Raw genomic sequence first — 72,089 nt, forward strand, 5'->3', positions numbered from 1 at the left:
CTCCACTTGTGAATTTTGCAAGCAGTTGGAGATTGTGTAAAAATCCAAAGGATGACGTTTTCCAGAGAATGTTTTGCATTGCAGTGAGTGATACTGCAGTATATGGGAAATTGTTCTTTCTTGATCAAATAGTCATGCTAATCTTTTCAATGTGTAAATGAAAGATGCGCCTGCTGCATTCTGGATCTTGACACTTCCTTTAATTTCACCTTAGACACTCTTGCTTTAGGGCTGCGGAGTGCATAAAGGGGAATTAGCTACACATGTATAGGATAAAGCAAGCTAGTAAACTACACTGATATTGCTTATTTAAAGCAAAAATACAAGCATGTACTTTTTTCCTGAGTTGAAGTGACTGAGAATCCTGTATAATTTCCTGTATAGAGTCATGCAAATATAATCTGTAATGACTTAAAATGTAAGGATACTAATGGCTGACTTTGGTATCCTGTCATGTAGCAAATGAGAAACTGCTGCCTGCATTAAACATATGTCACTGTTAGTAACATTCCGTTGGAAACCTGTTTTCTAACCAGAATAATTATCCTTATTTGAATAGAATAAATTACAAGCAGTCCAGGCAGATTTCATTGCATGTAGAACAGGTACAGTCACTGGTAGAAAACTCATGAATACCATTACCAGAACAGTCCCTCCACAGTGAGTAAATGACATAAACGAGACCAAGGAAATACAATGTATTGAATTGCTCCAACAATAAAATTTCATTTCCAAAAATAGAATATGCCTTAAACAATCTTCATTATGTACATTCCATATAAAACAAGCATGTGGGTTTCACATTTAATCATAATATTTAAAGATCTGTTTGATTATACTCAATTTCTGTGCAATATTAATACAGTGGAAAAATGTATAGGAGACAGTATTTTATATTACCTTCTAAGGGCCTGATTCTTTATTCTTTGTTCAGGTGATTAGTCGCATCAAAATTGGTGGGACTATTTGCTTCAGTAAGGGTTGCAGGATTGGGTTTTAAGACCCACAATTCCAGGAAAGCACTTAAGTGTGTGCTTAATTTTAAGCATGTGCGTAAGAGCTTTCCTGAACAGACGTGCTTTCCTGAACCAGGTTCTATTTAAGGATCTTTTTACCTCACATTTCTGTCACTAAGTTTTGTACAATGTAAAAGCAATGCATAAATATCTGAACAACAGTGCATTTTACATTTTTAGGCAAAAGAAAATATTGTGGCTCTACAGCAAAGGAGGAATTTAGGATGAACTCATCTTCAAAGAGCATACGTAAAGATTTTCACCTTACTTTAACTCTTTATTTTACAGAATTTCAAACCCATCCATTAACCAATCATTAATATGTAAAAGTAAAGCATAGGATAGATGAACTTTTACTAATCCTGCAATCTGCGCTTTCATTAAAACACTTTATCCATGAAACTGTTATGTCAATGTCCTCTATTTTCAACAGCAAGAGAAAAAAATCAACTAGTAAGAAGATCTTTCCCCCGGAAAAATGGTTTATTTGATTTACTCAAACCATGAGTTACATTATTCTCTGCTCATAAACTAAACTTATTCCTGAATATGTACAGGTTCACCACTTTCTGTTTTGTGCTAGGTTATGTCACCAGTACTTTTTACATTATGCAAAATAGACAACAAGAAAGGGATATAAATGTACAAAGAGGACATTTTTAAGGAGTATCTTGTATTTAGGAAGTTCATAATCTTCGTACAAATATATAAAATATTTCAATAATCTGCACTCATTATATTTCATTCTGTTTCTCTTTTCAGATCTGCAAGATAAAAAAACAGACAAGAAATGTATCATTTAACATTGAATTCATGGATATTTTTTGAGAAAACATGAAAGTTCATGTAAGTTCTTAATGAAAATATATTCTTAGCATCTGCAATTTGCCTTGCACACTGTGTAGACATTTACACCTGTGCAGAGTGGAATACAAAGTGGGTGTAAAATACCATCATCTTGATGTGGTACCTTCCTCTACCCACAGTTCACATCTGTTTAATGAAACTGTGGATGTCCTCATGATTCTTCTAATTGTCTTATTCTTTAATGAATCTGTCTAAGGTCTTGGCCACTATGGCATCCTGTGGCAATGAGGTCCACAGGATAAATAATAAATATGCATTGCATAAATATAAAAAACACCACAGTATTTCCTTTCATCCATTGAAAATGTATTGCCTTTCAATTTCACTGAATGTCCCCTGGCTGTTTAACTATGAGAGAGTAAATGGGAGCACCTAATTTTCCTTCTCTATACAACTCATTAGTTTGTACACAATTATCATATCCCTCTTATTCATTGCCTCTCTAGACAGTCCCAGCCTTTTCAAGTCTCTCTTCATATGGAAGTTTCTCTTCGCCTCTATTTTTGCCACTTCTCTCTACACTCCTTCTATTTCTGCTGTATCTCTTTTGAATGACAGCGCTGAATACATTATTGTAGGTGAGAGCATATGATACAATATTTTCTGCCCTATTTTTGTACATCCTAACAGTTCGATTTTGTGGCTGCTGCTGGCACCCAGGTTTTTTTGCCTAAATAGTTAGTTAATGTCTAACCTTGCATAGGGTCTAATCCTGTTCTCTTTGAAGTTAAGGGAAGTGTTACCATTGATTTCAATCATACAGATCAGGTCAATAATGAGGAAATACCAGATTTGAAATGCAGGAAATTTGCTCTCTTGGGATATTTGTTTAATCGGTAAAATTTTAAGTATTTTCAGGATACCTGTATTTGGTGTAAACTCTATTGCACTCAATAAACTTTTACTAAACTTCTCAGAAAATTAAACAGTCATAGCACCAAGAAAAATTACCACGGTTTATAGCTCACAATATTTTACATAAATACTGATTTTGTTGCTCTTCCTAAGATGTGGGGGCCTTATCAATCGGAACAAAAATGGAAGAGAGACTGGGACTGATCAGTTTACAGCAGAGACAAATAAGAGAGGACCTAGAAGTGCTATACCAAATAATCCCGCATGACTAATCCTGATGGGTTGGACATGTTACATACTTTTTGGAAAAGAAGTCAAATTAATTAAGAAAATGAATTCTTTGTCTAAAAGAATGAGGTAAAAAAATGTTCACAGAATGTTTCAAACACTGTTTATCCCTTATAGTAATCAAAGCAGCCTGATCACATCTCAGTTTGGCTTTGTACGTTTATCAGCTGCCTGTCACTTAATTTCAGCCTGAATTTCCTTCAAGTCATCTCACAGACAAATGGCTTTCATTGGACATCTTTTCAAATTCTGGTCTCACTTTCACCAGTGTTAATGTGAAGGAACTCAACTGAAGTTGGTAGAATTACACCAGATTTACACCGGACTGTGCCCAGAATTTGGCCGCTCAAGTATTACATAGCCCCAGAAAGACACTGTTGGTTTGAGAGCTCTGACTACTCAAATCCCTTGCACCTGCAAGTTGCTATATTCGTAAAATGACAAAAATAACTTCAAAGTTTTAAAAGTCTGCTTGATGGATTCCCAGCACACAAACACACATGCCTTCCAACCTGGGTAATTACATTCTGCCCACATATAGTCTCCCTGCACTTTCAGTTCCCTGCTGTGTGACTGTTGCTGAATGCGAAGAGGTGTGGTTGCTTTTCAGCCATAGGTGAATGGAAATACTGTACTTCTGGTGACATTCGCTCAAACCCTACCCTCAGATATGCATGCAGGGCTCTTACTGACATCGGTGCAAGACAGGCTGTGTACACTTAATAGCATAATTTGGCCCTTAATTTGTAAATTATTTTGTGATCCTTCAAGCTGAAAGATGCCAGTGTAAGATATTGTTTTATATAAATAATGAGCAGCTGCTTTAACTAGAGTTCCTCTGTTTAATGGGCTTGAGTCAGATTTTTAACATCACTATAGCACAATAAACATCTTAGTCAGTAATATTGTATTTCCAGAAAGGAGTATCTCCATTGACAGCACAACTACAAAGGAGCCATTATGATGTCAATGCAAGTCAGAAAGCTCCCCTGTTTTCCATCTCCCAATTCTAATCTTCCCTTAACTCCCACTTACACCAGTTTGAGCCTCACTTATTTCCTCAGTTCTACTCTCTTACATAAGAATGGCCATCTTGGATCAGACAATTGGTCTGTTTTCCGACAGTGGCCAGGCAGTGCCAGATGCTTCAGAGGGAATGAACAGAATAGGGCAATTTATTGAGTGATCCTTGCTCTGTTGTCCAGTCCCAGCTTCTGGCAATCAGAGGTTTAGGGACATCCAGAGCATGGGGTTGTGTCCCTGACCATCTTGGCTAATAGCCATTGATGGATCTATCCTCCATGATCTTCTCATTCTTCTTTGATCTCATTTATGCTTTTTGGCCTTCACAACATCCCCTGGCAATGAGTTCCACAGGTTGACTGCACATTGTGTGAGGAAGTACTCCCTTTTGTTTTAAACCTGCTGCCTATTAATTTCACTGGGTGACCCCTGCTGCTTATGGAATGTGAAGGGGTAAATAATACTTCCCTATTCACTTTCTCCATACCATTTATGATTTTATAGATCTTCATCATCTTCCCCCCCCCCCCTCCAGTCATCTTTTCTAAGATGAACAGTTCCAGTTTTTTTAATCTCTCCTCATGTGGAAGCTGTTCCATACCCCTAATCATTTCTGTTGCCCTTCTCTGTACTTTTTCCAATTCTAATAATCTTTTTTGAGATGGGGTGACCAGAACTGCACGTAGTTCTCAAAGTGTGGGCATACCATGGATTTATATAGTGGCATGAAGATATTTTCTGCCTTCTTGTCTATCTATTTCCTATTGGTTCCTAACATTCTGTTAGCCTTTTTGATTGCCGCTGCACATTGTGGATAGTTCTCTGAAAACATCTGCTCAATGACTCCAAGGTCTTTTTCTTGAGTAGTAGCAGCTAATTTAGACACAATCATCAGGTATGTATATCATTTTATATTCCTCCAAATATCTACTATTCTGTGTGTGTGTAAGCTGAGCTCTGTTGATATTGATGGGAGTTTGTAAAGTAAAACTACATGCTGCTATATACAGTATTAATATGCTACTGATATCCAAGTGGTTTAACTGCTTGGGTCACCTCAGTCACTTGCTCAGTTCCTCCATCCACTCCTAGGACCTTCCCCTTACTATAACTGTCCCTTGCTTATAAATCCAGCCCTTTGACTCTGGACTCCCATTGAAATCTATAGCATATACCAGCCAAAGTTAAAAACTTTAAATTTATTCATATTATTTTTTGTACTGCTTTATGGCCCCAGTTGAGACTGGGGCCTTATTGTGTTTAGATACTTTATAAGCAGACAGTGAGAGAGAGTCTCTGCCCTGAAGTGCTTATTAGTCTAAATAGACAAGACAAATAAAAATTTGGGAGGGGAAACAGAGGCACAAATAGGTGAAGTGACTGGTCCAATACTACAAAACCAGTCAGTGGCAGAGTCAGGACTCCTGACTCCCAATCCAGTGCTCCATTCACTAGACCACACTGGTTCCCCTACTGCATCATGCCAGCAATCTATATGTATTGTGGGAGTTTTTCTTCTTCTTTTTTTTTTTAACTGAACATTTTAAATTCTTTGAGCTGTATTCCCCAGTCCACCAAGTTCACTTTGCACCACTTATGAAATACAAAGTGAGCCTAACTCAGCCAGAGCCTCCCAGTCGAGGATTGCCCCTGTGTAGGTGGAGTACGGAATCAAGCTCTTCATCTTTTAATTTGTTTTAATTCAGCGAATTGCTGTAATGGTTATGAGCAATGCTTCATAAATTAACAAACACTAATAATATTACTGTCATAGTTCAGGGCAACTGCACCTGTATTCCCCCTCTGTGGTCCAGCAAGGGCTCCCACTCTAGGCTCACAGCTCCTCAGCCATCATCTCTCCTGGGTAGTGACATGCATCTCTCCCTCCTGACCAGGGTTTTTGCAAGTTGCACAGTACCCTGCCTACACTGTGAGTTCCTAGCAAGCCAGACTGCCTGAGCTTTGCTTTCTCTCTGGAACAGGTTAATTGCCCATAGTTATAAGTTACCACACAGCTCTTTCTAAGCAAGTACGTTTATTCTTAAGGTGAGAGCATTACAGAGAACCTACACAAATGCTAATAAGCTTATCAGAGCTCACCCCAGCTCCCACAAAGCCTCTGGCCTGTGTCAGCCCTTCCAACCTACCGCTGCCTTGGACAATAGGTCCTTCAGTTTGCTGGATCAGAAAGAAGGCCCGGAGTCAATTTAAACTCAGGCTGTTTATCCAAAAGTCCTGTCTTTCTCTGTTGGTCTCTGGAGAATCCAGTTTGAACCAGTGTATATAAGTCTCTCCAGTTGGTGGTAGCTCTCTGGAGACATTACAACCTGAGTGAATTTGTCTAATCACCCAGCACTGTTCTTAGTTCCTAGAGGGCTGTGGTCACCTTCCCCCCTGGAATTACAAACAATCCCTGGCCCACATAAATTTAATATAGTAAGATCTCCCAAAGATATTGCATGAAATTGCCATATTTGTTACAATTACCTTACTCTCCAATGCTCTCCCAGCTCTCTAGAATTGCTACTAATTGCCAAATGAGTTTCCTTGCTTACCGACCCCTCTTTTAGCTCCCTGCAGGTTCCAATCTGCTCTGAACTCTCTCTGTGCTGCTCCAATTTGCTGTCTCTCAGGTTGCAAATGCAGTCTATTTTTAGAATACAAACTCCTACGGAAATCAATGGGAGTGTTTGAACTCAAAACTAGGATACTAGATGATACATTAATAATTTTCATACTTACGCTCCTCTGGTTATTTTTCAGCTGCTGTAGCCTTTCTACCGGTATCTCTTGTGCCACTCAAATCATCTCCCACCTTTCATCACGCTACTCTGATCATTTTAAATAAATCAATGGGATTTAAACACATGCGTAAAGTTAAGTGCATGCTTAAGCATTGTCCTGATTAGGGATGGTCTTAAGCATGTGCTTAAATGCTTTCCTGAATCATGGACTTCATGTCCCTTCCTACCCCCAAGACCCTCTACTTTTTCATTCTAAAATTCACAAGATTCTTGGTAGCCCAGTCCTGCTCCCCGTGATGTCAATAAGGCTTTTGCCATTGATTTCAATGGGAACAAGAGTGAGAACTGTCGTTTGCTAATCTTGTAACAAATTCAATGACGGGCGTTTGAAAATAGGAAGTGATCTAATCTGGGTAAGACCGAACATTGATGCAAACTTACAAAATACACTGGAATAACATTACTGACCTGCAAATACTCAGATTTTTTTTCCCCAAACACAAATCTCTCCTCTATCTCTCCCCCCCCACCCAAAAAAAATACCAGACTATTGACTAACTGGCAGTGGATTAAAAATTACATTCTTAAATGCTGCAGCAATGATTCCAAACTGTCAATATATTCTGCTATTTTACTAAACTATAAGTGACTAAAATATGTGAGAGAAGGAATTTTTTAAAAAGGAAATAAATCTGTGTTTGGGCTGAAATCTTCTGTGTTGCATTTCAGGATGTTGTGGGATGAAATAGCCAAGTTTAATGCTAAAAACATGTAGTGGTCCTTTCTAATGGTTAGATGGGAGGGACACTATAATATAGAGGTATGTATGTGTGACCCACTGATATAGTTAAAGACTGTATCCTAATGCATATGTGTTAGGGGGTTGAATTAAAGTTGCATGATCAATCTCTATCCATGCCCCTCCTAGCCTTTGAGTGCTTGACTCTGACACTTTAATGATGCAACTTTTACATATGACATTATCTTTGCAAAAAAACAGGTGCATATTATTAGCACCAAATATGTACCTAATAGAAAACAAGCAATTGTTCTGCGAGCCCAAAGATGCAGTAAATGCCTCCCACTCAACAAGCTTCCAAACTGGAGACCACATGATGTTTACTTCTCACCAGGACCCATTTATAGACCTGTTACTCACCACTGCCACAGTTACACATGCAGAGATAAAGGAGAAGAAAAAGTACTGCATCTCTTTATACCATTTGGAATAAAGATTAACCCTTCCCTTTAGCATTATAGTTTGACCAGGTGCCCATATCACAAACCCCTTATACACTATAATCAACAGAAAACATCCAGCATATTTCCCATGTGCTATATGCTGACAACATGCAAATTCAGCAAACTATTAAAGAGAAATAAATGAAGTAATAGAGATATCTTATCTCCTAGAACTGGAAGAGACCTTGAAAGGTCATTGAGTCCAGCCCCCTGCCTTCACTAGCAGGACCAAGTACTGATTTTGCCCTAGATAGCCCCCTCAAGAATTGAACTCACAACCCTGGGTTTAGCAGGCCAATGCTCAAACCACTGAGCTATCCCTCCATTGCAGTTATTGGAAAACATCAGTAAATGGGCAGGGACAAGGGTGAGAATTTTAAAAGAGGGAGAAAGGAGCAAATTACAATGGGAAAGGTTTCCTTTAGAGATGTCAGAAGCCATGGAAAAGACTTTTATCCTCAGAGCTTTTAAATGATAGCTGGGCATTCAAAACAAATAAGCATCCTGGGAATGAAAGATATTAAATTCAGTAAAGTAAGAAGGGGACAGAGTTCATGAACTTTCATAAGTCTGAAGCAGAATTGGTATGATATTCCAAACACACAGAACTAAAGAAGGAAAACATGCAAAAAATAAATTCAGGGCCATATCCTTAGTTGGCAGCTTACTTTAGGGAATTGGTGCAGTGAAAGGAAAATTTGGATAATCCATTACCGTACCCTAGTTTTGCCATTTAGCAGGCAAGAGACTTGAAGTTTTAATGGCTCTGTCTTAATTAGTTGGTTTAATTAGTTGCCTTATCATGCTGCCCTTACTTCCTTTCAGCTGGCACCATCTGTTGAGATCACCTTCTCCTTTGCATCCGATTTAATATTTATATTATATGTGGGATATCTGGACTAGTAGTCAGCAAAGGTGGAAGAGACAGTAGGAAGTCAAATGTGTTCCAGTCATATATATTAGCACTGAGAACAGGATTAGAGGGAGAAGTTCTCTAATATCCATGCTTATGTTGGGTGAGGGTTGAGTTAGCAAAGGGAGACTGGCCCTCTTACTTTCCATTAACTAAAGTTAATTGACAAAAAATGTAAAATTTGAAAAGATTTTTTTAAAACTATTTTTTCACTTCACCCAGTGGGGAAAAAAAGGTAGGTGGTGGGGATGACTGCTAAAAGTAAATAAGAGCAGTGACATTTTTCTCCACAAGGTTTAAAAAAAAAAAGTCAAAAAAATTAATTTTGAAATTTCATCGAAAAACAAACTGTAGACAAAAATGACATTTTTCCACACAAAAAAATATTTCTTGAAACCATGTTTGTTGACAATAACATTTTGACCATCTTTATTATTAAACAGCTTTAACATCTCTATCCTTGCTTTCCTTCCTGTTATTGTTCAAGTTAAATTGCATCTCCGTGTAGTGATGATAACAGTGGGAATGAAGGTAAATTTTGACTTTTTTGCAGTATTGTAGCTTAGTGGGAAGTGCACAAGGAAGCGCCGATAGAGTTTGTGGAGCAGAATATCTAGTGAACAGAAACAGACCTTCAGACTGCTGGGCAAAGTGTGACATAAAACCATTCCACCTGATGCACTGCTCCTGTTATTTCTTGCTGGGATACCACTGTCGTCATTTCTGCTGCCACATTTCTTGCTGGGCTGCTGTTTGCCCCAATGCTGAATTAACAATTGCTCCTACAGACGAGTGACAATTTAGCATGGTGGCCGCTGAGGGCTGTTTCAGACCAATATGTGAAGGGTAAATTTCAAGGCAATTGTCAACTGTGGCATTGTGTTGACCTATGGTCAGCATGAGAGTTTAAGAGGTAATGAAAAAAGAACAGATAAGGGTATGTGTTTGCATCTGTTTGGAGGACTTTTGGTCAAAATGCAGTATTATTAGTCTCTGAGTGGTTGCTAGGCTACCCTCCTTTATATTTGGAGACTGCAGGGGCACACCAATTGATTTGTGCAAGCAATTTATGTGGACATTAATCAGCATGAACAAGGAAATAAATGAACACATTAGAGGTGAGAATTTTATTCTGGGTGGGTGGGTGTATTTATCTTAATTCGGTTTTTAAATCAGTTGAAATAACACAACAGCAATTCTTTTTTCAGATTAAAAATCTTTTTACTTTCAGAATTGAAATGGCCAGGTTTTATGTAAGCCCTGATAATAATTAAGTAGAAGTCAATTACTTCTCCAAGGATCTTAAACAATTAAATGTACTTCTTACTCAGATAAATCAGCACACGTGATTGGCTGTCATCAAATCAGTCATGTGACAATGGTAAAGAATTATAGTTTTGAAGAAACCGTCCCTATGCCCTCAGAGTCTCTCTTTCACAGCAAATGCTTTGCTGTAAAAACAATCTTTATCAAGAATCAATATTCAACAACAGATTGTCCAGATGAGCCATCAGCTTCACTCTTCTTCCAGCTGTGTTCACTTTCTGCTCTTCAGGAGAATTTCATCAGTTTGTTTATCGCATCCCAAGGGCACTGAAGGCTTAGAACTCTTCTCAACTGGGTTTGGAACGAGCAGAACATGTCATCTGGTTCTTCTGTGTTCAATACCTCGATCACTCTTAATTATGGAGGCTATTGGGGTATAGCTATAGTCAATGACAACAGCTGCTGTTGCTACCCATATTTTACCTCATTCATTTTTATCAGTATTAGATCTCCTAGTTTAAGTTCGGATAAACTGGATTCTGATGATTAAAGAAGAAAAACTGAGTCCTCTTAGATTTGGCATATCTCCACTCTGTATCTTTTGAGCAAGAATTTTAAGGACCAGGGGACTTTTTTTAACCTTTAAGGTTGACAACATTGCAACATTTTTTGAGGCCTTGCTGTTTTCCTCATTTATACTTTTCAGTACATTGTCCTGAAAGGACTGTCCAACTATAATATGAATGCCACAGATAATCAGACAAGCTATGGAGAATTCTTCTCATTACATGTAAGTCATAGGCCGAACATAGGATTCCTGAGGTAAACATGTTCTATAAATTTGGATACGATTTATAGTTGTACTCTTGCTAGTGGCCATTTGAATCCGTTCTGGTTTTTGTGGTGACACTGGCAACCCATTCCAAACTACACACACATGTGCTTCAGTAACAGCAGAGCCAGTTGAAAAGTTTCAAATTTCAAAATTTTCCAATAAAAAAAGACTATTTTCACAAAAATAGTAATGAAAAAGGGCTCCATTTTTTGATCATCTCCCATCCTGAGTTTCTGGGGTTTGTAGTACGTCCCAAGCCTAAAGCTATCAAGACCATGCAAATGTCTTGTTAACTTCTTGCAAGCCCATACGTCCACCAAACATTCTTTCTCTGTTTGGGCATAGCTGGGCTTGAGTCTGAAAACTGTCTGGAATTATAGGCTACAAACTTCCAGGTATCTCCTTGTAAATGAAGTAGCACTCTCCAGGACCTCAGCTTTTGGCATCTGTTGAAATAGCTGCAGACTTAGAAACATCAAAATATGCCAGTACTGGGGGTGGGAGCAACAGATTATTTATAGCCTCAAAAGTACATTCTGTGCTTTATTTCACATCCACAGAGAGTCTGTTTAAGCAGTTCATAAAGAACTTGGACTTTTGAGGACAGACTAGGTATAATTTTCTCCAGACTAGTAATCATATAGAGGAAATACATCAGTTCTGGGATATTTTTAGATAGCAGCACTTTAACTATAGCTCTGACTTTTCCTGGAGCTGCCCTCAACTCCCTCTTCACCAATTACATGCCCTAAGACCTGTAGTTCAGTTTGCTGTAGAATGCTTCTCTCTATTTAATTCTTGTACAGCACCCTCAATTGCTTTCACAACTTATTTCAGTTTTTCATTATGTTTTCCCTCTGAATTCCCATCAACAAAATGTCATCTGTGTAAACAGGCCTTGTAGAATCCCATTTAATTTCCTTTGGAGGGTTTCTAGGGAAATTTGTGATGTCGAACAAGAAGAAAGGAAAGCAATATCTTCCAAATACACAATGAAAGTTGTCATCATCACACCGTCAAAATGGAGTGGAGCCTGCCAAGATCCACTAGTTGCATCTACTGAGGAGAATACTGTTGCACAAGTTAACCCAGAGAGTATAGCTATACTGCTAGGAAGCATATATCTTTCTCTCCTTATTGCTTCACTCTTCAGGCTGATACAGATATGCATGTATAACAAGCACCACAAGGGGGGGAAAAACCCTCTCTCAGTTCAGTGAGGCACTTTTACATTATTCTCAGCCATCCTATCTTGCCTTTGCTTTGGGAGGCAGTAGGATGGGCACTCCATAAGAATGGCCCTACTGGGTCAGACCAAAGGTCCATCTAGCCCAATATCCTGTCTTCCGACAGTGGCCAGTGCCAGGTGCCCCAGAGGGAATGAATAGAACAGGTGATTCATCCCCTGTCAAGTGATCCATCCCCTGTTGCTCATTCCCAGCTTCTGGCAAAGAGAGGCTGGGGCACAATTCCTGCCCATCCTGGCGAATAGCCATTGATGGACCTGTCCTCCATGAATTTATCTAGTTCTTTTTTGAACCCTGTTATGGTCTTGTTCTTCACAACATCCTCTGGCAAGGAGTTCCACAGGTTGACTGTGTGTTGTGTGAAGAAATACTTCCTTTTATTTGTTTTAAATCTGCTGCCTATTAATTTCATTTGGTGATCCCTGGTTCTTGTGTTTATGAGAAGTAGTAAACAACACTTCCTTATCTACTTTCTCTACACCAGTCATGATTTTATAGACCTGAATCATATCTCCCCTTAGTCATCTCTTTTCCAAACTGAAAAGTCCCAGTCTTATTAATCTCTTCAGCCTGTTCTGAATGCTTAGAACAGAGCCCCTCTAACAGGATCTAACAGGTGATCTTTCCAATCATACTAGTGGACACAAATAGTCTATTAATAAAGTTACATGAAAATTTAAGTGCTTCAAAGTAGTAAAGAATTCACAAGACATTGTAGTTGATTAAGAAATTTCCAAGGACAGAATAGCTGTAGCTCTTCATTACCCATAATTAGTGTCATAGACAACTTGTACAAGGTAGGTTGCAATGCTGCTACTAGCAGGTCAGGCTTCTGCATCAGATATGGACTGACCACAAAGCTGCCTCCTAAGAGGAATATACCCCAGATGTCTGTGTTCACTATAAGATCCTTTAACACTCTGCCAGGTGTGGCTAAGGTTCGCTTAAATAAGGTATGTTGCATGCAGTGCCACCTCGTGGCTGAACCGTATAATACAATTTAGCATTTCATTACAGTTAGCCTCTCAGACGATCCGAGATAAATCCTATCTAGGCAATAGAAACTCAGGAATCATTTTGCAGCAGCAGTAAGGAAGTAAAGGCATAGGTAGGGTGAAGCACTAACTGCCTCCTGAGATGTGCGGAGCATTATCAACTCCCATTAACTTCAGTAAGAATCAGAAGTGATTATTAAATTTTAGGATCAGACCTTTAGTGAAAATCATCCATTGGAAAGGAGCTAGCAGCTGGGCTTTGGGGCACCATTGGAACAGAGTGATATTGTCAGCACCCAGAATTAAAATAAAAGAAATTCAATGCCATGTTTTTTATTTTTAAAAAGCAAAGACACACACACAGTGTCCCAGGTTGGACACAATTAAAACTATAACTGATCATTAGTACAGTACAAAACAGACAACTGTAAAAATCAAATGCTAAAAAGCCAAAGAAAGCGGCATCATTTTTTAAAAGGGTGAAGGAGAATCTTCTACGGGGGCTGACGGTGATTAAGACACTGTCTCTGTGACTCATTGCTTCCATGTGGGCTCCACCCACCCACAGCCAGTAGCAAGACTGGGGTCTAAACTAGGAAATACCTCTGAAAAAGAAGTATTTTCAATATATTTTTATACGTCGGGAGTGATGGGTTGAAGGTGAATGTCCAAGTTCCATGCCACAGGGATCATCCCAGCAAAAGCTTGGTTGCCCACCAGCTGAAGGCATGATGGAAAACATCTAAAGGGAAGGTGCTGTCAGAGCATAGGCACCTACCAGGATGAGGATCAAGAAGAGGCATGGTCACTGAAGGTACAATATGTGAACTGTGTTACACTCAGCGTCATTATCGTAGGGTCAAACCTAAAGTCCTTGAGTAGGATTTTTCAAAAGCGACTAGTTCCCCAATGTTTGTGTGTCCCTTCTGAGACATTCAATTTTCAGAAAGTGCTGAGCATCTGTTCTCTGAAAATCAGGCCCCTTTAAAAGTGTCTCAAGTTGGGCACCCAGTAACTGAGGCACCCAAAATCACTAGATACTTTTGGAAACCTTATTCCCTACTCTCACACAAGTCCCATTGACTGAGTAAGGACTTCAGGCTTTGGGCTTGTTTTGCATACAGGACCAAGATTTGCATAGAAGAACAAGCTATGGCTTGGTCAGGTATAATGTGCTAAAAACAGCCAGTGATCCTGTACTCAGGAACAAATAAACACCAGTGTGTTGATTGTATATAAAAAAAATTATAACCCTGTAAATGTCATCGCCTTTAGCTGTTATGATTACAGAACAACAGGGTGAGGAAAAAAGAGAAACATTTTAACAATCTTGAGGGACTAAGAGCTCTATGCCAACCTCATTCAGTCATGGTCTTGATGCCGCCTAATGATTAATGGCATTTCCAGCACAACAGGAAACACAAATTATCACATTTATTTTTTTTAAAGAATCAGGGGTGAAGGTCTAGTCAGAAAATAAAAGGATTAGTTAAGAGTTAATGCAAATAATACTTTGCACCTCTATAGGGTCTTCCATCAGAAGATATCAAAGTACTTTAAATATACTAGTGAAATACTCTTTTAACATTACTTTGAGGTAGGTAATATATTTACCCCTATGTTACAGATAAGGAAAGTGAGACATGGAGAAGATAAATGTCACGCCCAGGATTCAGGCAAAGCCAGGAATAGTACTAGGTTTGATCAAAAAATTTTCATCTCAACATAAAATTGGAATTTTGACAAAACTAAACATTTTCCTGGCAAGAGTCTGCTGCCCTTAAAAAAAATGATATTTTTGTCAGAAAAATGAAAACTCCAAAATGTCTGGGGTTTCAGCCAAAAACTGACCATTTTAGACTGTGTGGTCTTCTTTCATTGGCCAAAAGTAAACATTTTCTGCTGAAATTTTGACAAAAATGTGGTGTTTTTTTTCCATTTTTTTTGAAATTTTCACCATTTTCCAAATCAAACCCAAATTCCCTTTGAGTCTTGCTGGAAGGACTGATTCTGCAAAGACTTGGCACATGAGTAACTTTATGCATGCAAATAGTTTCACTGAAATCAATGGAATTACTCACATATATCAAATTATTCGGGTGAGTAAGTCTTTGCAGGACAGAGCTCTCAACCACAAGATCAGACTGTCTCTGCCATAAAACTAATAATTGGATTTAGTAAACTATGAATAAAACTTTTATTTTTAAAGTAAGCCATGTTAATAAGCCAAGGAAAATCTGAAACATGAGGCTTATTTTAGATTTCAACCATGGTCACATTTCATTTGGTTCTGGCATGTGGCTCTCCAATGAAACAGGAATCAGCAACGTAACAACATTAACCGGGATGACTTTAAGTGAGGCGTTACTGTACCTGTAAGGCTGCTGGCCTGTCTGCCCCAGCCCAGGAATGACTAGTGCCATGTCCACAATCTTTTCAGATCCTTCCTTCAGGGCACAGTTGCTTATGCTCAGAATAAAACAGTGATATTTGGCACTGACCTGCGTCAGCAGCCAAAGAAAGAATGGCGTAGCACCGTAGCGATCAATCATATGAATGCGAAGAAATTTGAACCCTGTTTCTAGACACATTTGGACAAAACTGGTGAGATGGCATAAAGAATGCTAATCTCCATTCCACCCAGCCCTCTGCTTTGTCTCTCCCCAGCTCCCGCTCACCTCCTTCCCTCCTCATGCATGTCTTCTCCTCTCTTGTTACTGTTACCCCACTTAACATATTATGTCAATGTAGTATTGTCTGGTTTTGTTATTGTCTGATACTGCAGCTTTGACAAGTTGTAAAATTGCTTAATTGCATAATTCTATTGGAGGTCCCATGAAGCATGTGATCTTTGGAAAGATATATGCGCTGTAAGTCATTCACCCTCTTGGTACTTTTCATTGTCTGTTTCTTTATGAAAATCAGTTAAAAAAATGAATCACAACCCACCTATCCCCCTAAAACTTAGGCACAACAGCCCTTCACAAGACCTAAGGTCACCTGATGAAATTAATAGTCAGCAGGTTGAAAACAAACATGGTCTGTTCCAAGCCCATGCTTGAGCATCCACACTGCACTGTAAACCCAGCAATGCTGTTGTGCACTTGACGGCACAACAGGAATACCAAATGCTGTTCTGTTTATTCTCTCTGAAGTATCTGGCACTGGCCACTGTCAGATCCTGGGCTAGATGGACCATTGGGCTGACCCAGTATGGCTCTTCTTATGTTACATTAACATCAAAACAAAACAGCTCCCAGAGCCTTTTCCTGTTGCCTCTCTCAGGTTGTCTATGCTGCAATCAGTAGTGTGATTGCAGGTTCGGTAGGCATATGCCTGCTCACGTTAGTCTAGCTAGCACGACTGAAAATAACAGTGAAGATGCAGTGGTAGAGCTTTCAGCGTGGGCTAGCAATGCGAGTATATACCCAGGGTCTCGGCCGGGCTTGTACATCCTGCGCTGAAGCCCTTGCCACCGCATCTTCACTGCTATTTTTATCTGTGCTAGTTAGAGTAAAACTAGGTAGGGTATGCCAACATGAGCTGCAATCACACATTTGACTGCAGTGTAGACATGCCTTTCCCTTCAATCCCCCTGCTTGATGACCTACTGCTGGAGCCCATCTCCCTCCTACAGCTCCTTCCAACTGAGCTCTCTCAAACCTTCATAGGGATCACCTGACCCTTTTCCTCCTGGGTTTAATAACTGACTAGGGCTGGCTGGCCCCCAGCCCTTGAAGGGGCAGACCATCCTACTACAGTTCCCCTCCACACTGTGAGCAGTGGGTTCCTATCCCACAAGCCCATAGATCTCAGGGAGTCATCTGGAGACCACGCCCATTTCTATAAAAGTGCTGTTTCCAAATTGGTGCTGCCTCACCACCAGCACCCTGACAATGTGACTTCGTGAGAGCTGTGAGGCCAGATACTCATCTAGCTGATGCTGCCCTTTGCTATTTATATCAGTATGTCCAACCCCACACATTTAAAAATTATTACTCTGCTCCCACCCCCGAAACTGTACATTTTTAAATAAATTTGGAATTCTTTTTATTTGCCTCTTGGTGTTTTAGTCCTTGGGCTTCACGTTTTTCCAGGTTTTTTTCCTGCCACCGTGTGAGCTTGTGGTAGTGCCCAAAGGAACCCAACTCAAATCAAGCCCCATTGTGATAGGCTTTGCTTATACATGTAACAAAAAGACAGTCCAGCCCCCAGCGGGTTTACAATACTGGTATATCACAAGAGACAGCAGATGAACAAAACAGACAAACCAGGGGCCATGGTAAGAGTGAAGCAAATATGTCGGGAATAATAAGTAGCAGTGTCAGAATGCCAGCCGCTCAGTCATTGATGCCTAGCAATTAATGCTGGTTTTTTTAATGCAAAAGTGCCAGATTTTTAAAGGGATTTAAGCATGTGAAGACTGGGAATGTCTATACTATACACTAAGCCTGAGTTTTGATTTAGGATTGAGCCCACGTCCCTCTTCACTCTACACACAAATCAGTCTGACTGGAGTCTGCAAGCACTCAAGACCTGGGTCCTAGGACCCTGCTAGAGGGGTGAGTAAGAGCTCAAGTCCTACTGAGAATCGGGTCCAAGCCCTGTCATTTTGCAGTGTGGATGCAGCTCAAGCCAGAATCCAAGTCAGAAGATCTGCGGAGTACAGTATGAGCGTGTTAGGCTCAGTATTTTGCCTAAGAATTGAAATTAGAGGGGGGTGTTCAAATGTATAGGGGGGGATTGAAAAATGACTAAAACTGCAACATTGGAACTAGTTGACCATTGGGGTGAGGAACGTTAGGGAAGTTCAGGGTGTGTGTGTAAGGAAATCCCTGAATGGCTGAGAGACCTGGGTGCAGCAATTGTAAGCCTGGGTTTACAGTGCAGTGTGGATGCTCAAGCGTGGGCTGGGACCACTGATTCCACAAGCCCGGGTCCCACAGATCTGGATTTCCAGTGCACTGTTGATGTACCCATAGGTGCCTATTGGGATTTTCAAAATGCTTAGGTGCCTAGCTTCCACTGAAACCAATAGGAATTAGGTGCCTATGTGCTTTTGAAAATACCACTAGGTGCCTATCTATAGCATCAGGTGCCTAAATATCTTTAAAAATCTATTCTCCATCAGCTCCAAGGTTACCATAAAGAGTTATTAGTCATAGTGCAGTATGTATGCAGCTGTTCAAGCTACAGTTATACTTTTCTGTAGCAATTATTGCCCATCTTATCAGAAAAGCAACAATGTATATCAACTAGATTCAACATTAATCTTTGGAATTAATTTTTCCAAACAGAATAATTATACAAAGTGTATTGTCTGGAATAGAAATTCACTTACAAGTTAGTACTAAGAAAAAATAATCTTTTGCTACTTAAAGATATACCAAAAGCACTCTAGGCATAAACACTAGAAAAGAAACAGCAAGTGATTATTGAAAGAAGTGACATTTGCACTGTATCACTTCACTCTGTTGGAGAAGTGGTGGAACATATTCTGTGTTTACATTACTAATGCAAAGGGGAGAGGATGGAACAGAAACATTTCTCGGGTAGTCAGGGAAACCCACAAGGGCAAACTGAGAACAGCATGGAGTAAGTACTTTCTTCTGCTTTAATGCTTAAATGCAGAAACTAGCAGTTTAATTTGTACAAATCCTGTTCCTAGAAGGAGACTGAGATGATAAGAAATGCCCAGAGGCCTTTGTTGGTAAATACAACAAAAAAGTTCCTTGACATTTAAAGAAATAAACTCAAACCAGACTGGCATCTAAATGAGGTTCCCCTGTTTTGCTCTCTCAAGCTTTGGTGATCATAAATGTTTTGGATAGGAAGCCTATGAACTTTCTAGTGAATGGCGCTTTAGTGCCTCCTCCAGGTGCAAATGACTCCTACAGTTTAAATCTATTTCAGTGCCTGAATTCAGCTTCACAATTCAGACAGTGGAATTAACATTTTCCTGGATGTTTTAAGAGCAAAAGCAAAACAGCCATATAGCTTTACCTCAACCATCACTCTATGTTGAAATTCAGTTTACAATGGGAATTGTGTTTGGTGTTTAGATAATTTCATTTTAGAAGTTGCACAGTCATATATCTTAGCGATATAGCTTGGCAGGTGTATATTTATTTTTAAGCTACAGCAAAGGACTCTAGCCCTGCTTGAGTTTCAGATCTTTCAGAGGTGTAAATAAATTTGACATTTTAAGATTGCAGTAGTCAAAACTTGGTGGTCTGTTCTGACTTGTTAATGAAAACAGGCAAATTCATGCCCAGAAATCCCATTAATGCATCCAAGAACTCTCAGCAAAAAGCATCTATGCCATGTGTCGTGCTGTCTGGAGTGACTCACGACTGTGAGTGCCTACCTCAGGACAGACTGTCAGAAACAGGGCAGACACTGCAAACTGGTGGTGAGTTCTATAATAAGATTTCACCAAGCCAGTGACAAATGTGAACTCCTGGATCACTTTACCAGTCTTACCATGGAGTCACATACAGTTCCCTCAGACTCTCCAGCCTATCTTGTTACCCAGACAAACTGAACTTTGTGATAAAAGGTCACTTAAACCAAAAATCACACTACATCAGGGTGCTCCCAGTCCCAAGAGACCAGTCACTTACCCCAGATCAATTGGTACTCCAGATCTCACACCAGAGACAATGCTGGCAGCCAGTTCTATAGTAAACTAACTAAAGGTTTATTAGCTAAGAAAAAGGAAATGAGAGTTATTGAGAGGTTAAAGCAGGTAAAATATATGCACAAGTGAGTCACAGTTTGTAATTCTAAACAGCGGCAGTGATGTAATAAACTGCCAGGTTCCCAAAAGTCTTTTCAGGGTACCCAGATTGTCTCTGGGGATCTCTGCTTTGTGTCTGCTTCCCTGTAAGAGTCCAAACAATCCAGAGATTCAGGATCTTTCCTTGAATCCATACTTATAGCTTCTTCTCACAAAAAACAAGTTGACAGTGTCACTATAATTTGATGATGGAGCATGAAGAATGCATTTTGAATTCTTTAACCTAGGATCATCACACACAATTCTCTCCTTTTTTCCCTCCCTCCAGCAGCTGCAAATTTTTCAAGCCTCCCTCCTCCGTCCCGAAGGCTATCTCAGATAAGGCATCGGAAAAAGAGGACGCGAGACGAGATGTTAGCGGAAATCATGGAATCCACCCGCAATGAAAGAGCTCATCTGAATGAGTGGAAGGACACAGTTTCAAAGTATAGGAAAGATGCCAGTGAACGTGAGGACAGGAGGGACCAATGTGAGGACATGAGGGACCAACGTGAGGACAGAAGGGACCAACGTGAGGAGAGGAGAGATGCTCAAGATGAGAGGTGGCGGCAGGAAGATCAGAGGAGGCAGGATGCAACGCTGGGGCTGCTGCGTGAGCAAACAGACATGCTCCGGCGTCTGGTGGAGCTTCAGGAATGGCAGCAGGATCACAGACTGCCGCTGCAGCCCCTGTATAACCACCCTCCCCCCTCACCATGTTCCATAGCCTCCTCACCCAGACATGTAAGAACGCGGGGGGGAGGCTCCGTGCACCCTCCCATTCCACCCCAGTGGACAGCCCAAGCAAAAGGCTATCATTATTTTAACCTTTTTTTAGTGGCCTTTTCCTTCCCTCCGATCCTCCTCCCAAACCCCACCCGGGCTACCTTCTCAGTTCTCTCCCTCTTTTTATAATCAATTAATAAAGAATACATTATTTTTAAATTATAGTGACTTTATTTCCTTTGAAAGCAAGCTGTGATCGAAGGGTGAGGGTGGGTTGCCTACAGAGAATGAGTCAATAAAGGGGGCGGGTTTTCATCAAGGAGAAACAAACAGAACTTTCACACGGTAGCCTGGCCAGTCATGAAACTGGTTTCCAAAGCTTCTCTGATGCGCCGCGCTTCCTGGTGTGCTCTTCTAATCGCCTGGTGTCTGGCTGCGCGTAATCAGCAGCCAGGCGATTTGCCTCAGCCTCCCACCCCACCATAAAGGTCTCCCCCTTACTCTCACAGAGATTGTGGAGCACACAGCAAGCAGCAATAACAATGGGGATATTGGTTTGGCTGAGGTCTGAGCAAGTCAGTAAAGTGCGCCAGCGACCTTTTAAACGGCCAAATGCACATTCCACCACCATTCTGCACTTGCTCAGCCTGTAGCTGAACAGCTCCTGACTCCTGTCCAGGCTGCCTGTGTATGGCTTCATGAGCCATGGCATTAAGGGGTAGGCTGGGTCCCCAAGGATAACTATAGGCATTTCAACATCCCCAACGGTTATTTTCTGGTCCGGGAAGTAAGTCCCTTGCTGCAGCCGTTTAAACAGAGTAGTGTTCCTGAAGACGCGAGCATCATGAACCCTTCCTGGCCAGCCCACGTTGATGTTGGTGAAACGTCCCCTGTGATCCGCCAGTGCTTGCAGCACCATTGAAAAGTAACCCTTGTGGTTTACATACTGGGTACCCTGGTGCTCCGGTGCCAAGATAGGTATATGGGTTCCATCTATCGCCCCACCACAGTTAGAGAATCCCATTGCAGCAAAGCCATCCACAATGGCCTGCACATTTCCCAGAGTCACTACCTTTTGTAGCAGCAGCTCAATGATTGCTTTGGCTACTTGCATGACAGCAGCCCCCACAGTAGATTTGCCCACTCCAAATTGATTCCCGACTGACCGGTAGCTGTCTGGTGTTGCAAGCTTCCACAGGGCTATCACCACTCGCTTCTCAAGTGTGAGGGCTGCTCTCATCCTGGTATTCTGGTGCTTCAGGGCAGGGGAAAGCAAGTCACAAAGTTCCATGAAAGTGCCCTTACGCATGCGAAAGTTTCGCAGCCACTGGGAATCGTCCCACACCTGCAACACTATGCGGTCCCACCAGTCTGTGCTTGTTTCCCGGGCCCAGAATCGGTGTTCCACGGATAGAACCTGCCCCATCAACAACATGATCTCCAAAGCGCCGGGACCCGCGGTTTGAGAGAAGTCTGTGTCCATGTCCATGTCCATGTCCTCATCACACTTGTCGCTGTGCTGCCGTCGCCGCCTCCTCCTTGCCTCATTTTTCTGGTCCTGGTTCAGCATAAACTGCACGATAATGCGCGAGGTGTTTACAATGTTCATGACTGCTGTCTTGAGCTGAGCGGGCTCCATGCTTGCCGTGGTATGGCGTCTGCTGTGTTCACCCAGGAAAAAAGGCGCGAAATGGTTGTCTGCTGTTGCTTTCATGGTGGGAGGGGTGAGGCTGTACCCAGAACAACCTGCGACAATGTTTTTTGCCCCATCAGGCACTGGGATCTCAACCCAGAATTCCAATGGGCGGGGGAGACTGCGGGAACTATGGGATAGCTATGGGATAACTACCCACAGTGCAATGCTCCGGAAATCAACGCTAGCCCCGGTACATAGACGCACACCGCCGAATTAATGTGCTTAGTGTGGCCGCATACATTCGACTTTATACAATCTGTTTCCAAAATTCGAATTCTGTAAATTCGGATTAATCCCGTAGTGTAGACATACCCTTAGAAAGTGACCAAGTCTCTGCCCTGAAGAGTTTATGATCTAACTTGAAGCAAGATGAATGTACCAAGCAATAGAAGGGAAGGAGGAAGGTGCATGTGGAAAGAGAGCGAGTACGAGCTCTCAAAATCTGTCAGATCCACACGTCCTGCATCGTCTTTTGAAAGTTTAACACTCTTGCCTTGGACTTCACACCATCCTCTCTGCCTCATGCCTGTACAAGAGAGAGGTCTTTATAGGCTCAGGAACCTGGAGAACCAGCCTGTGCGTAATGGACAACATCGTCTCAGAGCTGGATAAGCAACCAAGCAAGGCATCGCCCTCATGCTGCTAGTTTGAACGGACACTGAACTGTCCATGGTAGAGCCATCTAGTCCATATAGGCTGTGCTTAATTTCCTTCATTATCTTTGTTTCTTTGAAACTATTACAAGTACCATGTTAATTATCACCACTTTTGAGAGCTTATTGTTCAGTTAAATATTTAAACTGTGCAGCCTCTAGCCCACAATGAGCCTTTCCTAAGCGCTGCTTGTGTGTTACAGCAGGTGTGAGGGAGAAGGCCAGGAGGGAGAGAACAGAGGCAACAAGTAACTGTTGATAGTGGGTGACGGGCATAATTCTGAACCCACTCCCTGAGAAAAAAGAAATAAAAATATAAAATCTGGCAGAAATCTAGGGAGGCACTTAACTCTGCATGCCCGTCCCCACCACGAGTCGCCTCTGGGACGGAAATACAGGGTTGTTATTTAAAATACCTTAAAATGTTGTTGGTATACAGTATATTTTATTTGTTCATACATTCTTCTTGTTTTTAATGGGAGTTCACAGCCTAAGATCAGTGACCATTTAGAAAAGAAGCACAGAGGAAGGGTCAGAATAGCATTAAAAACAGGCAGGCATTGGAGGACTAGTTGAAATTTTTTTATCATAATTGATTTTTGATGTAAAATTGGGATTTTGACTCAATGAAATTTTTTGAAAAGTGTCTGCTTTCCATAGAATATTACAATCTTTGTCAAAAAATCAAATATCTGAAAATCCTAAATGTAAATAACTGTAATGCAGATTTGTTTTTAAAAAGGCACCACAGGAGGCCCTGGCAATTACGGGCCAGTAATCCTAATTTCAGTACCAGGCAAATTGATTGAAACTAGAATAAAGTACAGAATTATCAGGCACATAGATGAATATGCTAAGTTGGGGAAGAGTCAACACAGCTTTTGTAAAGGGAAATCATCCCTCACCAATCTATTTGAATTCTTTGAGGGGGGTCAACAAACCTTTGGACAAAGGTGATCCAAGGGATACAGTATTCTTGGATTTTCATAAAACCTTTGACAAGGTCCCTCTCCAAAAGGCTTTTAAGCAAAGTAGGCAGTCATGGGATAAGAGGGAAGGTTCTCTCATTGATCAGTAACTGGTTAAAAGATAGGAAACAAAGGGTAGGCATAAATGCTCAGTCTTCACAGTGGAGAGAGGTAAATAGCTGGGTCCCCAAAGATCTGTACTGGGACCTATGGTGTTTCACATATTCCTAAATGATCTGGAAGGAGGGGTAAACAGCAAGGTGGTGAAGTTTGCAGGCTGTCAAAATACTGTGAAGAGTTACAAAGGGCTCTTATAAAACTGGGTGATTGAGCAAGATAATGGCAAATGAAAATCAGTGGTGATATGTGCAAAGTAATGCACATTGGAAAACATAATCACAACCAGACATACAAAATGATGGTGTGACGTGGTGTATCAACCTCACACTGGCCCAGTTAGGGTTAACCACACTCTGTGGACTGAAGAGGCCAAACCCCCTCACCCTTCCTGGGCATGCTCAGACTGGAGACAAGGTATAAAAAGGAGCAGCTCAGCGCAATCTGGTCTGACTGAGGAGGAGAGCGGACATGTGTTGCAGGTTCCTGCCAGGAAGCTCCAAGAGCTCCAGCCTACAGAGGCCAACCACGCTGAGGTCCCTGCAGAAACTCTATCGACCACCATGGATGACAGAGAAGAATTTGTTCGCACCGGGAAACTACCGATGCTGGAAGTGAGGGTAGGAAACAACATAGGGAATAGAATTGTGGCAGGGAGCGACCGAGCCTGAACGCAGCAGAATCAATTCCTCAGGGCCCTGGGTCAAGACCTGGTGAAGTAGGGTGGGCCTGGGTCTCCCTACCCCACACCATACCCACATTGGGTGTGGTCACCACCCCGAGGAGCATGCCTTGAATGACTAGACCCTGGACACTGGGCCATGCCGCCTTGAACACAAGAGCAGCCGTATAGACTCTAGCCACTGGGCCACACTGCCACACTGGCAGTTGTCTTGCCCTAGGGGCAAGAGACAGTCCAGGGAACTCTTGCCACTTGAGCCGTAACCCCTGTTTTTCATCTTTCTCAGCCTGACTCCCCATGGCGGGGTGTATCAACCCCATGACAGATGGAGTCTAAATTAGCTGTTACCACTCAACAAAGAGATTTTTTGAGTCCTTGTGGCTAGTTCTCTGAAAATATCTACTCAATATGCAGTGGCGGTCAGAAAAGCAAACAGAATGTTAGGAACCATCAGGAAAGAGATTCCACCTCATGTCCAGGCACTGTCACAACCCCTGCAAAGACCTCCTTACCTTATGCAAGTGGACATAACACAGACCTAACTGGACCCTTCTGAATGGGAACATTGATGGCGAGAGAACTTTGTGTTTCCACTGTGGTGGCACTAGCCACATGGTGTATGTCTGGTCCTCCTATGTCCTTGAACCCCGGGGTTATGCGAAACAACCATGCCCAGCCTCAGTAAGGGGGCTGAGTCTCAGCAACATTGGGAAAACTCCACCAAGCCCCCTCTAGCAACCTATTCTGGGCACCTGGCCTGATACACTGAAAATGTCCTCACAACTACAACTCCAGTTACAACTCCGGCTCTGGGATTCTGGACAGGTACTTCTCTCCCCATCCTCCCCCTGCTCCCCAAGGGCTACCCTGGCTCCAGTACTTGGCTTACCCGTACAGCTGAACTCTGCCCCTGATTTAATTGAGACAATCGATGGATCGCTTCCTCTGGGGCTGTTAGTGAGAAAACTACAATTTTGGAGGTGAAGGTTGGGGAGCACCATAAGCTCCTCTGATTCAGCCTTTTCCAATCCCTGCACCTCTCTTTGTTACTCAGAATCCCCTGGTTGGTGAAATATGATCCACATATCTCCTGGCATCAGCACACCATGACATTTAATTCTGAGTTTTGCCAGGACAACTGCCTCCTGTCTTCCAAGCTCAACCCTCAAGAACCTCAGGTCAGATGCTTTGTCCAGGCTTCAGAAACAGGGAGAGATGCTTGGGCAACAGGGAAGGCTTCCATGCTACTAGGGTCAGCTGTCACAGTTCCTGCAAAATACCAAGAGTTTTAAGATGTATTCAAAAAACAAATGCAGACATACTACCCCCTCACTGGGAATATGACAGCCTGATCAATTTACAGCTTGGAGCCAAGATTCTGTTTAGCTAAATACATTCCATCTCAGAACCTGATTTAGCCACCCTTAAGCACTGCATCCACAAGAATCTGGAGAAAGGCTTTATCCAGACTTCCACATCCCTGACAGGGGCCCCTGTCCTCTTTGTGAAAAAGAAAGACAGCTTCCTTAGACTCTGGGTTGACTAATGTGCCTAAATAAAATCACAGTGTGGAATTGATACCTGCTACCCCTGATCCCAGAGCTCTGGATTGGGTAAGAACAGCCTGAGTATTCACCAAGTTAGACCTTAGCGGGGCATACACCCTAGTCAGAGTCCGGTCAGGGATTAATGGAAAACCACTTTTCACACTTTGTATGGCCAATTCAAAAATCTGGTGATGCTTTTGGACTTATTAATGCACCTTCTACCTTTCAGCATCTAATTAATGATGTTTTACGAGATATGCTTGACCAGTATGTGGTCGCCTATTTATGTGACATTCTAATTTACTCTGAAGACCAAGTTATGCACAACCAGCATGTGTGCAAAGTCCTATAAAGATGCCATCAATAGGGGCTCTATGCTAAGCTGCAGAAATGCATCTTCGGTCAACCCACCATGGAATTCTTAGGCTACATTTTGTCCGCCAAGAAAGTCTGCAAGGATCCCTGGAAGGTGGAAGTGGTTCACGACTGGGCAACCCAGTGAAGCATTCAAGAAATTCAGCACTTTATTGGGTTTGTGAATTTCTATGGCACTACTTTATATGGAACCACTCCTGAATCCTGGCCCCTATGACCTCTCTGATGCAAAAACCCACCAAGTTTTCTTGGATGCCAGAAGCCCCAGAAGTCTCTGATCATCCGAAGGTGGCATTCACCTCTGCGCCCATCCTCATACATCCTGACCTAAATCAGCTGTTCATCCTGGAAACCAAAGCTTCCAATGTCACCATTGGGGTGGTGCTGTCCCAGAAACAGGGCCTTGACCCAGAAGTCCATCCTGGTGCATACTATTCTTGCAGTTCACTCCTGCAAGCATAATTGTGAAATTTCGGGGAAGGAGCTGATTGCCATCAAAGTGGTTTTTGAAAACTGGAGGCATGATCTAGAAGGAGCCAGACACCCAGTTCAGGTGTTCACTGATCACAAAAATCTAGAACACCTGCATTCTGCTAAAGTCCTAACCCAACAACAGCTATGCAGAGCTCTTTTTTTTTTTTCTAGGTTTGATTTTACTATCGCCTACCACCCTGGCTCCTGCAACAGTAAGCCGGATGCTGTGTCCCACAAAGGGGAGTATGCCGATGATCCTAAGGGATCTGAAGAAGAGCCTCCTGCATCCTGAAACCACATCATTTCCTCGGAGGATCATCACTATCTGATTTGTTCATGACCATACGTTCTGCCCTACCAAGTGACCCCTTCATCCAGACACTCCAAACTTCCAACACTGAACCCCAGGGTAAGCTCACACAAAAGGATGGACTCCTGCTCATTCATGGGCACATCTAAATCCCTCAGGGACACCTCTGTTTGGAGGCCCTATGCATTTGCCATGACATCCCCTGTGCCGGGCAAGGCAAAGACCACTCCCATGACACACTGGTCATTCTGGTGGCCAAAACTGTGGTCTGGCTTTCAGGCCTATGTCAGATCTTGCAACACCTGTGGTCACACCAAAGTTCCCCAAACAAAAACCTTTGAGATGTGAATACCCACTGAGACCCCCTCGAGGCCTTGGGCTAAATTACAATGGACTTCATTATTGAACTAACAGAATCTGAGGGATACCATACCATACTGATAGTAGTGCATCAACTGACAAAGATGGCACACTTCATTCTCTGTGCACATCTTCCCACCACCAACGATACTGCTCATCTCCTCATCACATGTGTGTTCTGCCTCCACCATCTCCTGGACCATATTACCTCAAACTGGGGTTCCCAGTTTATTTCTCAGTTTTGACAGGAGGTGTTCTTCTTCTTAGAGCTGTTGTCTCCGTGCATCAACTGCCTACCACCCACAAACCAATGGCCAATCAGAAAGAGTGAATCAAGTGTTGGAACAATACCTGTGATGCTTCAAAAGCCAACACCAAAATGACTGGGCTTCACTGATTCCATACATGGAATTCACATACAACAATGAAGACCATGCCTCAACCAAACTGAGCCTGGTTTTTTTTTTGGTTTTGTTTTTTTTGCAAATTATGGTTGCCACTCCTGTTTTCACCATGCACTGCTCACAGTACCCACATTTTCTGGTTCTTCAAATCCATCAAACACAGGAAGAGTTGAAACAAAACCTAGATGTAGCCAACACTGCATACAAACATCAGGCTGATCATCACCAGCAGAAGGGCCCTACATCTGCAGTAGAACAAAAGGTATGGCTACCCACCAAAGACCTGAAGACAGGCAAACCCTTATGTAAACTTCGACCACCAGTACCTAGGACCCTACCAGATCTGTAGGCAAATCAATCCTGTAACCTTTGAACTCAACTTCCCTGCTATCTTAAAGTGCACCCTGTATTCTGTGTCTCCCTCCTAAACCCTTCTCTGACAATTCCTTTCCCAAACAAAAACAACCTCTCCTTCCACCAGGCCAATGCCAAGGTGAATACCTTGTCCACAAGATCCTAGACTCCCAGATACAAAGAGGGAAGATATGGTAACTCATTGACTGGGAAGAGAACAGGCCAGAAGAGTGGTCCTGTGAACCAGATCATTATACACACGTTCCCAAGAGCCTTCCATAAAACCCATCCAGACAAACCTGGTCCTCAGTCACCCCAATGGAGCAGTGATGTCAAATCCTAGTGAGGTAAATAGAAAGGAGCATAAACAATGCCAAATTAAGTGTAAAAATGTAATAAGAAAAGCAAAAAAGGAGTTTGAAGAACAGCTAGCCAAAAACTCAAATGGTAATAACAAAATGTTTTTAAAGTACATCAGAAGCAGGAAGCCTGCTAAACAACCAGTGAGCCCCCTGGACGATCGAGATAAAAAAGGACACTTACGATAAAGTCATTGCGGAGAAACTAAATGAATTCTTTGCTTCAGTCTTCACGGCTGAGGATGTTAGGGAGATTCCCAAACCTGAGCCGTCCTTTGTAGGTGACAAATCTGAGGAATTGTCACAGATTGAAATGTCATTAGAGGAGGTTTTGGAATTAATTGATAAACTGAACAATAACAAGTCACAGGGACCAGATGGCATTCACCCATGAGTTCTGAAAGAACTCAAATGTGAAATTGTGGAACTATTAACTACAGTTTGTAACCTGTCCTTTAAATCGGCTTCTGTACCCAATGACTGGAAGATAGCTAATGTAACGTCAATATTTAAAAAGGGCTCTAGAGGTGATCCCGGCAATTACAGACCAGTAAGTCTAACGTCAGTACCGGGCAAATTAGTGGAAACAATAGTAAAGAATAAAATTGTCAGACACATAGAAGAACATAAATTGTTGGGCAAAAGTCAACATGGTTTCTGTAAAGGGAAATCATGTCTTACTAATCTATTAGTGTTCTTTGAAGGGGTCAACAAACATGTGGACAAGGGGGAGCCAGTGAACATAGTGTACTTAGATTTCCAGAAAGCCTTTGACAAGGTCCCTCACCAAAGGCTCTTACGTAAATTAAGTTGTCGTGGGATAAGAGGGAAGATCCTTTCATGGACTGAGAACTGGTTAAAAGGGTATGAATAAATGGTAAATTTTCAGAATGGAGAGGAGTAACTAGTGGTGTTCCCCAAGGGTCAGACCTAGGACCAATCCTATTCAACTTATTCATAAATGATCTGGAGAAAGGGGTAAACAGTGAGGTGGCAAAGTTTGCAGACGATACTAAACTGCTCAAGATAGTTAAGACCAAAGCAGACTGTGAAGAACTTCAAAAAGATCTCACAAAACTAAGTGATTGGGCAACAAAATGGCAAATGAAATTTAATGTGAATAAATGTAAAGTAATGCACATTGGAAAAAATACTCCAACTATACATACAATACGATGGGGGCTAATTTAGCTACAACTGATCAGGGAAGAGATCTTGGAGTCATCGTGGATAGTTCTCTGAAGATGCCAAGCAGTATGCAGCGGCAGTCAAAAAAGCAAACAGGATGTTAGGAATCATTAAAAAAGGGGTAGAGAATAAGACGGAGAATATCTTATTGCCCTTATATAAATCCCTGGTAAGCCCACATCTTGAATACTGCGTACAGATGTAGTCTCCTCATCTCAAAAAAGATATACTGGCATTAGAAAAGGTTCAGAGAAGGGCAACTAAAATGATTAGGGGTTTGGAATGGGTCCCATATGAGGAGAGTTTAAAGAGGCTAGGACTTTTCAGCTTGGAAAAGAGGAGACTAAGGGGGGATATGATAGAGGTATATAAAATCATGAGTGGTGTGGAGAAGGTGAATAAAGAAACGTTATTTACTTGTTCCCATAATATCAGAACTAGGGGCCACAAAATGAAATTAATGGGCAGCAGGTTTAAAACAAATGAAAGGAAGTTCTTTACACAGTGCATAGTCAACCTGTGGAACTCCTTGCCTGAGGAGGTTGTGAAGGCTTAGGACTATAACAGGGTTTAAAAGAGAACTAGATAAATTCATGGAGGTTTAGTCCATTAATGGCTATTATCCAGGATGAGTAAGGAATGGTGTCCCTAGCCTCTGTTTGTCACAGGGTGGAGATGGATGGCAGGAGAGAGATCACTTGATCATTACCTGTTAGGTTCACTCCCTCTGGGGCACCTGGCATTGGCCACTGTTGGCCAGACAGGATACTGGGCTGGATGGACCTTTGATCTGACCCAGTATCACCATTCTTGACCCCAATATTGAATGAATTCTACCGGCTCCCTAGGTGCCATCCTTACCTACTGCACCATGCCGGTGCACTGAACTGCTGCCACTGACCAACAATCTTAGTAATAAATGCTACAAACCCACAGCAACCAGGCTCCAAGCCCCTGATTGGATGGACAGGCAGCATTCTCACTGGTTACCTGGCCTATACAAAGACCCCAATAGGAAGAGGAAGCTGTCTGAGCAATAGACCATTGCCTATTGGTTGTTGCCTTTCCCAACCCTGCCTCCCCACCTCACCTGACCTCACCTTCCTAACCCGCTGACCCAGCACCATGTATTTGATCTTCTGACTACTGACCCAGGTGAGAATTCTGATCACTGCCCTGGACTGCCTCTGATACAATTGACCTTCTGGCTACCCAACCACCTGCATACACTTGATTACTGCTCTGGACTACCCCCTAGCCCTCCTTGGCCAACAGGCATTACACGTGGAAAGGGCAAAGGAGTGCACCTTCACACAGCTGGTAAATTTGGTGTTTTTCTTTGTATACAGGGTTTAAAAAGGGACATATGTAAAGTACTCAGAGTGTATGACCCTCTGAACTGTCCTGACATATGAGACACTTCTTTGAGGAAGCCTTAGATGAAGGAATATCCCAGTCCTGACAGCTTGAAAAATGTCTCCTCTCTTTCCTGAGAGAACATTTCTGCTCTTAAACATTTAATTGTACCTTCCTTCTGATAGTCCTTCCCTGTTCCCTCCCCCATACAAAAAAGCACTCAAACCCATAGATACATTGATCAATTGAATGGGCTACAGACCAACTCACAAAAGCAAAGGAATTCAGAAATTGATATCTAAAGGACAATGTGCCCTTAATTCATCTCTGCCTACCCAATGGAGGGTATAGAGTCTGTTACTGGAAAACTCTGGGACTGACACAGGGCCCGGGAACAACAGAGCGGTGACAGTGGTAAGTCTGCTTCCCTGGCTTCTGCCTATTTAAGCCTGAACATACATTTTTAAGGCTTTGTATATTTACATTTTATTCCATTTCTATATACATTTGTGCTTGTTTAGTTTTCAGTATAAGGGCTGCATCCCCAAAGGTTTAAAATAATACCATCTATTTACTGTCATGGGTTCCCCTCCCCTGAGTTGGAGCAGTCTTGCTATGGGAGTGCTTTTTTGGTTCTTTCATGTTTCTTCAGTAAAAGCTCTTATATTCTTTGTCTGCCCCTTGTTTGCTTGCTTGTTTGTGAGGTTGTTTGGAACAGGAAGAGTGCAGATTGCACTCTTTTTTGATTGCTGTTGTTTGCTCCAGGAGTGCCTTTGTGCATCATGAGTGGCTCTGTATGGTTGTGCTGGGCATAGTAGCAATTTAGAACAAGGTTTGCTCCAAGGCAACAAACATGAACAAAGACCCAAGAGAATTAAAAGCAGAAGGATTAATAACAGTGTTATCAAATCAAAGTAAATGTTACCAAAGGGGAGAGGAACTTCTGACTACGGGCCTCAATGCTGAGGCTTTTACTCTGTCCTTGTCAGTGGTTGGGATTTATTGCATTGGTGGTCAATTACAAATGTAGTTGCACCAATGCAATCCCTAAATGTAGACAAGGAAAGCCATTGTTCGTACTGGTTTGTTTGTACTGATTTCAAGCAGAGGTTTGCTTAACTGGCTTTTGTTATCTACACTTGAGGTTTTCCCCAGAGCAGCTACAACATGCCAATGCCCAAATGTGGAATATAACGTGACACAGGCTCAGAATGAGAGAGACCAAAACATTATTCAAGTACGAAACTTTAAAATGTTGTGGGATTCATTCACTTAATGTAATCAATTTGGACTTCAGCCTCAATTTCATGATTCTTTATTTACCATGTTAATAATTTTCAACAAGAAAAGTGACAGGACATCCAATTTGTGTGGCACAGAGGTAACCTTGGCACTAAAATGAGTGACATCCATCAAAATGAAGTACAGGTGAGATCATGCAGCTGCACCAGTTGTTGGACATCAATGGCTGACTCAGGACTAATCCCAAATACAGATAAGGCCTCAAGACTGGCAAACTGTCACTGAACCCAATGGGAGTTTGCCTAACTACAGACTGAGGGAGAAAGGAGCAAGGATCTCTAGATTTGGCTCCATATATTTAAAACTGTCCTATTTAAAGGCAATAGAATACATTCCTTACAAGTAGCCTGTATAACTTCAGTACAAAGTTTCAAATTAGATGACAAAAAATCCAAAGTACATTTAAAAAGTAATTTAGATGATTTCTGAGCGCAGGGCTGTGAAAACGTAATTAGGTCGTCTCCTATCAAATGATAGGAGGAAAAAATTATGAAATGAAATGATGAGGGGACTAAGTCTATGAGAAATAAATTAGCTTGATTGCCATGTCCAACCCATGATATTTCAAATCACTCTGTCAGTTTAATTGACTACAATTTATGTAAATTTGATAAAAATGAGTTGTGCCATTAATAAGGGATTGAGTTGCATGTTGTGTGTTTGAGAGCACTTAGCCCTTTACTCTGATTAAGGTACTTACAATCTATGGTGCTGAAGACATTTTGAACTTTTATTATTTATTACAGGCTCGTCACCATAATGTATGGGTGCACTGCACCTGGCTTAAGCTGATGATATAATTCCCCTGTATAGGGAGGTAAAACCACTATATAATCTCATTCATAGCTCTGTAACTATGTTCTGTTTGATGCTCTCAAGAAAAATCATATATTATGTACTTTTCTCCTGCAGACCATATAATTTCTAATGACCAAAGGCAACTGGATCCATGTGAATGGGCCTTTAAGTCCATGCAAAGCTCCATTTATGTCAGCAAGACTTTCTGTGGGAATCAGGGTCTGTCTACGCAGATCGGATTGTAGAAATGGAGCCTTAGATTTTAGGGATAGATGATCACATGTTCAGAAAGTTCTATAGAGACTGCATTCCAACTGTTTTTTTTTAACTGATATAATTCATATTGCATATGTAGAGAGGTAGGCAAGAGGCAGAACAATGCCTGTGCTCCATCTTCCCACATACTCTATCCAGCACAACTGGCCAGCATCTCAGGGAAGTAAGCTATTCCACCAAAAGGGAGACCTGCACCCCTGGTAGCTTCCAGAGGCAGCCTATGTTTCTGGGCTTCCTTTGTAGGATACAACTTTGCACTGCTTCCAACTCAGCAGTGATTAAACAGCAAACTAATCCTTAGGAAGTTATGCAAGAACAGCACTGTTGGAAACTTAGTTTTCAGTGTATACATATGTCTCACAACAAAGGCTCAGGGCACAGTATTATGTAGTACACCATGATCGAAGGAAACCAATTATTTAATAGCCCTAATTCACACACAAAAAATGATATGGAAGTAGGGCATTGTCTGCTTCTGAACCAATTAGCTGGAACCTTCTCCCTGTTGTTCTGAAAAATTCTGTGTCTCATTGTAGACTGAAATGAAAAGGTCTATTTGCTGACCCCACAGCACTCGTGAAAAACTTTTTGTTGCTTAGAGTGTATTAGAACTTCTGAGTGGGGTAAACATAAAAGGCTGTAATGGAGTTACTTTATTCGGATTGGGGAGAGGTGCATGCGCATATGTTCGCAACTTCAAACTCTCTGGAAAGTAGCTACTGAACATAAGAGGTGCTATAATGGGATATAATTTCTTTAAATTTTAACTACCAGTACATGCTTCTTGTCACATTTTCTATAAAATATGACAATTCTTTGAATTATTCATCTGTGGATGTCTCATCCAATTATAAAAATTATCTGTTTAGAATAAAGACATTGTTGGTGAATGTAAAGAATTGTTTTGCACATTTCTATTAAAGGAAAAACTACTGCAACTCTTTTCCAGTGTTGAGCAAAATGCTCTGTAATCTTTGAATGTTTACTTTGAAGGTGTCAGTGCAGTTAGTTTTCATGTCCAAAATGGCAACACTCAATTATTGCCTGTTTGATTGGCTCATATAGGTGCTCCTGCCCATCAGTAGGAAGGAGTGTGTTCTGTCCCTCACTCTATCCTGTGTAACTCTCATAAAATTTCCTAGGGTCCTTCACCTGTGCTGTGGTATATAAACAGCCAAAGTCTCCTCACTCTATTCTCTACCTCCATTCCCCGCATCAAGCCATCGGATGTCATTGGCGCTGTAGGAAAACTCTCCTTGATTTGCAAAGGGGCAGAAGTTAATGGTAGCTGCTCTCAGTAACATTTGATGGGTAGTGGAGGAGAGGGAATGGAGGTTCTCAGCAATGGCTCCTGGTAACAGTCATAATCTGCTTCAGCGGCACCATTCTTGCCATTTACTCAGCTTCCAGGAGCTCACTGCCGTCTGGTCAAGAGAAATAACATATGAAGAAATTGGTCTCTAAAAGAAAAAGATAGCGGGGGAATAATTGACTTACAACTGGAGCAGCTGGGAATGAGATTGACTGTGTCGCCGACTGATGATTTTATTGTGAATCTCATGCTATTTGGTGTTCTTCCTAACGTCTCAACGCCTGGAGACAAGTGATTACATGGGAATCTCCGTTTTCATTTTTAAAAGAAACTTTCCTAGCCCTCGTGGTTGCAGAGAGAAGCCTGAAAATATGACCTGACCGTACTCCAAAGGCTCAAAAATCAAATGGCAAACAAAAAGACCCAAAATAATTTGCTATTAATTATTATATTATTATGTTATTTTTTATTATGTATTAAATTATTTATTAATTTTAAAGCCAATGTCATAATTTTGGGAGGTCTGATATGCTTGTTGAACACTTGGGGTTGACCATACTGTAAATAGCCCCTTTAGCAGAGGAACAGGGATTGATCCTCTCTGAAGTTAACAAAAGAGAAACTAGAGGTAAAGAATGCAAAAACTATCTCAGACAAACACTGGGCTAAACAGTGAATGAGTTGGGTGAGAGGCAGAGTGACCAGATAGCAAGTGTGAAAAATTGGGACACCTTTTAAAAAAAAAAAAAAAAAGGCAAAGGGGTATAGTTGCCTGTATAAGACAAAGCCTCTAATATTGGGATGTCTGGTCAACCTAGTGGGCGATCATGTTAAATTGACTGCCAGAAACTCATCTAGCCCATTCTTTTCCTGTATCACTCTGGACTGTGCTATCTGCCTCCTACTTAAAGTTCTTAAACAGGAGCACAGCTGCATTATCTTGATTTCCTTTAGATCTGTTAGTCATTACACCAAACTGTTACAAGCGGCTCAGAGAGTGGGTGAGATCTGACACAAGTATCCTTTGATCTGCCTTTAGTTATATATATATTTTATATTCTTGCCTAGATCAACGGAAACTGAGAGACTGAGGATATTAAATTATTGGCAAGACTTATGCTATGAATGTGCTCTTCCATCTTTAGCCAGGTTGAGGACCTCTCTTTGGAGGTGTGGGGCAGAGAGAAGGCTTCCATTATGGTATTCAGGACTTTGCCATAGTCCTAAGGAGTCTCTCCCATCAGAGCACCACAGGATAATCCTATAAATGCGAAAGAAATATCCTGGGAGTTTTTTCTGCATTATGTAAGGAGACGGGCTATTAAGACATATGTGATAGTGGATCCTTATATATGTAAGCTTGAGGTGCTCCTTGTCATAAAACATATTGCTATGTTATTTTATTTAAAGCTCAAAAAAAGTAAAAATATAAATCTTTCTAAGAAAACCTTATACAGTGCAATTTATTTTTCATATTTGCCTAGAAACTAACTCTTTCTCCCCTACTGTGCTCCTTGTGACACTACCACCTCGCCCCTGCGCAAGGGGGATACACACAGGATGTGGTAGCATATTGCACTAGCCTCTGAAGAGACAATCCTGCCCCCTCACCCTTGGCTGCAGAGGGCCCTGCCTGCATCGCAATTACTGCAGTGCAGAAGAAAACTAGGATTTCAGAACTCCATGCCAGGGAGCCCAGGGGGCTTGGGGGAGGAGTGTGTATGGAGCTGGTGAAGCTGCAGACAATCAGATCCATCAGTCATATATCCTGGTGGGGGGAGAGAGGGCAGGGGGCAGGAAGCTGGATGTACAGAGTGTGGGGGGAATGCAGACTTGTAGACTCTACCACAGCCTGGAGGTAGAAGCAACAAACATGCAGTGACTTTTTTATTATTATTGTTTATTGCCTCTGTTACTACTCAGGGTCCCGGAGGGAGGTTTCTGTAATCTCATCCTAGCTCTGAATGGCCCCAGCAGCTCAGGCATAGTGAAGTGGATAGGTTTTCCCCTTAATCTGAAACTCCAGGGCTGTGCTGACTTATCAATATGAGCTGATGCCATGGCAGAGTACAAGCAAGGTGTAGAGTACAAATGTTAGCAGGACAAAGCGTGTTCATTAGAGGAGATGCCTAGGGTTTGTATTCTTGTATTTCAGTGTTAGCTGTTTCCTCTTGTTCTGCTTAAACAGGGGGATAAAGGATAACTGTGTCTGAAAGAATGACCAGGGAAAGAAAGAAGGAAACCCTCTCAAGCACAATGTAGTTTAAAGGCAATCTATGTTGGGTAATAGAAATTATACTTTTGTACTTACAAACAAGAGTGTGATTGGAAGGAAAGTTAATGTGACCATTTAACACCACAATAGGGAAATAAACATCTTTTATAAATAATTGATATCTACACATCAAAGAGAGCCACTCTTATAACTAAGGGGTAGACGAGTCCTACTACTCGAAGGCTTATTTCTCTCAAGTGAAGCCACTGTTAGAGATGTTGCTCTGTTGACAGCTTTTTAGAGTCCAGACAGATTTCTATGGGTTACTGAGGCGGTAACCCTATAATCACCGCAATACGAAGTCTAGGGCTGCTGAGGAGAACTTTCCATAGCTCTCCCTCCTCCTGTGCTTGTTATTTGACTAAGGGTACGTCTACACTGCAAAAATACCCAGAAGCAGTGAGTCTCAAGGGACTTGGGCTCATGGGGCTTGTACTACTGGGCTAAAAATAGCAGTGTAGACATACCCACTTGGGCTGGAGCCCAGGCTCTGGGATACACCCAGACTCCAGCCCGAGCGGGAACATTTACACTGCTACTTTTAGCCCTGTAGCACAAGCCCCGCAAGCCTGAGTCATTTGACCCTGGCTCCAAGACCTGCTGCCATGGGGCTTTTTTGCACTATAGATGTACCCTAACTCATTTCTGTAAATTAACAGTAGACTCAGTCCCAAACGTCAGGGTTTAAGACAATCTCTAGCTATTAGAGATCAGAATGAGACCTAATGTGGGGACAGATTATCCCGTCTCCCTACGGTGGAGTTCTTACACCTTCCTCTGAAGCACTGGACATTGTCAGCGACAGGATACCCGAGCAGGTGGACCTCAGATCTGATCCAGTGTGGCCTTTCCTTGTTTCCTAAGAGTTGTATTGTTTAATATAAACTGATTTGGGTTTTGACTGTTATATCTGAGAAAAGTTATTTGCTGCAGTTCTCAAAGGAATCTGAACTTTGTCTTCACAGGAAGGTGAACAAGATGGTTTGTGCATATGGGTGACGATATAGAGAGGAAGGCTGCAGAGCAGGGCCACACCAAAGGCTGGAAAATAACAATATTGATACATGACGGCCAAACAACCTAAGGGTGCAAGGGTCTGGCAAGTTAGCCTATTAGTGAGTCAAACAATACTTCAGTGATAGGCAAGTCATATGGTCGAACACTCTCCTTAGGCCAAATTCTAGCTAAAAGCATGACTGGTACCCAAGTGAGTGCATTTATAAACATGGCCAGAAGAAGGGGCTGGTCCTGCCACCCCACGGCCCCGTCAAGGAGTTACTGCACCATGTGGTCTCCTCTTTTGCTTCTACCCAGACCTGCAACTAGACTACCAATGCTGCTGCCACCGCTGGAGCTGCTCCTCCAGTCACTGCCAACCCAAAGCGTAGGCTCCAATGGGAAGGAACTGGGCCTACTGCCCTATCCCTTGCTGCTCCCAGCTGGTGATACAGCACCATATAGCATCCTCACCTCCTAATGGAAGCTCCCTGGGCTGGTATATAAAAGCTCCTTCATCCCTTTATAAGGCATTCCTTAATCCCTTCACTCTCTTTGAGCTACCTGACTCAGCAGCACCCCCATTCATGTCACTCTCCGAACCTGAGAAGCAATAAAAACATGAGAAGACGGGTCGGGGAAGAAGGGAATACAATTGGAATGGCAAGTTATTTTGCTATATGTTGATCTAACAGCTTTAAAGATTTAATTTAGTTGGGTATCCATCCATGTAGTAATGTATTTTCTTATATTGCACTTCAGGGCATGTGATAAACATCATTGCCAGATCCCCAGTAGACTAATTATAAGACAACAATTTTCAAACACTAAGAATAACAGTCATCTGAAACTAAATCTGGGGTTAAATTTAGGTCTGAATATCTCTCATAGAAGGAGGAAACTTTAAAGCTCTGCATTAAAAATTCATATTTCTCTGGGCACTGCTTTAATATTATGACTACAATATTACATTTTACAAAAAGGTTAATTTCCCTTTTCCCAGGTTTCCTAAGGAGAAAGCCTCTGTTGTTGTTACTTGAAAATCACAGGAGCATTTTGCCACAGCAGGCGAAACACAATAAACTATTAAAGGGGTTTTTTGTTTGTTTGGGTTTTTTTTGTAAATTGACACATTTATGTTGTACACAAAAACAAATAAATGTTACAATGTGTTTTGGGCCAAATCACTTTGGTTGCACATCATATCCTTCCAGGCCCTGGATACTCTTCAGTTCTGCAGTTACAGAATCCTCCTGCATTACGTTTTATATTACTTTGTTCTTCTTTTATGTGACTAGGCAGAAGATTCCAGATGCCACTCTTTTATTTCACTTATAGCTCCTCTGCCCTTTCTCCAGGACACAAAGGACTTGTTTCAATAGAAGTAATTGGCAAATGTACTGTTCTGTTAGATACTATGTGACCCAAATCACTTTTGCTATTTTTAGCCAGGTTCAGTTGCCCCCCTCCCTGTAGAACTGAACCCTCATTGTTACTGCCTGATGCACCTTACAGATTCAGGCTTTTGAAGGAAGTCAGCCAATGCTGTTTTTAATAGAGATGAAGGTTCCTTGCTTTAGGACTCAAGTCTAAAAATAGCCGGAACGTAAGACAACAGAGGCCGAGATTTACAAGACTTGTTCAAAATCAGGTGAAAATAATTTTAAAATCAATGTTTTTGCTATGTTGATGAATTTTTCTTTTTAAAAGCTTTGCTACTGATCATAGACAAACTCCTAATTGTGAGAGAGTGTGTGTGTATGTGTTTGCACACGTGTGTACATATATCTCTTGGAACTACAAAAATAAAATAAGTATAAATGTTTACCTAAAGGAGGTAGTACTTCCTGACCTAGCTGTTCTGCATTACAATTAACTTCTTTATAGTTTATGTACATAAAAATAAGTTCTATATTCTGCCACTTGTTCTGCACAAACAGGGGTGTGCATGATTGTAAGACAAGAACTTGGCATTATTAAGCTGACTGTAATATTCATAATAGCAGAGTTTTTTTGTTAGTGAGGCTGGTACATGCCAAAAATGATCAGATGCAAACTCTCAGGTGCTCTGCTACAAGATTTGAGTTTTAAATGCTGTAGAATTCCAGGGACCATGAACGTCTATTCATGAAGTAGACTCTCTCTTTCAAATTTAGGGCCTGTTCCACAGTCTACTGAAGTCAATGGAAAGACTCCCATTGACATAAATGGGCTTTGGATCTGCCTGTCGTTCCTAATTAGCCACAGCAAAGGAAGATCTCTTTTACTCACCTGTTCTTTTCTACTACTGGTCAGCTCTGGGGACAAATTTCAGCTCACTCTTTATATTCTGGATCTCTGATAAGTTGACAGCAGGGCCTGGAAGTTTCTTGGCTCCTGGGAGCTGCTTCTTCTCCTTCTCCTCCTCTGTAGAAGCAGGAACGCTCTGTGCAAAGGGAAAATAGTCACCTTACGATAACTGTACAAATCTCTTGAGCATAAACAAAGGTCAGTTAATTGGGAAATGTGAAAAGGTTTTTTTGATGCTAAATGTAATCACAATGGAAACTGGACAGCTGTAAGAGGGAATTAACTTGATTAGTAGATGCCTTGAGATGCCTACATGTGTTTTGAAAAATATGTTATTAAAGTGTACTGAATGCACAAGGATTTACATCTCTCTACATGTGAGTAGCAATTTACTATGTTAAAGGAATAATGGAAAGTGAATCTGGTGGAGTGCCATAGGCAGCCAAAAGGAAGAAAAGTAAATGTCCATTTTAATGACCTAATATCTTGTAGAGTTACATAGCCATGAGCTCTAGCTACTGAGAAAACTAATATTCTACACCTGTGATTTTTAACCCTCGGCAACTCCCGAGTCTCTGAAGAGCAGAGCTGTGATGGTAGCTCATGGGCACTAAGGGCCTGATCCAAAGCCTATTAAAGTCAATGGGAGTTTTTCCACTGACTTCAGTGAGCTTTGGATCAGGCCCTGTGGAAGAGATGGATTTTGAAATATTTGCGACACAGCCTAGTGGGGAATCTTTAAAATTAAGACCAAGACCTGGGTCTGGAATCAAACAGGGAGCTAATGTAGTGTGTTGGAACATTGGGGGGTGAGGATGGGGTATGTTCTTGTCATCTGTGTTAGTTATAAGATGGCCTACCACATGCTGTATTATCAGCAGCTTCTTCATGGTCTTCCATTGACAACCCTTATTTGTCGTACAATGCCATGACTGAAGCTGGAGGTGATAAATCAATGTGGCTGGTCCAGCTATGACTGGAAGGGATGCATTTCTGGCTTCTAACACTATGTGGAGTAGTGCTGCGTGAACTTTTCTACATACAACTTTTTTTTCCCTCAACAAAAAGTGCACATTCAATGATACCAAATACCTTCTTGAGTACATGTTGATTTTGATGGATTTTCCATTTTGAAAAAAAAAAAAAAAAAGTTCAGAAAAAATCAAAACAGTTTTGAAATTTTCTAAATGAAATGTTTTGATATTTCAGTCTGAAACAACTTTTCCTTTCAAAATGTCCTTTAATTTTGTTTTTAAAAATTCAAAGTTATTTAAAAATGCTCAAAATCACAAGGAAAAATTTCATTTTTTTTTTAAATGAAATGCTTTGTTTGATCCAAACCCATTTTTTTCTTTTCTAAATTGCCAACGAACAAAAAAAACCTGTTTTTCACCCAACTCTAATTCAGATGTCCAGAAGTAGTGAAACATTCAGAACAAGCCCAGAACTGTGTATTACCTTGTTGTATCAATTGGTGGGTAGATGCCCTCAAAAGATGGTGAAGTCATGGTTTTGGCCAAGTCTTCAGAATGTTTCTTTCTGCCCAATTACATCATCCTGTCTTTCTTGGATTTAGGTTTCAGTCAAGCTAGTCTTAATACAAGTACAAGACAGCTGGTGACAGCTTCTCTCTGTGAGAAGGAGATGTCAAGCCAGGTGCCATCTGTGCAATGCTGTTACTGAAGACAGCCTAATTCTTCCCCTCTCGTCCTCCCCATCCCTAATTTCTACTGTTTCCTTGATATTAAGACTGGAAAGGACCATTTATTATTATTATTAATAGTAGTAATTTAACGTTTATACTGTGGCAGTGCCTACAGTCTACAACCGGGACATTTCATCTCCATTGAGCTGATGCGTGGGAAGGTAGTTTTCCAGCAAGGAGGTTAAGATTTTTCCAGCCTAGGTTCTATATCAGGATTTCTCAAACTTGTTTTGCTGGAACCCCCTTTGAAAATATTTCAGGCTCTTGTGACCCCCCTCCCCACAAAAGTAACGACACCCTCCTATACCATACCACTATTACTTCTGTGCTGCTGCTGGCAGCGGCACTGCCTTCAGACCTGGACACCCAGCTCTGAAGGCAGTGCTGCCACCAGCAACAGCACAGAAGTAAGGGTGGCATGATATGGTATTGCCACTTACTTCTGCACTGCTGCTGGCGGCTGCACTGTCTTCAGAACTGGGTGCCTGGTTAACAGCCGCCTTCTCTGGTTGCCCAGCTCTGAAGGCAGCGCAGAAGTAAGGGTGACAATACCGTGACTCTCCTGCAATAGGCTTGTTGACCCCCTTTTGGGTCGAGTTTGAGACACACTGTTCTATATGATTACAATATCAATCAATAGTGGTTGGAGCTGAATGAATAGTTTTGCAGCAAATAGCTTGATTAATTTATCCTCTCTTTTTTTAGTCAAGGAATATCCACTAGGGGATCATGATTTCATTAAATTAATGTATTAGGTGGATTTAGTTGACATTCTTTTTTGTTTGTTTGTTCAGTGAGATTTTCTCTCTGTGGATTGACTTTGCTCTTGATATTCAAAATTCAAAACTAGTTGGTTGTGATTGGTTCTGTAAGTCATATAGTATTATTTCGAGTCATTGATTGACCAAATATAGCTCCAGGAGGAAGAGGTTTCAGAGGGGTAGCTGTGTTAGTCTGGAAGTGAAGAAACAGATTGACAGAGCCAGAAGGGTACCCAGAACTCACCTACTATAGGACAGGCCCAACAAAAAAAGTAACAGAACATCACTAGCCATCACCTACAGCCCCCAACTAAACCTCTCTAGAGCATCATCAAGGATCTACAACCTATCCTCAAGGACAATCCCTCACTCTCACAGACCCTGGGAGACAGGCCAGTCCTCGCTTACAGACAGCCCCCCAACCTGAAGCAAATACTCACCAGCAACTACACACCACACAACAGAAACACTAACCCAGGAACCAACCCCTGCAACAAACCCTGTTGCCAACTCTGTCCGCATATCTATTCAAGGGATACCATCATAGGACCCAGCCACATCAGCCACACCATCAAGGGCTCATTCACCTGCACATCTACCAATGTGATATATGCCATCATGTGCCAGCCAGGGGCGGCTCTAGGCACCAGCAAAGCAAGCAGGTGCTTGGGGCAGCCCATTTGCAGGGGCGGCAGGGATCCAGCATGGGAGCTAAGAACCAACAGGGGGCCCTGGGAGCTGTAGTTCCTTGGTTAGCTCCCTGCCTATAGAGCCAGCCCTGGAGCAGGGAAAGAACTACATTTCCCAGCATTCCCTTGGCCACTACCAACAGGAAAGAGGGGGAGGGAGTGAGGAAGCTGAGACCTCATGCTGCAGCCTGCTGTGAATGGAGAGCTGGACTGGGAAGTGTAGGGATACCATATTTTAACATTCAAAAAATAGGACACTTCACGGGGAGGGAGGGTAGCCCCACCCTGTCACCATCCACTCCCTCCGACTGCCCCCCCCAGAAACCCCAACCCATCCAACCCCCCCCTCCTCCCTGCCCCTGACTGCCCCCCCGAACCTCCGCCCCATCCAACCCCCCTGCTCCCTGTCCCTTGACTGCCCCCCTGGATCCCCCTACCCCTTCTCCAACCCACCAGCCCCCTTACTGTGCTACTCAGACCAGCGTATCTGGCTTCGCGCAGCGCCAGACACGCTGCTGCATACATGCTGCCATGCTCCCCCGCGGAGCCCTCCCCCCCCCCCAGCACCTGTCTTCCAGATTTGAACACCTCAAAATTCAGTAGTGCTCAAGCTCAGTTTGGGCAGCTGTTACTTCATTTCTCCCAAATCAGGGCTGGGGCGGCAGGGGGGTGCAGGTCGGGGGGGAGGAGAGCCCAGGGCTGAGGCAGCATGGGGGTGCGGGTGGTGGGGGAGAGCCCAGGGCTGGGGCGGCAGGGGGGTGCGGTGAGGAGCCCAGGGCTGGGATGGGGGGCAGCCAAAAAATTTTTTGCTTGGGGCAGCAAAAAACCTAGAGCCGGCCCTGGTGCCAGCAATGCTCCTCTCTGCCATATACATTGGCCAAACCAGACAGTTTCTACGCAAAAGAATAAATGGACACAAATCAGACATCAAGAATTGTAACATTCAAAAACCAGTAGGAGAGCACTTCAATTTCCCTGGACACTCAATAACAGACTTAAAAGTCGCCATTCTTCAACAACAAAAAACTTCAAAAACAGACTTAAACGAGAAACTGCAGAACTGGAATTAATTTGCAAACTTGACACCATCAAATTAGGCCTGAATAAAGACTGGAAGTGGCTGGGTCACTACAAAAAATAATTTTCTCTCTGTTAATACTCAGACCTTCTTGTCAACTGCTGGGAATGGGCCACATCCACTTTGATTGAATTGGCCTCGTTAGCACTGACCCCCTCCATTTGGTAAGGCAACTTCCATCTTTTCATATGCTGTATATTTATACCTGCTTACTGTATTTTCCACTCCATGCATCTGATGAAGTGGGTTATATCCCCTAGAAAAATTTTAACTCCTGCCTTTCTGGGCCACAAGGGCTTTTCATGAGGCATCATCTATAGGAAATTTAGGCTACTATAAGTTTGATTGGCTTGAAAAATTTGTATTTAATTTTGTATCATCTAATTCATGCAAAATAACTTACATGTGCATGCATGTTACTAATGATGAGATCAGATGTTTATCTGTCTTGTTTTATTGCCTAAGAGCCAGAGTATTGGTGAAAGGTTTATTCCAGTATTCCATTCCGGTTAAAATATATCATTTCTCGTAGAAATACTTGTGCATACTTACTGCAAATGTGGGAGCTAGTACAAGTAAATCTACTACTCTTTGGGAAACAGAATGCTCATGGGGCACAAACATAACAAACTAGAGTGAATATCACAAAAAATTGATCACAGTATAAATCCAACTCTAATTCTGACTTCATTTAAGCACCATACAAAGTATACTGTACTACAGTAAGAATATGTGTTGGCTTTCTTCATATTTATTACTACTATTATATATTTTTTCTGTTGTGGTAATGTGTAAGGACCACAATCAGGAATCAGGACCACATTGTACTAGACACTGAACAGTGTCCAGGTGACCTCACAATCTGGGATTAAGGCAAGTAGAATAAGCAAATTAATGGAGAAAGAGAGGAAGGGAGGTGGCAGAAGGTCTCAGCAGTCACAGATGGTTACCAGACAGTATTGTTTTCTTGCATAGTTTCATTGCCTGATAACTTGAATAAGCAGAAAAGAATAAAGGCCTGGGATGCACTACAATTCCAGATCTGTAGAGGACCTGTTTAAAAATGATTGCTGCCTAAATCAGTTACAACACAGTTCTATTTTGTAGTGCTGTGTTGTAACTGACTTAGGCAGCAATCATTTTGGCCTTTGGGACCGTGCAAGGTTTGGAGATGTTCCATTCTATAAATTATTTTTAGGGTTACTTTTTAATCTTAGATGTGTGGCATTCATAACTACTTACCTCAAATTATCCCCCACTATGTGTGCAATGTGCACTTTGCAGCTGAGATTAGAACTTGGTCTCTAACTTTATCAAAGGAAGTCTAAAGAGTCAATAAGATGCCTGATGGTGCTAAGACTATGGAAGCAAATATCTAGGTGAAGAGACAGTGTTCTTTTTTGAAATTCCCATGTCCTCCCACTCAATTTGCTTGCAACATGCCCTTTCACTCAATTTTTTTCACATACAAAACCTACAAGGTTTTCAACCCATTGAATGTGACACATATCTTCCTTGCCAGGTTCTCAAAATATAGCCCATAATGTTCAGAACTGTTAAGAAAAAGATAGATTTGTCTCGAATGGCCTTAAAGATAGAACCATGGATTGTACTGCAAAAGCTAAATAAACAGGAAAAACTGAAAAGACAAATCCACTGGGAACATTTATGTTCCACTGCTACTACAAGGTCTAATTCAGCAGCCTTTACTCATGTGAATAGTCCCATTGGTTTGGGGAAGTAAAGGCTACAGGATCAGAACAGAAACCTTAATTCTATAGTTCCTGTTTCATATATAATATACACATAATTGAAGAGCAAAGCTATAATTCAATCATCCAACTAAATCAAACAGTGCTTGCCATTTATCTTATTTCTCAAATACTATCAACCCTCGTGCATGCGTTATTAGTTTCTTTTTAACATCTTTTGCATTCCTTCAAAATATAATTACTAAATAGAAAATATGTTTTAATTTTTTTTCAGAAGAAAAAAACATCTGTGCTTGCAAGGTCACTTTATACGTTTTCTTTCCAAAATGCCTTCTTCAAAAATAAGTTAGATCAGTTTTTTTCCCCAAAATGACTTTATAAACAGAGCATCATTACTGAAAAGTATATAAGAGAATTTAGCAAAATAACCTCTTCTGTTTTGATTAACAATGAAACTGATAAGAGGGGAGGAAAGAATTAGCCGTAAGTAAGAAAATTATCAGTCTGAAGTGTCTATAGTAGCTGGGGGAAAAGGCTGATAATTTGTCCAAAAATATTCTAAATATTCCCTTTTAGGGATAGATCATCAGTGTCCCTCGAATAGCCTGGGATGTCACAATCCCCCTCTGGGTCTCCCCATTGCCCCAGTCAGGAGGAAACTATGCTAGGGCTATACCCAGTGCAATATACACTCTCCAAAGTGCTGATTTGCTTTCCCATCATTGCCCTCCCCTCACCTGTCACTGCTGATGCCCGTCTCTTAACTAAGTGGGACCACATACCCCGGTACTTGTTTATATTACCATGTATGTTTTGGCTTCAAAAATAACACCAAGTATATCAACTCTATTCAATAGTCAGTGGTTGATTTCCAATTGGGATTGGTATACGGATGCCTGTGATAACTAGGATTGGCATTTCGTACTGTAGCCTAGATAAAGTGGCTTGCATAGCACATAAACTGCAGAGATTCTGCTGCATTAAATGTTAATATTATTTTTCTTACCTCCTCCACTTCAGGCGTAAATTCTTTTCTTTTGGGAGGATGCCCTGCTCCAGGTCGAAATGCTCCCATTGGGATGTTGATATTAGCCTGTCAGAAGGAAACCATGATGGATTCACCACACCAAAAAAAAAGTCTAAATGCAATGAAATTACAGACAAAGATGCAATTGCAGAAAAAAAAAATGGGTCACCGTAGTGAATTTCTCTGTGTGTTTTATATTTGTAGCCACTGCAGTGTTTTTACAGAGCTGGTGCTGGAGTGATGGCTCTCAAACCCTTTCATACAGTGGGCCGCTTATGAAGATAAAGATCCTCTTGCTGGCTGTCTCCACCAGGCTTCCAGCTCCTGATCCTGCTCCTTGCCTGTGGCAACTATAGTGATTAGTTACCTAAAAGCTTAATATTAAGATGGTACTAAAGAGACAAATGGAAATAATCACAGTATGGCAGCTTGGACGTTCCCCACAGCCACCATCCTTTTGAAGCTCTGCTACTTATTTCCTCCCCCGTGCATACAGTATTAATATATTTATAAGTAGTTAGCTCCCTGTATTGCCTGCAGACCCACCGCTTTAAGTTTTCTGGGTTACTTTGCAGTTTGGTTTTGTTCACCTGTACATTTGCTACCCTTCCAATTTTGGTGTTACCCACAAATTTGATTGAGACTGGATTTACACCAACAGAATGCTATTACAAAGAGATGGAGTAGATTCATACAGTGCTTAAAGGTGACTGTTTTTTCAGTTTTTTAATTAACTTGGTCAAAAAGCCGCTGGATTTTCATGAACAGGATATCTAGGCTCAGTCGAGCTCTGGAGTGCATCCGGTATGGGGACTCAGAGGTGGCATCTCTGCTGTTTGCAGATAGTGTTGTCCTTCTTACTTCTTCAGACTGCGATTTCATGCACTCAAACGTTTCTCTGCGGAGTGTGAAGCGGCTGGGATGAGAATCTGCACCTCCAAATCAGCGGTCATGGTCCTTTCCAGAAGAAAGTGGATTGTTCTCTCCAGGTGAGGGGGGACCACCTTCCCTTAGTGGATGAGTTCAAGTATCAAGGGGTCTTGTTCATGAGTGATGGCAAGCAGGAGCGGGAGATTGCCCGGAGGATTGGTGCGGTGGCAGCAGTGATGTGGGCGCTATACCGATCCGTGTTGGTGAAGTGGGAGCAGAGTTCTCAGACGAAACTCTCGATTTACAGGTCGCTCTACATCCCCATCCTCACCTATGGTCATGATCTTTGGGTGATGACCAAAAGGACGAGATCGCAGGTACAAGCGGTGGAAATGAGGTTTCTCCTCAGAGTGGCTGGGCTTACTCTCCGAGACAGGGTGAGGAGCTCGGCTATTTGGAAGCGCCTTGGAGTAGAGTCACTGCTTCTCCAGATCAAGAGGAGCCAATTGATGGTGGTTTTGGCACCTGATAAGGATGCCCCCTGGGAGCCTTTTGTTGGAAATCTACCGAGCACGCCCCACTGGGTGGAGGCCCCAAGGCCGACCCAGGACACACGGGACGGATTATATCTCCCAGCTGGCCTGGGAATGCTGGGGAATCTCCCAGGAGGAGCTGGAATCTGTTGCAGAGGAAAAGGAGGTCTGATCCTCCCTACTCTCCATGCTGCCGCTGCGACCCTCACTAGGAAAAGCAGCATAAAGGAAGAAAAAGAAGAAGAAAAAAAGCCGCTGGACATCCTAAAAATCCTGGATTGGGCCACAGCTAGTAGGAAGGATATCTGCTTGATAGCTGATGGATTTGTCACCTTGTGTCAGAAGCAGATCTACAGACTTCATGAAAGTTTTAGAGCGATGAAAGCACAATAGTATTTGTAGTAAAATGCATACTGTAGTGTGGATCCAGTTTAATTAGCACATGAAGTAATTAGATCTGGTACCCCAGGCACCTTTCTGGGTTCAAATAGGTTGGAGTGCTCAGGGAAGTTCACTAGTAGGTTCAATTCTACTGTAAATAAAATCAATGGCAAAAAAACCCTACATTGGCTGCAATGAGAGCAAGTTCTATGTCTATCTGAGGTACTGATAGCGTATGACTACACTGCAATTAAAAACCTTTGGCTGGTCCATGCCAGTTGACCCAGGCTCGCAGGGCTCAGGCTAAGGGGCTGTTTACTTGCTCTGTAGACATTCAGGCTCAGACTGGAGCTTGGGCTCTATGACTCTGCAAGGTGGGAGGGTCCCAGAGCTCATGCTGCAACCCCAGCCCAAATGCTACACTGCAATTAAACAGCAGCTTAGCCTGAGCTCCACGAGCCCGAGTCAGCTGGCACAAATCAGTTATGGGTGTCTAATTACATTGTAGACATACCCATATAGCCCCCAGGACCATCTCAGCATCTTACAATCTTTAATGTATTTAACTTCACAGTACCCCTGTGAGGAAGGCAAGTGCTCTTTGCCTCAGTTCTCCATCCATAAAATGGGGATCTGAGGCAAAGAGAGACTAAGTGACTTGCCCGAGGCCACATAGGAAGCCTGTGGCAGAACAGGTCTCGAATTCCATGCTTCCTTTCCAACAATGGATCCCCATTCCTCTCATGTGCTTTGGAAAGTATGTTGCTATAATTACCTTAAGCAGTTAGGCCACCAGTTGGTCAGTTACACTTAATAGTGTTTGAATTGTCATTCATGGGTCAAATTCACCCTGCTGCTAAAGGGAATGGCAAATTTTACTTCTTTGCCTTAGACCTGTGCCTTTGCGCCCCAGGAAGGATTCATCTACCTGGGAGGGTAGGCAGAGTTTCTATTGCTTCCTCCTCTTGTGGACTTTTCCAGTCAGGGATCTTAATATTTCATCAACCGTTCCAAAAGATTTTCACTAGTGGAGGAAGCCAAATCAGCACAAACCCCTGGCCACTTTAACCATGACCTTTCTATGGCCAGTGCTTCTCCCTGTTGGAATCAATGGAGGTACTCTAGAGTTATGCCAGTGCAACTGAGTTCAGAGTCTGATCTGTTATCTATACGAGAGTTCAGACAGAAAGTTGCAGGCTAGTTTAAATGTGTCTTTAAAACAAAGATTTTTGAAAAGAGAATGAATGATAGATAAATATGTGTGGAGCCCTGAAGAAGAGCTCTGTGTCGCTCGAAAGCTTGTCTCTCTCACCAACAGAAGTTGGTCTAATAAAAGACATTACCTCACCCACCTTGTCTCTCTAATAGATAATATTACTCTCTGACTATAAATGGACAGATAACATGTATGATGTGTCAGCTTGATGGCCTATTATACAGTGATCTGGACTACTAGAACTGGACTTCTTTTTACAGTCACTTGATTCTCTGGTTGGAACTGTTGCAGAGACAGAATATACAGACCAGAGAGTTTGAGTGCCTTCTACTGCCCTGCAACAACCCAGAAGGCCAATTTAGGAATGTTATTAGTAAGACCTGAATGGAGTCATGGTCACCCCTATTCATCCAGAAGGACAGATGAACAAATTGTAGGGCCACTTGAAGGTAATTGTGTTAAAATAAATTGAGAAAATATGAAAGTTTTCAGAGCTCTGAACAGAACAGAGAACCTCCACTAAAACTCTAAACCAGAAAAGCACTTAACTGAGAGGAAAGTCAAAAGTAGTAAATGTTGACAGAATGTATTATCAGCTAATACTATAGACAGCATTTCACACAGAGATTATTGACAGCTTCTTCAGTTACATTCTTTCATGTCAGTGTATGGATATGGATCCTTAAATTTCCATATCTGTAGCACAATATACATTGTCATTTCCCTAGATGTAGGACCTACTGTATCAATATGTAATAGCAAAAGCTCATAATCCATGAATCACTACAAGGTATAGTGTATAAAAGTCACTGACACCTTGTATTATGGATCTGAGATAGCTGCAAGAATAATAGGCATCAGTTGCAGTGTAGATTTTCTTACTGCAGCAGCTTCCAACAGCATTCCCTAGAAATGTTGTAAAAAACAGTTTGTGCAGTGGTTGCTTTTCTAACATTTGTAATTCAAGACTATTTCATAATTTTGACTTTCTTAAAGTATTAAGTTTAGTACTTTTGGGGCACAAGCTTTTTTTAAAAAAAAAATACTAACAATTATTTAGACATTCAAAGTTTCAATTTCGAAGTTGGAAAAAAAAAATCTTAAAAGTGACCAAAAGTGCCCACCCCTACTCTTTCAGTAAAGAAACAAGCAAACCAACTTAATTCAAAATGTGTTTAAAAAAAGAAAACTTGTTTACATATGACATATTAAGATTAGTAGTTGATTAAAACTTAGATCCAAGTTATAAATCCCCTAAACTGTGAGTTAATAATGCAAATGATTTTGAAATCTAATATATAAAGGGTGAAATCCTGACCCCCCGACTGAAGTCAATGGCAAAAGTCCATTGATTTCAAAGCCAAGACTTCTCTCAAACCATATAAAAAAGTCAGATCTGTTCAGTTAAATCACACTTAATAGTAATCAGAATTAACACACATAGGCCTTGCAGCTTCAAAATGCTGCACAACCATTAGCTAATTAATCTTCATAATATCTCAGTGAGTTAGGAAAGTATTATCATGGGAAAACTGAGAGCAGATCAGCTATGATAAATTCCATTTAGGGTTCTTATGCTATTTCAAGCTTTTATGAAACCTTGCACTGTTTTTCCTTTCAACATGCTGGGAAAATCTACTGCAAAAATATATATAACAAATTTGTAATAACATTGTACAAGTTAGTATTTGAGGAGGCACCCTGGCCTTTTGGCTAAGATCAACTAATTTAACTAACTAATGTTTTTTTTTTTTAAATGTTATATGCTTAACCACTAACCCTTTTCTGTATTTTCTATCACAGGCAATTGTCAGCTCATACAATTTTTCTTTATTTCTTTCTTCATTTGCAGTATAACTTCATTTTTTGATGAACATGAACTGACATGGCTAGGGTATTTATAAGGTGTATTCAACAATTTATGTGTTCTAGAATTTTAAATATTTTCTATTAAAAGTTTTTATTAGTTTAAAATCTAATATGAGCTCAGTCTGGGAATGATATCCTGCACTTGCTGGCAGAGCCAGCCTTTAAGGCCTAGAAAGCACATAGTAACCAGCCTCTGTGAATTGACAGCCTCTGTGCATTGACAGTGAATTGACAGAAGATTCTAGGATCATCTTTGGTTTCATTAAAACAAACAAACAAACAAAAAGTATAGCTCTTACTGTTTTAGGACCAGTTCCTGCTCATGCTGAAATAAACAGCAGTTTTGCAATTGACTTCAGTGGGAGAAGAATTAAAGGGTTAGTTTCACCATACTTTGTTCACTTACTTCCCAGAGGTGTTGTGACTGTTTTGTAGTAGATGTTTGTAAAAGACTCTAAAAAATACAATTAACCAGAATGAGCATACACCCTTACCTGGCACAGTCTTGCGGTTGATTACTCTACTTTATTTTGGTTTTCCCATAAAATGTCTTGCTGAATAACAATGTAGTTAAATTGAATATTGTAACTATATATTTTGTTGTTCAAAAAAATGGAGAGATGAAAACATGCAAACATTAAAAGCTGTGCCATCTATCTATCCCATACTTCTACCATAGTGGTATTAATTCTAAAGAAACCACTAGGGTTTTCAGACATGGGATTTGCTTATAATAGTGATTGGCTGTATATATGGAAATTCTGTGGATTATCCTGTTGTGTTTAGCAGACCCATCAACAAACAGTATTTATCCTGGGAAGGGCTATTGTTTTTAAATCAAATCTGTGAATATTTTTTTTTCTGTTCAGATCACCAGCAGTTCCTCAGGTCAACATTTTTATGTGCTTTCACGTCTACCAAGGCTAAGCTTTTATTCTTTTTAAAATAATCACTAGCTAACACTTGTGTTGTTCATTACAAACAAAATGCAGATTGTGAAGCAATTGATGTAGAAATTCATTATTTTCTGATATTAGCAATGTAAGTTCTGTCTCTTACCTGAATGGATCTGACATTTGAAACTGGCTGTTTTGACATTCTTAAGAGAGCGCCTTATCCCTGCAAGCAAAATGAGAAACCGTTACAGGCTCTGACATTCAGATAGCAGAGCTTGATAAACTAGAACTTAACCCATACTGCTTCTTGACAGGCATTCATTTCACCAGCCCTTCTACTCTTTCAGTCTCAGTTTCAGAGTTGCTTAGATACTCCCTTTTAATACCTGAGGGAGTGAGAACACCTGAGCTTTCCTGGTTAATCTTTCATAGCCAGAAATGGTGATACTGCTTTCACATAAAAAAAATAATGGTGAGGGGAATCAGAAATTCTTAAGACATTAAGGACTTCCTAGAATGAACAAGTAACAAAAGGAAGAAGTTTGGGGCAAACAATGTACTGTTACTGTTGCCTCATAATAGAAATAGAGGTTACAAAAGTCCTGAGCCTGAATCTGGCCTTTGCAAATAAAAATGTAATCCTGGAGAATACACTTTTAACAAATAAAAATGTATCCATCGCCTGACTCCCAAAGCTTAAAAAATCTCTCAAATCTATTTGTGTATAGACTGGGGGGAAGGGGGGAGGGAAATAGACACTGTTAAATTATAAAGTCCTTGGAAATCTTCAGGTCACAGAGAACCTTCCCTTCAAAGATTTATATTAAGCAGATTTAGTAAGTTTTTGAGCAATAGCATAAGAAGGAATTAAGAACAGAGACCATTTCAGATAAACATGGAAATACTGATACTGACTTAATATACAAATTCACACCAGGCCACTTATTCAGTTCTACTGACTCTGAAGTCAAGGAGCTCAATAAAGACTGAGTAGAGAGCAAGAATCCAATTCTACCATCAATTTCATTCAAGCAACCTCATTGGGTTGAATTTTGCCCTTGCTTTTTACTGTCTTTTCTGAGGGCTATGTTTTCAGTTTGGGTAGGCCTGTGTAAGGATTTCGGGACCAAAAAACCCATCATACAAATTATAAATTGTACAGTTCCAGTTGCTTTTTTCACTGTGATAACCTCAAACCAGACAGTTTAAATAACTTCAGTGTGCATTATGTTGTCTGTTAGATTGACTTTGGTGGTAAAATCCTGCCACTGAAGTCAATGGCAAAACTCCCAGGATTTTACCCCTTGCATTCATTTTTTCTTTTTTTAAGTTGCTATTGTGCATGGAAAGTAATCATTTTCTCAGATGACTGATAGAAAGTGGACCTATGCTGTATTCAGTGATTGCATTTCAAGAATTATAAAAACCCACAAACTGTTAGAAAGATATGATCTATTATGTCTTATAATAGGGGAAAACATAATTCATTTATGCTATGATCTTTTCCCCCTTTCTCATCACAATTAAAAATGAAAACAAAGGCAAAGGAAATTAACACACATACAAATTTAAAAATACTATGGGAGTGCTTTAAAACCACAGCAGCAATGAAATTACAGTTAAGGCTTCTAGCATATGGCAACACACTCCCCCACCTCACATGAAACAGCTGATATACTTCCACCCGCCTTTGGCCATACTTAAACATGGATGGGTGAGGAATTAGATTAAATCTTTACTTAGAATGTCTTTCTTTAAACCAAGCCATCTTAGTTTTTGTAATATGTTGTGAGTTCCTAAGAAGCCTGTGTTGAAACTGATTGCAATCAGACACTGGTTCTTAAAGAGAGATGTATGATACAATTGTGTAGGATTGCTTTTGGAGGAGGTGATTTTTCCTTCCAGTTCATGCTGCCCTCATTACTGCCAGAGAAATCAGGACAACAGCACACTGATGAGTAAAAATAGACAACCTTCTCTGGCTGCATTCCCTCCCCTCCTACCCTCCCCCCAATTCACCTCTAGCACAACTACTGACCGTCAAATGTATAGAAATAAGCTTAAGTTACTGCAATATCTTTATCTCTGACCACACAAAGACGGACATGGATTAATAAATATATATTTTTATAAATGCTTTTATTTTGCCATGTATATCTGAGAGATATTCAACAAAATGCTGTTACCCACATTCTGTTATTTCTGGCATTTTGAGCAGATTTGCAAACTCGAACAAATCACAGCTCACATTCAGTATCAGCTAAGAATTTCAAACCCCCTTTGCCAGGCAAATTGTCTGATACACACAAAGCCTTGTTCTCAAGCCTCCTTGGCTTCCCCACACCTTACCTTTTACCTTTTATGGCCTGAATGCAAAGGCAAACTTTGAAAGCAATGACACTCTTATTTCAATTTGGAGTTATTTAATGCCTGACTTCCAATGCAAACTCTTTTACTTTGTAGTGAAATCACTCATGAACAGGAATATTTGATAGGAAGGAATCAGTCAGTATTCTGGAACGAGTTTAAAAAACAAAGTTATCTTCTCTCCTTCAGCTAAAAATAATTCCTGAGAGGAGTGCAGAAAGATGTGCAGCTGTCTGGACTGACTGATTTCTTAGTCAATTTGCTTTAAATACGGCTGAGATACACAAGGCACTATCATAATTTCCATCTTTCTTAATCCTACTATAGATAAGCAGCAGGAGAAAACAAAAACAAAAAAAACCCAAAAAACAAAAAACCCAAACACTGAATGCGGTCCTCTTACCTCCTGCTGTACTCATGAAATCAAACACCATGGGTGTTTTGGCCAGAAAGCTGCAGTGTGTTTTCTTATAAAAGACTTTGACAGGAACTACACATCACTGTGAAACCTAACTGGTACTGAGGAGAAGGAGAAACCCACACTTTGCTTCTTCCACTTTGCCAGGCAGAAACTTACTACATTCTGCAGGCAAATACAATAATAATGTAAAGTTTTCGATAACACAATTCTCTCTGCCTCCACTACTGTATGCTGCTATGATTACAGTGAAGAAAACTTATCTCTCTCCCATACCCACCCACCCCCAACATTTTTTTTTACCAACTGTAACACATTTTTAGAAAAAATTAAGCATATTTCTGGTACAGTATCCATGCTGCTGCATAGTTTTGCTTATGATGTCACTAAGTATTAAAGCAGCTTTCTGTTTTAAATCTTTTAAGATCCCCATAGATTATAAAGCAGTAGCAATAACAATCTGCACTAAACACATTAATATGCTGCACAAGATGTTAAAATAAACAGAGAACTATAACTACTTCAGACACTTCACAGAATCTTTCAAGTTTGCAAATGACACCTTCAACTTAGTTTACTTATTTATTTATATAAGAAAAGTTCCAAACCGTCAAGTGAGTATATACACTTCTTTTCGATGCTGAAAGAGACACCTTCTTCAGTCAGCTGAGATCTTGACTGTGATCCTTTAAATGTGTCTGAAATAGCTAGAGTGCTTTGTGCCTGTATGGTACTGAGAGCTGCTCAGGGCTGGAGTGGAACTCAGTTTAGAAGCTAAGTGTAAAAGCGAATTCCTGTCATAGCTTGCAGTTGTTCTTCCTAAATATAGTTTGATACACGCTGTAACATCATTCCCTCTGAGACACTGGAACTCTCAAAAACAGGGTTCAAGTGTCAAGCAATAGCTGTTAATGAAACACACCTTTGGGTCATTTTTTTGCTGTCACACTCACTGTAGTTTTCGGGTGTTCACAGGAGCAAAGCACATAATGGTAGAAGGCAGTGCAGATCCTTAAACTTTCCCTGTTCTGTTTCAGGCACCGCTTGCACAATGTTCTCTCTTTACCACTGCACCAAGCCAAGGATTGATCACAAACACATTCATTTTCAGCCATATTTTTAAAAGGAGCTCACTAATTTTGTTTGCCTCAATTTTTGGTCACCCAATTTGACACACGTTGGGCCTTAAATCATTGGAAGCTGCAGGTCCAGAGGAACTCTGAAAGTCAGGCACCAGGTGAGCCCCCCAAAAGCTGAGGCACACAAAATGAATGAATTCTTCTGAAAATGTTGGCTCTAAGAAATATTTGTTAAATGTTAGGGATCTGGGTTAAGAAATGCTTAGGAAGTACAAATGGGAGCAGTCATTGTGGCTAATGCAACAATAAGTCCACCTCATTGTACTATATGATGGCAGAGAACAGACACGAGCAGTCATCCCTAATACCTTTCCTGGTCATGCACATTAGACCTCTCTTGATCCTCTTTAGTGAGAGCTCAAAACCAGATCTGTCTGTACCCTCGCAGTTGTGCTTTGCACCAAACTGCAGATTTTCCCATCAGTCCAGGTCACACATGAATCACATTTGTGTGACATCATCCCCATGTTCACACTCACACGACTGCAGCCTCCAGTTCGTTGTGACGTCATGGGAACTGACATTCTTCCTCTCCCATTATTCCTGCTGCAGCTGCTCTCACCATGTCTGACCAAGGACACCAATAATATAAGACAGCAGAAACCAAGGAGAGCTGCTGCTGCAGCAGTGTCATCATCTGCAGTATGGTGTCAAGTCATGCTGTTGCACTCCCTTATGAGTAATGGATGCATTTGCTGACATGATACACTGCAATGAGGTGGCTTTCCCACCTACATATCTCAGGGAACTTTCCAACCAACCTCCCACCTACCCCATCATTTTTTGTGCAGGTTTTGTGCAACTCTGTGTTCTGAACCTACCACTCCTTGGGACAGGGTGTATTGACCATAAGCTGAAGTTTATGCTCATATGCAAATTATTTACAAATATATACATTAACTCATTACATAATTTGCAGAAGATGTCACACAAGAAACTGCACAAGACTTAGCAGCTATGGGCCCAATTAGTTGCAGTCATAAGCCTACGTGGCAGCAGTAGCTCTAATGAGTGGTACTGCACAATCCAATATGAAAAACAAAGTCAAAGCATTTTTGACCTTAACTATACTGAAATATTAACTGTTTTATTGCGATTTCAGCTGGCTTTTCCTTTTCGTTTCATTTGGGAGCCTATGGGGATGAATTATCAGCTGGTCTCCACTGTGTGCAATGCACACAAAATGCTCAGTGCATACATCTGTTTGTACATGCAGTTGACTCATTGGAATGTAGAAATGGATAATTTTGAGTTTAAAAATTGTGGAGATGAACAATTTTCAAACTTAATTTTGACTATAAAGACATTTATAAACAGTTTATAGTATGATTTGTAATTTCAGAGGTAACTCAACCAAATGAAAAGAAAAAGCCATCTGAAATATCAATAAAACAGTTAATATTCCAGTATAGTTATGTTTGAAGTTGTTGCCATTTGGCTTTAGTTCATTTGTACCCCTGTTCTATTGTTAAAATGATCTAAAATATTTTTGAGGCCAGGGGATTTTTACACTTAAAACATGTCAAACTTCACAGCTATGACTTCAGAGCCATGATTTAGAGTGCGCTGATAATAAATTTGAATTTTTGCTAGCAGTGGAATTTTTGCATTATGCACTCGCAGCTCATGCTTGCAAGGGGATTGGCCCTGCCTTAAAGTGCAGCTTTATTCTGTGAAGTTACTCTTCAAAAACTGCATTGTGGGCAGTCCACATCTATTGTCTTAATGATTTCCATATCAAATGCATTCAGTTTACAGGTAAAAAGATGATTTCCTAACTGCCAGCCCTGTACATTTAATTTATTTCACTTGATATTACAACATGCATGCTACATATTTACCCTCCTAGGATAGGAAAGTCAAACAGAGTTCTTTCCCTAATTATGTCATCACCAGAAATAAAGGCTCTGCTGTCCACATGAGGCCTTTACTTGTACCTCTGCAATTCCATTGTCTCCAGATTGTGCTTGGAGTGACATCGATTCAGACCTATTTCCTTCAATATATTTGCACATTAGTAACCGATAAGAATTTATTAAACAAACCTATTGATGCACAAGAAGGAAGAGAATCAAGTTAAGTCTCTAGCTGTGCTAACTACATTGAGATAAAAGGAGTAAAAATCATTAAAAACACAATTTGTCATTAAAGTCAGAAAATGTCACAGCAGATTTGTTGAATAAGAAAGTGCCAGTTTTACAATCACTTTGCAGAGTACAGCCCCAGATGTATTCTACTCCAGAACTTGTACATTCAGTTGCCATATACATTCAGTTGCTGATTTAACAAGTTGCTAGTATTTCCAAAGAACACAGAACATAAGAGCTACCATACTGGGTCAGAACATGATCCATCTTGCCCAGTATCAGGTCTCTGACAGTAGTCTGTACCAGAGCTTCAGGGGAATGTACAGAACAGGGCAATTATGGAATGATCCACCCCTGTTTTCTACTTCCAGCTTCTGGAAGTCAGAGGTTTAGAGTCGCCCTGAGCATGGAGTTCTGTCCCTGATCATTCTGGCTAATAGCCATTGATGGACCTACCCTCCATGACCTTATCCAATTCTTTCTTGAACCCAGTTATACTTTTGGCTATCATACCATCTCATGGCAATGAGTTCCACAGGTTGACTGTGCACTGTGTGAAAAAGTTCTTTTTGTTGTTTGTATTAAACCTGCTGCCTATTAATTTCATCGAGTGAGCCTTGGTTTTTGTATTGTGTGAAAGGATAAATAACATTATTCACTTCTTCCACACAAAAAGCATGATTGTATAGACCTCTATCCTATCCCCCTCTTAGTCATCTCTTTTCTAAGATGAACAGCCCTAATCTTTTTAGTTTCTTCTCATATGGAAGTCATGCCATATACTTGATCATCTTTGTTGAGCTTTTCTGAACCTTTTCCAGTTCTATTATATCCTTTTTTAAAGATGGGGCGATCAGACTTGCACAATATTCAAGGTATGGGTGCACTATTGATTTATATAGTGGCATTATTATATGTTCTGTCTTATTTTCTATCCCTTTCCTAATAGTTCCTAACATACTGTTAGCCTCTTTGACCACTGCTGTGCACTGAATGGAAGTTTCCAGAGAACTATCCATGGTGAATGCAAGATTGCTTTCTTGAGTGGCGACCCCCATCATTTTGTATGTATAACTGGGATTATGTTTTCCAATGTTCATTACTTTGCACTTATCAACATTGAATTTCCTCTGCCATTTTGTTGCCCAGTCACCCGGTTTTGTGAGATCCCTTTGTAACTCCTCTCATGCTTTGGACGTATCATCGGCCAACTTTGCCACTTCACTCCCTTGTCCAAATTATTAATGAACATGTTGAACAGTACAGGTGCTAGTACAGGTCCTTGGGGGATCCCCCTATTTACCTCTCTCCTTTGTGAAAACTGATCATTTAATCCTAACCTTTGCTTCCTATCTTTTAACCAGTTACTGATCCATGAGAGGACCTTCCTTCTTATCTCAGGACTATTTAATTTCCTTAAGAGCCTTTGATGAGGGACCTTATCAAAGGCTTTCTGAAAATCCAAGGATACTATATCGACTGGATCACCCTTATCCACGTGCTTGTTGATTCCCTCAAAGAATTCTAATAGATTGGGGAGGCATCACTTCCCTTTACAAAAGCCATGTTCACCCTTTCCAAGCAAACCATGTTTATATATGTGTCTGATCATTCTCTTTTTACTGTAATTTCTTCCAATTTGTCCAGTACTGAAGTTAGTCTCACTAGCCTGTAATTGCCAGATCTCCCCTGGAGCCCTTTTTAAAAATCAGCATTACATTAGCTACCTTCCAGTCTGGTACATGTATGCATATTAGACTACAGACTCAAACCCTAGTATTATTTTTAGGACTATACACATATATTATACAGAATCACTATGTACTATACTATGAGATGCTGAGAGTACACCAGGAGTAGTAGTTCACTTGTAATAGAAAAGACATATTTTTGTTCAAAACATACTGTTACCACATTCTTAGAAGCTTGTCTAATGAACATATTCATATCCACATTGTTAAAAAAACCACTACTTTTTAACTTGGAAAATAGAAGTTGTATAACACTAATTGATTGTGTATATCTTACTTTTTGACTGAGATGCTTCACCATATAATATCTGTTTCTTTAGATGGTCATCTAGGAATTTATTTATTTAAAGACTTTGCTCACTGGGATACCCTCATGAGACCCAGATCTCATTGTCCTGAGATTCCCAGGAGGAAAGCAGTCATACTATTTTACTCCAACATGCTTTAGTGCAACACAAGCAGTATAATGCAGTCTAAAACACCAAACACAACAATGAGCAGTCACAATTTCCATTCACTGTACACAGGCAAGGCTTCTTAAAATAAGAGAATCAAAAAACATTCTTGGGTGTCTGTCTAAAGGACCAGGTACAGCCCTTTGGGGATGCAAAGTCTTACTCCCCTTACTTAATTTTAGCTATAGAAATTATAGCTGGGTATCAGGGAAAGTCTATAAATAAGACTATCCCAAACTAGTACATATTCATGAAATATAGTACATTTCTATCGTTGTTGCTTGAAGAGGTTTGGGAAGGAAGGTGGAGATTTGGGTACCAGTATGAGATAAATTATTCTCTTTATCCAACACATTAATGATTGAAATAGCTACCTATATCAGAAAAAAATAAGTTATGAATGAGTATTAAATGTACAAAATCTACCAGTGGGAAGAATTATGACAGGATTCAAATGGAAGATCTTAGAGACTGAGAAATGCTGATTGCTTTCTTTCTCATGGAAATTTTATTTTTGTTCATTTGTTTTCCCCCCCTTAATATAATAAAGGTGTGATGTGCAGGAGTACTTGTAAGAGACTGAATTTTATTTCCTGGGCCCAAGTACCTGACATAGGTCAGTGTTACAAAAGTTTAATACATCTGTCAGGGGCCAATTGCCACCCCAGGTCTAGTGGCTACTCTTACACATAATCTAAACTGAAAGTAATCTAGGCTCTTTAACTATTGAAAACATAACAATTTTGAGGGTTAATGACAGACTTCAGTTGTGCCTATCAAAGAAATGTCATTTGAAGAAGGTAAATGACTTAACAAAGTGTCATGTAAATCATATATGATGTATCTTTCAGTTTTCCCTAACCCACACAAATGTTTAACATGAAAAAAAGAAAAGAAAAGAACAATCATTTTCTCCTGAGTTTTTGGATAATTAAGCCAACACATTTAATAACAGTGCAGAGTTATTTAAACAGTGAAATACATAAAATAATATGCAAAGAGTGTTTACCACTCACACTTAATGTACTAATGGAATGGAAATCATAAAATTTTATTAACTTAACCGATCTTTGTTGCAAATACATTTTTGAGTTGACAAATGTTGTTCTCTTTCTCTCTTTCTTTCTCTATGTTTTTTTTCCAAATTGAAGATTGGTGATTATTGTTACAATGTGTTCCACAAAGAAATAATTAGCCTTGTATTAAGGAGAGTGGTCTCATTAGACACTGCCAGGTGACCTTGTTCTAAATCCCGAAGTTCTAACATCTTTAATAGCTGTGTTTGCATTATCAAAATTTTATATTAGGCTTTTACAAACCACATTGTGAATGTACCCCATACAAATCCTAGAACATAATAGCCTTGACCACATCTAAAATATAGAAGTCATATTGTCAGTTGCCTCAAACTCTTTATGCACAGCATTAAAATCTCACTTACCAAAAACCTTTTGATAAATTGAAATGTGGGGTTGTAGCACAAACAATTATGTTGTTTCAATTCTGCTCTTAGGAAAATGTAGCCACCATATATAGCATAACTGACAACATAAGAAGAGGGTCAGCGTACTGAAAGATTAAAATACATACACTGGTTGAAAACAATGTGCTGATACTATAAATATCTTGTCTAAAGCACTCCAGTGATTCAATATCATTTTGAAAAGAAATTAAAACCATTACACTGCAGCATCTGATTTAGTTCTTGGCAAATAAGTTTGGGAAAAAATAAGAACCAGCTGAATCTGACCCCAGATTTTGAACACAAACAAATCTGATCTTTTTTGAAAGTTCAAATAACCATCCACTGTATTACCAATGCCATGACAAACTCCTTTTGCTGAATGCTGTCTCCGGCAGTTCTGCTGAGCTATGGTAGTCTCTGTCTTCAGTTGTCAGGTTAGGAGGTTTCATTGGGTTTTGTGGAAAGGAAATGCATCCGGGGGTCCCTTGATCCCCAGCAGCACATGCAATAGATTTGAATAGAGTTGTCCAAAGTCTAGCAGACAGAGTTCAGACTAATTACTGATGCTCCCTCCCCCAAATGGCATATCAACTAAGGAAAAGAACTGGTGGGACATGGTAAGTCTGTCTGGGTAGAAAAGCATACTAGATCTCAGAAGTCTGTTTGGAGAGAGGGAGTTGAAGTGAAGTGAGACAAATGTGGTGGATTGGAAGGAGTGAAAGATCAAGGAGACCTCAAAAAGTGTGAAAAAGTTTAGCTACCAAGTATCCAACCTCTACAGGATTTAACTATAATGACTTCTGAACCTTATGTGGCCCATCAGTCACTGAGTTCAGATTGTATACACTGCAGATGAAATAAAAGATCCAAATGATTTCAGCTTCAAGAACTTTCAATTTCCTAGTTTATCAATAACAGGAAACTGATCTACTTGTTGCAGTTCCCATTAGAAACATCCAAAAATACATTTTTACTCCCCCTCCTCTGCAACTTCGGTAAAAAATCATACAAATAACAAGAATTAATGTTTTCCAGTATCAGGACTTGCATAATTCTATCAGTGTTTAATTATCTCTATCAAACCTTACTTTTATTGAATGTGCTAAAGGAACATTTTTTTTAATCATCTGTGGTCTCCTGCAATTTAGTATTATAAATATACAAAAGTAAATCAGTAAATGGAATCAGGGTGGAGACAGGACAATAGTAAAGTCCCACAGTATCTAACTCTAAATGGTATTTCACAAAATAAACACAAATCTCAAGAGTTAAATAATTATTAATAAAACTCTTAGGAAAATATGCAGATTTTTTTAAAAACTAGACATAGTGTACGTCATGTGGGAGGATGGGTTGTCTACTGAAAGGCTGGCCATATTTCCTGTCCAAAGATAACACAGAACCTGAATAAGAAGCTGCAAGTATTAAGCTGCTTCATTCAGCTACATCTGGCTCTGCTACACAGGGGGTTACCTTTTGAAGTACAGCTCAATTCTCAAAAGCCAGCTCTCTTCACGGAGCTGGAAGTGCAGTTTGAAAAGTGTCTGTCATATGAAAACAATATCTGAAAACTGCAGATTTATACCATCTTTATTTGTTGAGTCTGTCAACTGATGGTCAGATGCTAGAGCAGATAGCCATTTGGCAGAGTCCCTGTACGCTGGCTGGACTTAATGCGTAGGCATTCACAGCAAGATTTGAACTAAGGCCTTGCCTTCACTAGAGGAAAAGGTGTGTTCTCTATCTGAGTTAGCTAATGCGTGGTAATTAACACGAGGTAAAATCCTAATGAAGACAAGGTAGTTTGTAGGTTTCACATGAATTAGCGGGTGAAGGTAAACCCTAGGCTCCCCATTGTCTAACTCAGTGGTTCCCAAACTTGTTCCGCCGGTTGTGCAGGGAAAGCCCCTGGTGGGCTGGACCGGTTTGTGTACCTACCGCGTCCACAGGTTCGGCCGATCGCGGCTCCCAGTGGCCGCGGTTCGCTGCTCCAGGCCAATGGGAGCTGCTGGAAGCGGCACGGGCCGAGGGACGTACTAGCCGCCACTTCCAGCGGCTCCCATTGGACTGGAGCAGCAAACCGCGGCCAGTGGGAGCCGCAATCGGCCGAACCTGCGGAAGCGGCAGGTACACATACCGGCCCAGCCCGCCAGGGGCTTTACCTGCACAAGCGGCAGAACAAGTTTGGGAACCACTGGTCTAACTTGCTGACTCATGAAAACTGGAGACTGTCTTGTCTTCACTAGAATTTTATCGCATGTTGGCTAACTTGAGTTAAGAACACACTTTTTTTCCTAGAGAAGATGTACCCTAAAAGCTTCAAGGTTCAAAGCCAGTGGGTCTGTGTGACTATTTGGAAATCTGTTTGTACCATTTATGAATTCCATGTGAGATTATGAAGTCTCTATGAATCTTGACCAACCAGCAAAGTCCATTTTGAGTGTGGTCTCTGTGGTCTCTTCACCTCCATGTTGGGCTGAAATGCCAAGGTGTAGCCCAGCCGAGCTAACAACAGGGGGTGGTTAAATTGAGATGGTCCTCTACTAAAATACAAACATCATAGACAATGGATTAGCTTCCAGCCGGAACTGATTTGTCAGGGGAGAGATCACCTAGCAACAAGGTCACCTGTTGGTAATGACCAGGAGGTCACATGACAGTCTGGAAGGTTATAAAAGGACAGGACCTGACTTCTTTGCTCCTTGGCTACTTTTTACCAGCTCAGGCTGAGAGACACTGCACGTGATAGCCTGATGAGGCAGTGTGAAGCCTGCCTTCCTGAACACAGATGGACCCCCAGGATGCCCAAGGGAAGGGTGAGCTAGAGGGAGGGGAAATGCGTGTGTTTGTTATTTTTGTAAAGATCTGTGTATTTCTCATGTGATTAAGAAGAGAGCAATAATGTGTTAGAATTCTTTGGGTGTTATATGGTATATCTATCATGTGGCCCTTTGAAAAGGTAACCCAGGAGGCTCAGACTTTTGGGTCGAATTCTGGGAGAGGATGTGCTTAAGCTACAGGGAGAGTCTGATGAGTCAGCATTGGTAACAAGGACTGGGCAGAGACACTGCGTTGTCTAAGCTCTCGGGACAGGTTGCCAGATAGAGCAGGGGTTCTCAACCTTTTTCTTTCAGAGGGCCCCACAACATGCTATAAAAGCTCCAGGCCCTCCTGTCCCACAACAACGGTTTTCTTCATATAAAAGTCAGGGCTGGCATTAAGGGGTAGCAAGCAGGGCAATTGCCTGGGACTCCGTGCCACAGGGGCCCTCATGAAGCTAAGTTGCTCAGGCTTCTGCTTTAGCTCACAGCCCCAGGCTTCAGCCCTGTGCGGCAGGGCTTAGGCTTTCTGCCCTGAGCCCCAGCGAGTCTAACACTGGTCCTGCTTGCTGGACCCCTGAAACCTGCTCACGACCCCCTGGTTGAGAACCACAGAGATAGAGGATCTGTACGCCAAGATGATAATGAGTCACCATTTGCAGTTATGTTTTGAGGCCTGTCTGTTAGCCTGTGTTTGATCCCTTTAAGGTATGCCATGCAAAGATAGACTTAAGAACCAATTTTACTGGTTTGTTTGAAAAGGTCAACAAAAAAGTGTCTGGTGTTTGTTTGTGATGTCCATATTAACTTTTGTAAGCAGATACCTGAAACTTAACAGAGAACTTTGACTCTATCTTTAAATAAGACCAGAATGGTTTTACACTAGGAATAACAGACACCTGAAATTCTACTCACAAAACTGTGTCACATCTTCTCCTTAGTTTTACATAGCAACTTAAGCACTCTTTACATTTATTTTAAGAATTCAGTTTAAAACATCATAACAATACTATATGCCTGGCTAACTCCTATGATCTGAACATCTTTCAGATAGAGTAAGTGAAATGGTGGATAGTCACCCTTTAATCATCTAAAATCAATCTCTCTATATACATCTCTGTAGTGTGCCAGTCATCGCAGTGATCATCTTGATTTCCTTCCTCTCACTGTTCTTGTTTCCTTTGCTCACTTGCCCCCTCCCCCACACTCCTCACTCAGCTCATCTAGCTATCCCTTTTGTAACCTCCCCCATCCATGCCCAAGCCTTTATTCATGCATTTCCCTATGCCTGAACTCCTTTTCCTGACCCAAGCCTTGATCCTGCAAATACTTATGCATGGACTTTAAGTCCCATGGGACTGCTCACATGTTTAAAATGTTTGTTGGACCAGGTTCATAGTCTGCTGTGACTCTGCCCTCCCCTCATCAAGTCATTTCTCAAAGCTCACTTCTTCGAAAAATGTTTGGGAACTATAGTCTTACAAATATTCGCTCAAAACAACCCCAAAACTCCATTTGCAGACCTCAAGGCTCAGGCACTTACACACCTAAGTGACCTCCTGATTGTATTGTCTTCATCGTAACCTGTAAAACCTTTCTGTGCCCACTCCAGCTCAGTTTTGTCATATCCACCTGTTGTTCTCATCTGAATTTATGTTTGATCCTGCAGTGAGCTCAAGTCGGGCAGACTTCAGCACTCATGCAGAACTCACTATAGGATCAGGACCTTAGACAGTAAAGTACGTCAAGGCAGGTCCTTATTATTTTTTTAAAGCCTCATGTGTATTTATTCATAGATTCATAGATTCTAGGACAGGAAGGGACCTCGAGAGGTCATCGAGTCCAGTCCCCTGCCCTCATGGCAGGACCAAATACTGTCTAGACCATCCCTGATAGACATTTATCTAACCTACTCTTAAATATCTCCAGAGATGGAGATTCCACAACCTCCCGAGGCAATTTATTCCAGTGTTTAACCACCCTGACAGTTAGGAACTTTTTCCTAATGTCCAACCTGAACCTCCTTTGCTGCAGTTTAAGCCCATTGCTTCTTGTTTTATCCTTAGAGGCTAAGGTGAACAAGTTTTCTCCCTCCTCCTTATGCCACCCTTTTAGATACCTGAAAACTGCTACCATGTCCCCTCTCAGTCTTCTCTTTTCCAAACTAAACAAACCCAATTCTTTCAGCCTTCCTTCATGGGTCATGTTTTCAAGACCTTTAATCATTCTTGTTACTCTTCTCTGGACCCTCTCCAATTTCTCCACATCTTTCTTGAAATGCGGTGCCCAGAACTGGACACAATACTCCAGTTGAGGCCTAACCAGCGCAGAGTAGAGTGGAAGAATGACTTCTCGTGTCTTGCTCACAACATACCTGTTAATGCATCCCAGAATGTTTGCTTTTTTTGCAACAGCATCACACTGTTGACTCATAGTTAGCTTGTGGTCCACTATAACTCCTAGATCCCTTTCTGCCGTACTCCTTCCTAGACAGTCTCTGCCCATTCTGTATGCGTGAAACTGATTGTTCCTTCCTAAGTGGAGCACTTTGCATTTGTCTTTGTTAAACTTCATCCTGTTTACCTCAGACCATTTCTCCAATTTGTCCAGATCATTTTGAATTATGACCCTATCGTCCAAAGCAGTTGCAATCCCTCCCAGTTTGGTATCATCTGCAAACTTAATAAGCGTACTTTCTATGCCAATATCTAAGTCGTTGATGAAGATATTGAACAGATTATGAACAGATTTATGATAATATATGATTAATAAGTTTAGGCATTTCAATAATAGATCAAAGCTGACATGAATAATAATTAGAGATGAAGATAATTAATCTCAAGATAAATCTGTTTATTTAGAAGCTAGTTGCTTATGACACTGAGACTGATTGAATTTGATTTTATCTTTATTCATGAGTTATGTTCTATTTTGTATTTATATGCCCAATTATTTTTTATTAGTGCTATTATGCTTTTGCCACAAATCTTTTTAACTTGAGTAAGGTTTTACATGGATTTAGGTATTCCTGTATAATGATGGATATATGTGATACTCTGGCATTCAGAGTCTTTCTGCTTTTCTATAAGCCCCTGTACTCACCCACCCATAATACAGCACGGGCTTCTAAAGCTGTGACGGAATTGGAGTATGGGAGAATTCTGGAATTCCACTCCAGGATAGCTAAAGGCTCAACTGACAACTGAGTGGGTATATTCAGACAGACTAGAAAGGGTACAGAGGTGCAGTTAGTCCTACATCTGTGACAAAAACCACAATGAATCTATTCTAAAGAAACAGGAATTGGGAGAGCTTTACTTTCTGCTCACAGAAAAGTTCTGGGTCTGGTTCTGTTCAATATCTTCATCAATTATTTAGATAATGGCATAGAGAGTGCACTTATAAAGTTTGCGGATGATACCAAGCTGGGAGGGGTTGCAAGTGCTTTGGAGGATAGGATTAAAATTCAAAATGATCTGGACAAACTAGAGAAATGATCTGAAGTAAATAGGATGAAATTCAATAGGACAAATGCAAAGTACTCCATTTAGGAAGGAACAATCAGTTGGACACATACAAAATGGGAAATGACTGCCTAGGCAGAGTACTGCGGAAAGGGATCTGGGGGTCATAGTGGACCACGAGCTAAATATGAGTCAACAGTGTAACGCTGTTGCAAAAAAAGCAAACATCATTCTGGGATGTATTAGTAGGAGTGTTGTAAGCAAGATACAAGAAGTAATTCTTCCTCTCTACTCTGCACTGATTAGGCCTCAATTGGAGTACTGTGTCAGTTCTGGGAGCTCAGTGGTTTGAGCATTGGCCTGCTAAACCTAGGGTTGTGAGTTCAATCCTTGAGGGGGCCACTTAGGAATCTAGGGCAAAAATCAGTACTTGGTCCTGCTAGTGAAGGCAGAGGGCTGGACTCAATGACCTTTCAAAGTCCCTTCCAGCTCTAGGAGATAGGTATGTCTCCATATATTATATTATATTTCAGGAAGGATGTGGACAAATTGGAGAGAGTCCAGAGAAGAGCAACAAAAATGATTAAAGGTCTAGAAAACATGACCTATGAGGGAAGATTGAACAAATTGGGTTTGTTTAGTCTGGAGAAGAGAAGAGTGAGAGGGGACATAACAGTTTTCAAGTATGTAAAAGGTTGTTACAAGAAGGAGGGAAAAATTGTTTGTCTTAACCTCTGAGGATAGGACAAGAAGCAATGGGCTTAAATTGAAGCAAGGGAGGTTTAGGTTGGACATTAGGAAAATCTTCCTAACTGTCAGGGTGATTAAGCACTGCAATAAATTGCCTAGGGAGGTTGTGGAATCTCCATCATTGGAGATTTTTAACAACAGGTTAGACAGACACCTGTCAGGAATGGTCTAGATCAGTGGTGGGCAACCTGCGGCCCACGGGGCACACACAGCCCATTGGGGTAATCCGCTGGCGGGCTGCCAGACCGTTCGTTTACATTTGCACAGCTGCCCACAGCTCCCAGTGGCTGTGGTTCGCTGTTCCCAGGCAATGGGAGCTGCGGGAAGCCCACCATTGGTCTAGATAATACTAGATACTTAATACTAGTATAGTAGATAGTATACTATAGTAGGATACTATACTAGTATCGTAGATAGTAGATACTAGATAATACTAGATATTACTAGATAATACATAGTACTGCTATGAGTGCAGAGGACTGGACTAGATGACCTCTCAAGGTCCCTTCCAGTCCTATGATTCTATGTTACCTGTAATATAGAATATATAACTTGGGGGGAGGGGTTAAGTCTAACTTTCTAAAAAATGAGTAGCTTTAAAAGGAAACTTTAATGGTTTAGTTATGTATATCCATATAATGAGTATTCATATAACTATGAAATGGATTGACTGTCTTCACTACTGGTAACGCATAATGCTTCTCATACATCAAGATTGCTCCTCAAAAATATATTTCTAAATTCAAAAAAGGTACCCTGTAAATAAAGATTTTTGTCTCTACAATTTCTTGCTCTTCCTTAGAAACCTCATATTTCTTATACAGGCAATAAAAACGATGTTTGGGAACAGTGATTACATTGTTAATTTAACTTGTCTTAGTACTAATCTGCATACATGCAGTTTTTAAACAGAACCATCTTGAAATGACTGTGGATCAGAACTATAGCTGTGTGAATAAGTTGTAACAAATAACTAACTTCACAAATTCAGCCTGTTTTTCTGCTCATGGAATACCCGTGAGCAGATAAAGTATTCCTCAAATATACTATTCTAATGTACACCTCTGCCCTGATATAATGCGACCTGATATAACACGAATTTGGATATAACGCGGTAAAGCAGTGCTCCAGGGGGTGGGGGGCTGCGCACTCCGGCGGTTCAAAGCAAGTTCGATATAACGCGGTCTCACCTATAACGCGGTAAGATTTTTGGCTCCCGAGGACAACGTTATATCGGGGTAGAGGTGTATTTGACAAATACAATTTTGGATGCTTTATTCTACATTTTGAGTAGTTGAAGTTCAAGCTGTATTGCTTAACTGTATGTGTCAGATGGGAAATGGAAGCAATATCATATTACCTAATGCTGATTTTCTAGACAATACTTACCTGTGTATTAAAGATTCACTTTCCACAAATATGTGCCTCTATGACTTTGATACTAGCCTTCTGTCGACATTTTGGCTCAAATCTTCACAGAAAGCAAACCCATAAGGGGTGCAGACTGGCTGAAGGAAAATATATTTTAAAATTAAAATAAATACTTGTAGAAACATTTCTGTAGTCTTTGCCTAGCTCTCTTCAGAGCATGTTTTTCCTGTAGCTCAGGGATCGGCAACCTTTGGCCCACGGCCCGCCAGGGTAAGCCCCCTAGCGGGCTGGGCCGGTTTGTTTACCTGCCGCGTCCGCAGGTTCGGCCGATCGCGGCTCCCACTAGCCAATTCTTTGGGATCCTTTGACCAAAAGTACAA

General features: G+C 41.1%; 1 protein-coding gene across 5 annotated transcripts; it reads right to left on the reverse strand.

Moving 5' to 3' along the window:
* Window positions 1-1,477: 1,477 nt before the first annotated feature.
* On the reverse strand, window positions 1,478-57,147 carry LOC113406101 (small muscular protein-like). Of its 5 annotated transcripts, none has more exons than XM_026648792.2 (5): window positions 57,017-57,147; window positions 53,787-53,846; window positions 47,838-47,924; window positions 40,869-41,022; window positions 1,478-1,780 (listed from the first exon to the last, which is right to left on the reverse strand). In XM_026648792.2, exons 2-4 carry the CDS (start codon window positions 53,823-53,825, stop codon window positions 40,882-40,884), a joined length of 267 nt encoding a protein of 88 aa, XP_026504577.1. In that variant the 5' UTR covers window positions 53,826-53,846; window positions 57,017-57,147; the 3' UTR covers window positions 1,478-1,780; window positions 40,869-40,881. The 5 variants fall into 5 exon arrangements, with proteins under 5 accessions (XP_026504577.1, XP_026504592.1, XP_026504578.1 ...); XM_026648807.2 differs by lacking the exon at window positions 57,017-57,147 and adding an exon at window positions 56,394-56,497; XM_026648793.2 differs by lacking the exon at window positions 1,478-1,780 and adding an exon at window positions 26,060-26,180.
* Between the last annotated feature and the right edge of the window lie 14,942 nt (window positions 57,148-72,089).

This window comes from Terrapene carolina, unplaced genomic scaffold, assembly GCF_002925995.2.
Source record: "Terrapene carolina triunguis isolate 2854851 unplaced genomic scaffold, T_m_triunguis-2.0 Scaffold22, whole genome shotgun sequence".
Taxonomy (NCBI): domain Eukaryota; kingdom Metazoa; phylum Chordata; order Testudines; family Emydidae; genus Terrapene; species Terrapene triunguis.

Coding starts and splice junctions, on each gene's coding strand:
- LOC113406101 (XM_026648792.2), bottom strand. CDS start 53,825: ATGTCAAAACAGCCAGTTTCAAATGTCAGATCCATTCAG. Junction 47,925..53,786: donor CAAATGTCAGATCCATTCAG/GTAAGAGACAGA, acceptor TCCTTCTGACAG/GCTAATATCAACATCCCAAT. Junction 41,023..47,837: donor TTACGCCTGAAGTGGAGGAG/GTAAGAAAAATA, acceptor CCCTTTGCACAG/AGCGTTCCTGCTTCTACAGA.